The sequence below is a fragment of the Nicotiana tomentosiformis genome, chromosome 6 (genome assembly GCF_000390325.3).
Source record: "Nicotiana tomentosiformis chromosome 6, ASM39032v3, whole genome shotgun sequence".
In the NCBI taxonomy this organism is placed as follows: Eukaryota; Viridiplantae; Streptophyta; class Magnoliopsida; order Solanales; family Solanaceae; genus Nicotiana; species Nicotiana tomentosiformis.
The window spans coordinates 92,608,144-92,675,311 of NC_090817.1; the positions used below are offsets into that span (position 1 = coordinate 92,608,144).

General features: G+C 37.4%; 1 protein-coding gene across 3 annotated transcripts; it reads right to left on the reverse strand.

Moving 5' to 3' along the window:
• Positions 1-36,011: 36,011 nt before the first annotated feature.
• On the reverse strand, positions 36,012-42,620 carry LOC104114731 (transcription factor TGA9-like). 3 transcript variants are annotated; one of them, XM_009625248.4, is made up of 13 exons: positions 42,439-42,618; positions 42,201-42,361; positions 41,989-42,077; positions 41,538-41,623; positions 41,121-41,360; positions 40,332-40,376; positions 40,173-40,232; positions 39,836-39,913; positions 39,678-39,726; positions 38,660-38,931; positions 38,350-38,571; positions 36,432-36,574; positions 36,012-36,301 (listed from the first exon to the last, which is right to left on the reverse strand). In XM_009625248.4, exons 2-13 carry the CDS (start codon positions 42,329-42,331, stop codon positions 36,214-36,216), a joined length of 1,503 nt encoding a protein of 500 aa, XP_009623543.1. In that variant the 5' UTR covers positions 42,332-42,361; positions 42,439-42,618; the 3' UTR covers positions 36,012-36,213. The 3 variants fall into 3 exon arrangements, with proteins under 3 accessions (XP_009623543.1, XP_070033690.1, XP_070033691.1); XM_070177589.1 differs by having other exon boundaries at positions 42,201-42,618; XM_070177590.1 differs by lacking the exon at positions 40,332-40,376 and having other exon boundaries at positions 42,201-42,620.
• Between the last annotated feature and the right edge of the window lie 24,548 nt (positions 42,621-67,168).

The window sequence follows — 67,168 nt, forward strand, 5'->3', positions numbered from 1 at the left end:
TCGGGTTCGTCGAATCCCTTAGAGCCTTCTTTGCCCTCGGGTTCAGCAAGTTTCTTGGCCTCGACCTCGAGCCTTTTTTGCCTCTTCGATCTCGGCCGACAGATCAAAACCTCGGGCATGGATCTCTTCGAGGGTCTCCCTTCGAGATAATCGCTTCACTTACTCAACAGTGACTTTCAGTCAGGCCTCGGCTGCCTCAACATCAGCCCTATACAAGACCACTATCTCTTCAACATCAGTCCTGGTTGTTTCCGACTAGGACCTCGTGATTTTGAGCTCCTTGCCAAGGGCATCCCGTTCAGCAATGGCCGAGCCCGGTTGAGCTTGGAGGTCCTCATTTTATCGAGCCCGTGCATCAACTCTCTCTTTCGCCACTCAGATTTGAACCTCTACCGATGCCAGCTGCTCCCGGCCGGTCTCTTTCTCCGAAGCCAGCCGGTCAATTTTTCCATTCCATACATCGGCCATGGCCTAGACCTTGTTCATTTCAGCTTAGAGTTGGTCAATCCAGTTAATCTTTTGCTGAACCTGCGAGGTTTGGTCGTTAGTCGCCATGGCTAAGTCGTCATTGCTAACTTCGAAAACCTGTTCCACCAAGTCGGCATGCTCCTTCTGAGCCACATCCAACTCGTCCCGGAGACTCCTAACGACACCTTCGTGTTGCTCGCTGAGAAGCTTATACATGTCTCTCTTCCCGGCGAGCTCCCTGGCCTCAGCCTCGAGCTGGTTAACCTTAGCCTGGTACCAAATAAAGATTTCATGAGGGAGTACTGAGGCCTGAAAAAAGATAAAGGAAAGAAGATGTGAGAAATATCAAGAACTAAGTCAAAGGATGAAAGAGATTAATGGTGCCTTACCCGGTTCAGCGTTTGTTGCGCTTCGTTGAACAAGCACGACACATCCACCTCATTCATTTTTGCCTGGTCTTCTTCGGTTACCAGGCACTGGAGGTATCTCGCTACTCCCACGGGAGCATAAAGCACCCGGGCATCCTCCGGGACAGTGATAATTATCAAGATCTTACGGCCGGGATCCATACTCGGGGCAGGGAACTGGTTGATTAACTTTGGGTTCGAGTTCAGCCCGCCGACCTCTGAAGACGGGTCTTTCCTCGGCACTTCCAGGTCACCCAGACCATAAAAATCCTCCAATATGGATGAGTCCATACCATCAAAAAAGGAACAAAGGGGATCGTCCACGCCATGAGCCCCTTCGTTAGACCTCTCTTTCCCCGCTCGAGCCTCCTCGAGCATGGACTCGATATAAGAAGGTGATCCTGAAATATCTATTACACCGGGGGCCTCCTTCGGAACGTGGTCGGCATCCCGAAAAGTCTCAATCCCGGTCTCCTCATCGATCTCCCTGGTCTAAGGGAGATCGGCCTCGTAGATGTCGGCACGTGGGCCACGAAAAGGTCATCTTCCTCGAGCTCATCTCTGAGTCGAAAAAATGAATCCGAGTCGGGTGCTCGAGAACTAGAACTTTCCTTTGGCTTACGGGCCAACCTTCTCTTTGGTTTCTTCTTCTCTGAGCTCGGGGAGCCCGGAGCCTTCCTTTTCTTCTTTTCTCCTACTGCAGCACCGAGCTTCCTCGACATAGAGGGGTCAACGGACAGATCCCCGTCCCCTACTGCAGGCCTAAGCTCGATGGTTTTAGGAAAACCTACAAAGGGAAAAATAAAGGAAAAAGAGGGTAAGTACGATGCGAATGGGAGAGCCAGATGTTACCTATTCCAGAGTTTTTGTCATGAGCGCACGGAATAAGGCATCTATGAACATATACCCTAGATCTAATCCTTGAGCTGAGGGATCGCATTTGGAACTCGAGTGACGGCTGCACCACCACAAATACCAGTAAGAAAATAGGAGATGAAGGTAAAATGGAATTCAAGGGGAAATTATACTTACGAGATGTGTTCCACTTCTCGGGGTACGGCATGCGTTCGGGGGGAACCATGTCTTGGTCTTCACCCGAACGAAATGTCCCTACCAGCCCTGGTCCCGGTCCTCATCGATGCTCGAGAATGGGGCTTTACTGGCCCGACGTGTGAGCTTTATTAGTCCCCCTCAAAAGATTTGAGGACTGTATAGGCGAAGAAGGTGATCGATGGTAAACCGACAAGGCTCGGTCTTGTTCATGAAATAACGAAGGAGGATCATGATCCTCCACAGTGACGGGTGGATTTGACCGAGGCATACTTCGTACCTCTTGCAGAAATCCAAGATAACCAGTTCCACCGGGCCCAACGTGAAGGGATAAGAGTAAACACTTAGATAACCCTCCACGTGGGTAGTGATGGAGTCCGCAGGCCCAGGGACTACTGCGACCTTACCCGCCCAGTTGCAGTCCTCTCGGACCGCGAGGAGGACATCTTCGGTAATGGAGCATATATATCTTGCTACTCCCTCACACCGGCCCTGCACCGACGAGGGCTTCTCAACCTTAAAGTCATCAGCAACCGAACAACCCCCGGAAACGAGCATTTTCAAGGGAGGCTCGGCAGCAGGTTCAACAGTAGACGCGTCAGGAGCAGACCTCTCGAGGACGACCACATCGGGAGTAGTCTCATCGATTTCAGCAGTTGGTTGTGAAGAAGAGAAGCGACATTTTGGGGAACAGATTTGGAAGTTTTAGCTATTGTTATCTGGAAAAAGCTTGAAAAATATGAAGAGAGGTTGAGAGATGAAAGGTCAAGTGCGCTGATTTGGGTAGAAAATAAGTAAAAACTTGCAACTTAGTGAGAAGTTTTGAAGAGCGGAGGTGAAAATATTAGAGTGTGATGAAGGGTAGTGATATCCTGAAAACTCGAAGGTAGAAGCTTGGTCAAAAGGTAAAGAATGAACGAATGAGGAAAGTATTATAGAGGTTTTGCGCCGTTTCGCATTCAGGGATGACCTGCCAATAGCTGACGCGTGTTTGAAGTCATAATGACACGACTGACGGGACGTTTCAGATTATTTGTCGTTTCTGTCACGGTGTATTGAAGAAGGAATCGAAGTGCATATGTCGTTTATCGTCGTTTCCGTAAACTTACTCTCTGAGAAATGAAGGACTATTTGTATACGGGCGAAACCGAGCCTTGTGGACGCCTCGATTCCAGATGAAGTAAACAAAGCAGATATATAACTGTTAGGAACCGGAATCAAGGCAATGAGCCTCTCGAGTCGGGGTCAGGGCAAAACACCTGCCCTCGGAAGAATCGGGGCCATGTCCCCCAGGTCCGATTCGAACCCCAAAACTTCGGAGAGCATTACTAGATAATAGAGCACGACAAACAAAGAGCCACGATATCCGTGCCCAACCGGATGTTACGGTGTGAATATCGGCACGTATCGGCAGAAAATCAGTGATTAGTAAAACGGAAGATTTTTACCTCTTTTGGAATTGTATTTAAGGTAAAACTCCCCTACTATATAAAGGGGAGTCTAACTATTCATTAGGCATGATTGTAACACGCATATCAAGGAAATATACTCTTATTTTCTGTTATTCAAAGTTCTTACTTTTGTTCATCAGTTCTTCATTATTGTGAGCCCGGGACCGAAGGTAGGCATTTCATTAAAGTTGTTACTGAGTCCGGGATCACTCCCCTTAATTGGTTTGATAATATATTACGTCATTTATCTGTTTAATCCAACGCAATTTATCATTTGTATTGAATTAATCCGCGTATCCTTAAAACCACATATAAATTTAATTGTTATCTGGTTTTGCGGGACTCAAAGATTTCAAAGAGGAGAAGCGAAGATGCTTGATTAATAGTATTTGATTCAATGCTCTTCTGTTGCCTCGTGCGGTTGCTTTATTAATATCTGATTCAATGCCCCTCTGCTGCCTCGTGCAGTTGCTTAAGCAGCTCCAACGTTGTTAAAGTAAAAAAATTTAAAACTTCCATGTTGGAATTTTTAAAGTTTAAATACTCACAAATGGGTTTTGTGATTGGTTGAAATTTTTAACAAAGTCATTTGGGGATGTCATTTTGAAGTTGTGGTTAAAATTTAAAGCTATTAGGTGAAGATTTAAAATATTTTGTGATGTTTTTCTAGAGTTGAAGTTTGTCGGAGATGAGACTTAATTTTTGTATAATTTTATATAACACTATATAATTTTGTAAAATAGTGTAGAAGTGTGTATAAACACCTCATATACATCATTACACTTTTATACAAAGCTGACACATTATTTATAATAAGAGAATAATGTTGTATATCATGCGAATAAATACTGTTGTGGGAAAAAATGAAGTACAGTCAAATCTCTGTATAATAGCCTCATTTGTTCCAATTGTTTTTTGGATGTTATAGCGAAAGTGATATTATAGAGAACATATATTATAACATAACATAAAAATTGGTTTTGGAAAAGCTTGATTTTTATAGTGAAGTTTGTTATATAAGGATGTTATTATACAGAGGTCTGATCGTAATAAAGGACGGTGTAAAATGAGAAACCATTTTTTAAGCCAAGTCCTAAACCAATCATTACAAAGAAAAATTGTAAGCAATTAAGCAAGTGAAACTTTTTCTTTCTTCCAGTAGTGTCAAACTATTTTTTGCCAAATTTTCTTAAATGGAAACAATAATAAGTATAAACAGTGGTGTCAAATCATTCTATTCGTGCAAACTCCCCAATTTGAAGGCCCTTCCAAAAGGAGTGTTGGAGTGGATTGAGTTGTTACATCGTCCAACCTGCTAGGGATGGGTGGGCCGGCCTATTTGACGGCTCTACAGTGGGATGTTGGGTAGTAAGTATGATCATATCATTTGCAGTTAGATTGCTGTACGACGCTTGTCGGCAACAATTCGCGAATTATTATGTTTAATATTAAAAGAATTATATCGTTTTAAGAAATAATAATCAAAAAATATATATATTTTATATTAATATATAATATATAAAATATATACCTATTTTATATATAACCAGTTTATATTTTTTGTATATTGACTATTAGATGTAATTACTTTTGGTTGATCGGTTAAATGTGTAAGTTGCCTGAAAATAATCAATCAGTAATGGAAAATGGACTAAAACATATTTGCTACTCTCTTTTCCCCTCTTTAGTTATTTTATTTTATTTATTTTTCTTTTCGTAATAATGGGTTGTTGGGGATAACGAAAGATGATTAAGTAACGGAGGATTGGTTTACTCCCCTCTATTTGTCCTTATGTATTTGTTTAAGTTTGGAAAGTCTGGTGAGCTGCTGCAATCATATTTGCTCCAAATTTCAAACATATAAAAAATTAAATAAAAAAAAAAGGAAAAAGTTGTACTTGATCATTCAACAGTTAGGTGTATAAGAGCTTAGTGATTCCTCTATAAAACAAATTAGTTGACAACAATTAAGGACTTAACAATGTTAATTTATATATCAAAATTCAAAATTGTCGAATCGCTAAGTGGGCGTTTGGATATAAGTATTGTGAAATTTTAAAGAAAAAGTAAAAATAATTTTTAAGTGAAATGATCTTTGAAAATTACAGTAGTGTTTGGTCATGAATATAATTTGGAACTGTTTTTAAATTTTGTGAGGATTTGAAGTGAAAATTTTAAAAATAACTTTTTGAAGTTTTTAAAATTTTCAAAAGATTCTAAAAAAATTCTGAAATTCATCTACAAATGAAATTAATACTGATTTCGAAAAACAAAATTAAAAAAAATTGAAAAAAAAGTGAAATTGTTTTTATGGGCAAACGGGCTCGTAAGTGTTCAATCATCAGACTCCGACAAAATGTAATAAAGAAACAAGCGCCTAATACGAGGATGGTCCTGAAAAAAATACCTTTCCCGTCCAATTATTCTCTTAATTGTACTGGTTTAATTTTGCAGCTTAAGAAAAAAGAAAGAGAGAGAGAAAAGGAGGACTAAACACACATTTCTAGTGCAGTTAGTTGTCTTTCCCTCCCCTGGAATCAAATGAACGCAGGCTGCATAAAATTTAATTGATATAAAAAAATTGATCGCATAATACACAGACATTAATTTGCAGTTCTCGTATTGGATTTGAACTGAAGATGACAAAACCTGTTGTACAAAGAACGTACGTCAATCTTAGCAGTTGTAATAGCCTAAATGGCACAAAAGTATTGAAAACCTTCAGGTAGAGAGAGACCACTATCTACAATTTTCGCTAACACACACACATCTACTCCAAGATTTGGAATACATGATTTGTTTTTGTATCTAGTGCAATTGGTACTATCTTGCTAGAATAAGTGGCGTAACCGTCATATATCAGGGTGGTCAAACGTACATCCTTCGTCGAAAAATTATACTGTGTGTATAAATTAAATATTACTTTATATGACTATATATTATATTTTGAACATCCTTAACACAGTTGAGTAAGGCAGTCCGGCGGTTCAGGGTGTTCAAAATAACGTGTTGTTCACGGTTCAAAGATCTACTCATTTTATTTGCCAAAACTAAACGGAGACTACCATGTATGGTATATTTGATTCTTTTACAATCTAAAAACTTTCCTAATAATATAACTCTTAAAACTTAAAATTTGTGTAGAAATAAACAACTAATTTTAAAAGTAATTTTTTTACTAAAAGTTATTTCTTAAATAAATTTTATAATTTAAAAGTCAAGTTTTACAAAACTTTCTTCAACAAAAGCTTTCTAAAAACTACAAATCCTCTCGACTCTCTCTTTCCTATGGTCTTGTGCTTATTTTTATTACTAAAAATTTTAATGTTGTTTTTTCGTTATTTTGATTTTGATTTATAAGTTGTACAAGTTAGCCACATGCATTGGCAGATTTATTTACTTAAGAAAATGAATGTTTATGTGAAAATACTCTTAAAGATAGAAGGGAATAAATCAAAGTCATTTTTATTCTTGTCTTATTTCTTGTCCAAATTTTAAGTTAATTTATTTTGTCATTTGAGAGTTAACAAAAATTTCAAATGCTTGTGCCGTAATGAATAGGAGACGTCCTCTTCAAGAACACTGTAAACATAAGGTCCTCTCTTATGAAACCCTCATAGTAAAGGGAAGATTCCGAAAATATTTATGCCCGAAATCAGAAGCTATTAGATGAAAAAATATACCCGAAACTTCATCAACTAAACATAAAAAGAATTTTTTTTGTACAACACTTAAGCAAAAAATTCTTTTATTAAAGTGTCAAACTCAATAAAAGTTTTGGCATAATTACAAAAGATAAAAGAAAAAATTCTACATTATTCTTTGCTGCCAGAACTCGAGGGGGAGAAGGATCTTCATTCTCTCTAGTGAAAAGATGTTGTTCCCCTGCCGGTTTGGGGCCCGCATCCTCTTCGGTCTCTCCTTCAATTCCCGAATACTCGGAACTACTATTCGAGGAGTCAGTTACAGTAGGCCGAGCGGGAAGATTTTCACGAGCAGTTAACTTTAATTACCAGGTTTTGGCAATGCAATTGCCAATATCGCTGATGCTCACTTTGGCCTCCTCAAAAGTCCTCCTATTCCTATGGTATATGGCCTAAGTCTTCTCTTAGACGAGAGAATTTTCTTGATCTTGGAGTTTTTCTTGTAGCTTATCAGTTTCATCCTGGAGCTCCTCTCTCTCAGCCTTCATTGCGCTGAGTCGGGAATCAAGCTCAATATTGGTACTTGAGTGAAGCCGGTTTTGCTCCATGACCCTTTTGAGCCTCTCCTCCATTTTGGCCCTTTTCTCCTCATCAACATTAGCCTCCTTAGTTTTGGAGCATACGTTGGCCTTGAAATTATTAATTTGCTCCTCGAAGGCAGACTCACGCTCGGCATCGGCGGTTACAGCATCCTGAAGTTTGACCCACTTAGCCTTGGCCTCTCTGAGGTCTTTGTGCAATTGGGCAGTTTCTTGGTTGTGGACCATTTTATCTTGCTCGGTTTAATGTAACCGAGCTTCAAGATCGTCCATCTGTGCAACTTTTGCCTCCAGCACTAGGAGGTGAACGACAAGCAGATTCCTTTCAGCCAAAAGTTGATCCCGCTCGGAAGCAAGTCCTTGTTTATCCAGGATCAAACTTTACAGGCCCTCAGAAGCAAGGAGGTTGGCCTAAAAATGTTAGAGATAAGTTTATCATTGCAACATGTAAACGAAAAAGAAGTAGGAGGAAGTTAGGATGGTACCTGCGCCAAACAGTACATGTTATTATTTATCAAGCACTCCCCAGAAAGGAAGCCCATCTTTTTGCAATCTTTTGTCATATAACCACCCGCTTGGAGAGGACATGGCATTCCTTCGAAACTGAAAGAGTGGTGCTTCGCCTTCCTTGGGGATCTTGAGAAGGTGTAGCATAGGTATTCCTCAAGTTCCCGTGGTCAGGAGACTAAGGAGAAGAAATTCCTTTTTTTGTTCAGCAGATGCCGGTGGAGAAGATGTAGTTGGTGCTGGTGGCGAAAGAACAGCTGGTGTCGGTGGATATGGAGATGTCGATGTAGAAGGAGAAGAAGCAGTTGTGGCAGAAGGAGTAGTGGTTGTTGCTTGCTCAGTGGTTGAGGGCAGAAGAAGATCAGGGTCCAAACTCCTTGGACCGGAGATAGCAGTAGGGACCGGGAAGAGAGAATCATCATTCTCAACCAAGTCCCTTTCACCCTAGAGCGCCCAAACTTCCTCTGCTTGTGGGTTTTGAAGCTACCCCGACTGAGCATCCGGTTGAGGTGATGAAGATCCTTTTCTCCTCTGAAGGGAACACTATGTGTTCCCTTCAAAGGAGAAAAGGATCATTGGCTTCCCCTTCGTCATCGAGGACTATTATGGCCGGCTTGGTTGGCGTTTTCTTTACTCTCTTCTCGTGAGTCCCATCCGAGGAGAAACGCCTCCTATTCGGTTTCTTGTTCTTAGACTGGGACTGGGGACTCCGAGAGGAGGTACCCTCACCGGAGGTTCGTACAGATCCACGAGCTCTGCTTCGTTCAAGTACATTCTACAACACCCTTCTAGCCTCCTCGAGGTCATCTATGGCGTCGACATCGGGGTAGATGACGGAACCCCTCGGGATTCCTACGCAAGTAAAAATATGATTAAGTACAATGCTCTTAAACTACCGAGATAAAAGAAAAAAGGGGGAGAGAGAAATTTTACTTACCATGGTTCTTAGCTCTCCACTCGTACTTGGGAGCCATTTCTTTCCACCTGTAAAAAGATGAATTGTAATATCCAGAATTTTCTGAACTCATCGGTCCAGACCGTGAACCCGTGCTGGTTTCCAGCAGGTAGCTAAAATGAAGGAAGCCAAAAAATAAAAAATCAGCAAAATAAGAAATTATCTTTTAACGAAGAAAGGAAACGAATATCTGAAGACTTACAGAAAAGATTCCATGATTTGGGGAAAGCTGGAGTTACGATCGGGATGATATCCCTGGTAGCAATAACGACGAACCGTCCCATCCATCCACGATCATTTTTGTCACGACCCAAACCGATGGGCCGCGACGGGCACCCGATACCTTACTAAACCGAGTACCAACATAACGTATCTTTCGTATCATACTATCATAGGTAAATGAGTCGGAGAGGCTATCGTGAGATAAGTAGAATAAAACATGAGGAAATACACAACATTGGACGACCCAACATATAATACAAACTTATACATATGACATACGGGCCTATAAGACCAAAATGATCACTCGTATACTGAACATAGTCCGACAAGGCCATACAATCTTTCACGTACATGACATATGTCTACAAGCCTCTAAGATTAGATAAATACCATAAAGGTCGGGACAGGGCCCTGCCATACTAATCAATACACGACCAAATCATATTGACCAAATAAATAACTCCTGAGCAAATGAAGCGCACTAACACCTCTCGCTGAACTGATAGCCTACTTGGAGGACTCTCAACCTGTCTATCAGGACCCGTGGGCATGAAATGCAGTGTCCCCAGGCAAAAGGGACGTCAGTACAAATAATGTACCAAGTATGTAAGCAATGAAAATCGGTAAATAAAAGACATAGATAAACATGGAGTAAAAGACTCAACATTTAAGTCTGAATAGCTCTATGAATCATTTCATATCTATAATGTCATGCATATGCGTATAAATGTCATACCATGCATAGTTATATGCGTACATAACATCATCAAGCCTCTGAGGGCATCCCATCATATCATCTCGGCCACTGTGAGCAAAATCATCAACATATGCCAGCTGATCAGGTGGTGATGCGTATATAACGTAGTAACCTTTTCCCATATCCTATATACATATAATATACGCGTATATAATGCCATCTGGTTATGGTTCAATGTACATGTATAAATGAATGAAATGCATAAGAAATACATTAATAAGACTTCTCGGTATGTCATAAGATCAATATGCCTTCAGATAAATTTTATCAACTACGTATTTTTTTTAGACTCATGAACAGAAGATATAATAATAATTCACATGGAGAATCAAGAACATAGGCACCCCTTGTACTTCTATGAATAGAGTCATTTATGAAAGCTGTGCTTTTGCTCGTTTCGTTTGTATCTTATGAATCATGTCAAAAAGAAATAAGGGATAGCCTTAACATACCTGAGCCGTTTCTCTTGACAATCCCTCTAACACACGACAATCGCGATAACACGTGACGACAAGATCGGAGTAGGGAAAAATTTGTATGATATTCTTGAGAAAGATTGCACCGTACTCCCTTAAAATTGTAAAATCTCACGTTGCTAAGATGCTAAGAAATCTTGTTTTGAATTTGTTGAAGATCCGTACTTACAATTTTGATATATGCACCTTTCTTTGAATTAGAGAGGTCTTATACTTGAATGGGTGTAGGCCCCACTTCATGTGGTGACTTAGCCACATAACCCTCTAACTTTGCCACCTTACCATATAAGTTTAAGAGTCACTAATTTGGGATAGTTTGCTGCCATGTTGGGGGGGGGGGGTGATTAGGCTTATCCAAAATTTATGATTAAGTAGCTAATCTCCCATAAAAAAATTATTAATTACTTAATTATCCACATAATTAGGTAATATCTCAAATTACTTAAAATACTACTCATTTTTAACACACTTTATATACCCTACTATCATGGTCATGTAGTACCTTGTATGGCACTAGTCCATAAATGTTGGGTATTATAGCTCGGATCGTATTTTATCCCAAATTAACAACTTTCAACGAAACTCATTTTCTTTGATTCGTTTACCCTTTAACTTTCATGGCACTTACTTGTCGCCTGTTATAAATAGCATAAATGCTTATAACCTCAAAAATAATCTCATCCCCGAGTCTACATCGATTAACTTACGATGAAACTTTAACATATAAAAACGCGAAATGTAACAACTCTTGTCCTTGAGTCGATGTCAATTATCTTACGACAAATCCAACGTACAACACTACGGGGTGTAACATCAATCCCCCCTTTGGAACATTCGTCCTCGAATATTTTATAACCGGATAACTCTTACGAATGATTTTAATACTGTCTTAGCCATCTAGGCAACTGTTCTGTGAATAAATCCAAAAGTCCATGGCATTCACCCATTTAGGCCTCTTTCTCACACCATGACTTGTGGTCGGAATTCTTCCAATCTCATAACTATTGCTACATTATATCATGCAGTTTGTATGACTTTGTCTTTGTATGTGTGCATATGCGACTCTTCTCTCCTTTTTCCTCCAGCCTTTAGCCAATCTCTAGGCCTCACTTTGTGAACATATATGGAATTATGATTATCTGCCCCTCTGGGCGTCTATGGCTTTACTGCATCTAAGTAGGTCATACTATACCATAAATCTTACTTCGATTTACCATTACTGAGGTCTGCTACCAAACTCCAGGTTACTCTCGTTGATTATCCTATATGTATAAATCTAAGTCCTTTAATCCCTTATTCTACTACCACGGCAGCATTCCATCTCTTCTAAATGCTATTAGTCTTACACTTCTTTGAGTTCATTCGGGCTATACTGAGCTTTCTATAACTTAGAGAAACCATTAGCTCTCTTGTTTTCATGGGCATAATCCCGAGGACTTATCCATTCTCGACACCTTCTCACTCGCCCTTTGTTATCCTTACTCATGTCTTCCTAAAACCTTGTCGCTTTACCATACTTTAGCTTGCAACCTACACATATCTATTTATACTACTCACAACCTTCCTTCAACTTGCTTGCACCATAGATTTCCTTGTGTTATTCTGGAACATCAAGCGAGACATCACATCGTCTCTAACTCTTCTTTACTCTTTTAACTAGACCTCTCGATACATAGAAACCATAGGCTGGAAAGTATGCCACTGACGACACCGCTATCATTCCTGGATACTGAATCCCAGCGCTTCTAGCCTTCTATCCGAAGTATGGACTATTCATAACCTTCTGTATTTCAGTATCTCGTACATTGTCCACTTTTACCTTACTTACCTTAAAATCTCGCATCACATCTTCTATCTCTTTCATGACCTCCCTTCCATATAGGTATAATTCACATCCACAACTTGAAGCTCTATTATAATACTTGCACCTCTGGTGCACACACAATCCGGTGGGAGCTTCGTGCTGACTTCTTATGAGGCTGGTACTCTTCTAACTAGCTTTTGTCTTAGTTCCCACGCATGCTGAAATTTTTTTGTGAAACTCATATGATCTCGAATATTACTTTTGATTTTACTTCCCGTTCATTAGCCACGGTAGGTGCCACTTTCTTATGGAGTGCATACAATGTTATCGTGAGACTATTTTTACATTACCATTTCTTCTTCAGGTTACTATGATTAGGTTGAAGCCTTCTTCCTTATTTCCTCACCTAGTCTTTCATTGTAGTACTTAGGGAGGATCCTCTGACTTTTGTAAAGCTGCAAGCTTATCACATCGTATACTTGATGGAATTTTTGATGTTCTTCCTCGCCTATTATTATCCGTAGTTACTTATCTCCACGTTTTTGTGCTTGTAGAGTTGCTTCTGAACTGATATTTTGACTGTTTCCCAGTGGCACTCTCTTTTATTTTCTTAACACTTATACGACACCTTTAACCACCCCAACTCTTATATGAATATATCTCATGTATTACAATGTCATAATTGCGAGGCTGAATTCACTATATTGGGTTTTACTATCTTTATCTTGCATGATTTGATGATGTATCTGTATCCTCTTGTCTAGCCATAACTAGGCTCTTCCCGAATCAACAACTAACTACTCATTGGCTCATTCTCATATCAATATTCCACGTAATCTTCCTTGGATTATTTTCTTTATCTTAACTTACGTCTCGCACTGGCTCCTTATTTATCAATAACATCTCGGGCAGGAACCCTTACTTCCTCTCCTAGACATCGTGCTTGCATAATATTTTGGAATCGTAGCATATTTGTGGGATTTGAATAAGTGCAGTCTCGTTCCTTTCTCATTTTTTATCGCATTCTTCTTTTTCCATTCCATAGTTACTAGAACCACTTAACTCTGACTTAATGACACATCACTCCATATTCCCCATCCCCTCCCCTCTAGGGGAGCACTAAGATTTAGAGTTACGACGATCTACCTATAAATGTTTTACCTCTTCATCTTTGGCATTTTTTCACATCATCGATGACCCTTACTCACCTTGCGGTAATCCTTCGGTATCAAGGATAACAAAATTCCTTACTCACAAGGATGATACTTAGTGTAACTAGCACACATAGTCCCTTAAGCTTAACTTTTCTCACATTGCTTGCTTTAGGGAAGCGTCTTCCTGAATGAACTTTAAAGGTCATTCTTCTGTTGTTTATTTTATTATTGTTGGAACGCGATCTTTGAAATTCTCATGATGTCGACTATTATCAAATCTTCTGATCCCTAATTCATATTTAGTTTATCTTGTTCACCAGCCCATACTGGTTTCAATTATTCTGGGGTCTAGCTTTTCCTTCTGGTAGTCGTGTTGGAGCCACGAACTTATTTCTCGAAATGAGGATATGACTTTATGACATATACTCTTTTGTTGTCTTAATGTCTGTCACCTCTCGTCTTTTTCCTTCACTTGATATACCGCTGTTATCTATGCATCACATCTTACTCATAATGCTTCATTATCTCTCGTCTTATTACCCTGCTAATATTTTTGTCTATCACTTTATTCTGAAACTTCAACAAGATACTCTTTTACTTTTAGCTCCCCTTGCTCCATCCACTGGCTCATCGGGTTGCCTAACATTCTCTCTCTACTAGGGACGAGAGCCATATTAAGATAATATTTATCATTCTAGGATTCCCACTACCTATTTTCTGAATATTCTAGTATTCATATCTGACTGTACAATTCTAGAGTGCACTATCTGAGTGTCTCACAAGGAGATCCATTACCACGTTTGCACTATCCTTCGAAAATGTCAACTATACTAACAATCCATCCACCATTTTGGGTTACTCTAACCCCAACCAGATCCTGATATCTCGTCATTCTCTTAAGCCATATCTGTTAACTCCCATAGGGTATAACTGAGATCGGTGTGGCCAATTGTACATATATTTGTTACTGTTGAAGGTAACCCAAAATGCTTATATTTCTCTCCCTGAATTGTAATATTGATAATCTTCACTAACTAGGTACCTTGTACCCTTCTTTACCTTGCTTCTTTTACTTGTTGAAACTTGTATCTACCTTCACATTCTCTTATTCTTTTTACCAAATGGGTGGATAGATATTTATGTCTTACGGATCCTTATCAAGAAGCTTACATATTTTAGTACACACATAATCTGTTGAAGACCTCACATTTATTCATCATAAGTATGATGCAAAATCTAGTTCCTCTGACTCAACTCTTCCACAGCTATATCTCTTACCAACCGTCTTTCTGGATGTAGGTATCGTTGTACTATGAATAAAATAGAATTTAGGGGTTTGAATTTTTACAAGTGAGCTCTGCCACACGATCTTGAATACGAAAAAATAGTGACAGTCCTAAATGCCCTGTAGTCTCTTGCTTATAAATGTGGTGCACAACACACCCATAAACAAGACTCTACTAGACACGATTTGTAGACTCCCTAGGACAGAACTGCTCTGATACCACTTTTATCACGACCCAAACCGATGGGCCGCGATGGACACCCGGTACCTTACTCAACCGAGTACCAACGTAACGTATCTTTCGTATCATACTATCATAGGTAAATGAGCCGAAGAGGCTAACGTGAGATAAGTAGAATAAAATATGAGGAAATACTCAACATTGGGCGACCCAACATATAATACAAACTTATATATATGACATACGGACCTATAAGACCAAAATAATCACTCGTATACTGAGCAGAGTCCGACAAGGCCATACAATCTTTCACGTACATGACATATGTCTACAAGCCTCTAAGATTAGATAAATACCATAAAGGTCGGGGCAGGGCCCTGCCATACTAATCAATACACGACCAAATCATATTGACCAAATAAGCAACTCCTGAGCAAATGGAGCGCACTAACACCTCCCGTTGAGCTGATAGCCTACTTGGAGGACTCTCAACCTGTCTATCAGGTCCCGTGGGCATGAAATGCAGCGTCCCCAAGCAAAAGGAACGTCAGTACAAATAATGTACCGAGTATGTAAGCAATAAAAATCGGTAAATAAAAGACATAGATAAACATGGGGTAAAAGACTCAACATGTAAGTCTGAATAGCTCTGTGAATCATTTCATATCTATAATGCCATGCATATGCGTATAAATGTCATACCATGCATAGGTATATGTGTACATAACATCATCAAGCCTCTGAGGGCATCCAATCATATCATCTCGACCACTGTGGGCAAAATCATCAACATATACCAGCTGATCAGGTGGTGGTGAGTATATAACGCCGTAACCTTTTCCCATATCCTATATACATATAATATACGCGTATATAATGCCAACTGGTCATGGTTCAATGTACATGTATAAATGAATAAAATTCATAAGAAATACGTTAATAAGACTTCTTGGTATGTCATAAGATCAAAATGCCTTTGGATAAATTTTATCAACTACGTATTTTTTTTAGACTGATGAACAGAAGATATAATAATAATTCACATGGGGAATCAAGAACATAGGCACCCCTAGTACTTCTATGAATAGAGTCATTTATGAAAGCTGTGTTTTTGCTCGTTTCGTTTGTATCTTATGAATCATGTCAAAAAGAAATAAGGGATAGCCTTAACATACCTGAGCCGGTTCTCTTGACAATCCCTCTAACACACGACAATCGCGACAACACGTGATGGCAAGATCGAAGTAGGGAAAAATTCGTATGATATTCTTGAGAAAGATTGCACTGTACTCCCTTAAAATTGTAAAGTCTCACGTTGCTAAGATGCTAAGAAATCTTGTTTTGAATTTGTTGAAGATCCGTACTTACAATTTTGATATATGCACCTCTCTTTGAATTAGAAAGGTCTTATACTTGAATGGGTATAGGCCCCACTTCATGTGGTGACTTAGTCACATAACCATCTAACTTTGCCACCTTACCATATAAGTTTAAGAGTCACCAATTTGGGATAGTTTGCTGCCACGTTGGGGGGGGGGGAGTAGGCTTATCCAAAATTTATGATTAATTAGCTAATCTCTCACAAAAAAATTATTAATTATCCAATTATCCATATAATTAGGTAATATCTCAAATTACTTAAAACACTACTCACTTTTAACACACTTTATGTACCCTACTATCATGGTCATGTGGTACCTTGTATGGCACTAGTCCATAAATACCGGGTATTATAACTCAGACCGTATTTTATCCCAAATTGACAACCTTCAACGAAACTCATTTTCTTTTATTCGTTTACCCTTTAACCTTTACGGCACTTACTTGTCGCTTATTATAAATAGCATAAATGTGTATGACCTCAAAAATAATCTCTTCTACGAGTATACATCGATTAACTTACAACGTAACTTTAATGTACGAAAACGCGAAATGTAACAAATCTTGTCCTTGAGGTGATGTAAATTATCTTACGATAAATCTAACGTACAACACTATGGGGTGTAATAGTTTTCATCGTCTACACTGGTAAAAAGAGCGCGGTGACCACGCTTGCTGAAGTTTAACACCCCTCACGGAAAAATCTTAGGGGAGTAAAGGTTCATCATATGTGCAAGAGTTAGGGTTTTCCTGGTCTCAGTGCACAATTGACGAAGATAGTCCACTGTCCACCATATGGATGGGCCTACTTGTGCTAAGCAGACCTGGTACTTGTAGCAATATTCCAAAATTATTGGGTCGAGCCCTTCACTCGACCCCAAGGAAAAGGGACCCAAAGTAAAGTGATATGTATAGACATACATAAATACCTCTCTGGAGTAGGTAACTCGCTCTACCATATCTGGGGGAGGATTTCGACATTGGGACAGTTACACTCATCCTTCATAGTACGGATACTAGAAGGATGAATGGAGGAGGGGTACCTACGAGCTGGCCAAAACGTGCGGCTTTGAGAGTTTGCAGATGCTGTTTGTTCTTGAAGATCGGATGTGGTGCTAAGATAGAGTGGTATGATGGTGTTAACAGTTGGAGGTTCAGACTCAACGTCAGCCTCTTTGGATTTGTTTTTCTTTGGGCCTCTACCAAAAAGAAGATCAGTGTTTTCGTAGGAAGCTGTATAAGAAGATATGGTAGTAAAAGATCGATAAAGATATCCTTGCTGAGAAAGTTGAATGTTGTAAAAAAGCTTTAAGGAAATTCAGAGAAAGAGAAAGATTATGAGAGTAGTAAAAGTGAAGAAGTAAAAATGATGAGTAGTGACGAAGATATAGATAGAAAATATTATGGTTATGATTACCTTGAAACCCGACGAAAATACTTGTTGAATCACGGGGCAACACATGTTCGTAGCCTTAAAAGCGAGAAGACGTGCGTCACTTCAAATGTCAGAGACCGTTCAGGAACTTTTCCGCCAAGAAAGGAGTACTCATCTACTTCTCGGTAACACTGAGTTGCGTCACCAGAAAGTAGGGGGACTATCTGTATGGGGTGAAATTGGTTGATAACATGTGGCAAATAGCGAGGTGACTCGTGGAACTGAGAATAGACAAAAGTTGTGTCGACAAATAATTGGCACCTGTTACGAAGTGCATAACCAGTACAAGATGGATCCCGAAGGGAGCACAACCGATAGTGAAGATTCAAAGGCTTGACATTAGATAGAGTTTAATGAGCAGACGTTAATGAGAATATTTTTATTCAAAACCAGTCGTTATGCACCCATCAATGACATTTTTATTCTCATTTAAGAGGAGCTTGATTTTAGGATCTTGTCTCCCTAGGAATAGTTATAAATATCAGATTGGAAACTTTTGTAAAGATATGAAAAATTCTGTATACAAAAGATACAACATATTATTTTACGCCCAATCTGAAGAATTTTGTCATTGCTTTGTCATTGCTTCTTCTTTTTCCCTAGGAAAGATCGAACTCAGAATCAAGCTTGCTATTTTCTCTAACTTCAATCGCTAATCTAATTTTTATTCTTATTCCTTTATTATTTTCGGATCAAATCGATTCGCTTGTTTATAAATCACGCTATAAATTCAACTATATCATTTTACGGGTATACATGGGGAGTGTTACGAAATATTTGATTATGGTGGATGTCGATAACTCTGATCCTAATGGAGTAACACTCTCTACTATTTTCCAATATCTCTATAATTCCTACTACTCCAACACTTATAGTTGTAACTTCCATATCTCCATAATCTCCATTTTTAAGAACTTTTGACTCTTCAATAGAAATGTCAAACCATATTATATAATTAACCAGATTATACTTGACGACATTAGATATTGACTTACATGTTAATATTTACAAAGTTGTTATGACAGGACTATTTTTACCAACAACCTCCTCCGGGATCTTCCCCTATGATTTCAATAATTAATACATGTTCATGGCATCCCTTTGTACTACTACCTCAATGTCATCCTATAAATAGAGGGTTAGGATATCACATTACACACACTTGAACACTTGAAAAAAATAAAAAAGTTATCTCTTCTTCTCTAAAAACGTTATCTCTTCTTCTCATCATCTATTGTATATTTTCTTGTTCCATATTGTTACTTCGAGCTTAGTTTCTTAACGAGGAATAAAATATTAAGGGGATTAAGGTAAAAAATTATTATGGGAGAATGTTTATGGGACTAATGTTGAGAGCGAATTCGATCCAGTACAGCTTACAACAAGATAGTTCCTTAATGGAAATGCTGACTTAAATTGTTGTTGATATTAGGAGCCTGTTTGGATGGGCTTAAAAGCTGGTGCTTTTAAGCATGTTTTAACTTCTGAAACTGTTTGGCAACCAAAAAAAGGGTTTAAAAAAAGTTAAAATCTGCTTTTAAAAAGCCAACCCAACTTTTTCGAAATTGGCTTGAAAGCCATATTGCTTTGACCAAGGATATTATATTTTTATCCCTTATAATTTTTCTTAATCCCGAAATTACTCCTCAGTAGAAAACCCTAAAATATACATCTATTTTTTTCTCCATTCTTGTTGCAGCCTCTGCTTTCTTCTTCCATAACTTTCCCCAACTTCATTATATTCTGAATTTTTATTAGTTAGAGGAACAAATTATTTTTCTTTCCTCTTCTGGCATTTTCTTTAGGTATTTGCAACACTAGTCTTCAGATGCGACATACTTCTGCTTATTGCTCCTTTTGGTTTGGAGCTCTTGCTGGTGAGCTGGACGGTTGTCTACTTAAGAGTCATTACTTGCTCTTTTGAGTTTTGTTTTTTTTTCTTTTTGGAGCAACACCCGAAATGGCTGGTCGGATAGATGCTTCAGACCAAAAAGAGAATGAGAAAGCTATAGATTATTGATTTGTGTAGTTGCCCAATTTACTCCATTTATATATGTTGTTTCATATGGTTAAAGACTTACTCTAATTTGTATGACATTATTTCTTTATTAGTCCGTACAAAAATAAGCTTGAAATTTATGGAAGTTTACTTGATTGAAAGTGGTGAAAAATGAGCATTCAAGAATTATATTTATAAAAATTATCTAAAGTAATCAATCATATTGAAATTAAATTAAAATATAAATTATGTTTTATTTGCATTAATTCAGAATTAAATATATTATAGTAATCAACTTATTTTTAATGTTAACAGCTTTGAGAATATTTTTGTCTGTTTAACAGAAAAAATACTTACCAACACTTGTTTACCAAACACTTCAATAATTTTTTTAAAGTTTCAACACTTTTATCCAAACAGGTAAGTGTTTATTTATAAAATAAGTTCCGGGACTTAAAAGAATTATTTTTTTCCGGCTAATCCAAACGGGCTCTAGTTGCATAGATATAGAGGTTCCACGTCACAGGCAATGGGTTCAGGATGCTAAAGCACCCATATGGGTACCACGTGGATCCGCCCATGCTTTTATGATAATCATTCAAGGATTTGAGAGACGGTGCTTTATTATCGTGCAGGGATGTTAACAATTTGATCCGCTTATCTCTAATACGTGAACTTTATTAGTATCAAATTAGCATCGAGTAGAAATCGAGAGCTTAGCGAAGTGGTAAGGCAACGGATTCCAACCCATTACTAGTATCAAATTTAGCAACCAATAAGAATCTAAATGGAGCATAGTTAGGTTAAGGACCTCTGTTTTAATTTATACATCTACAGCCCTCTAACTTGTTTTGCGACCCGATCGAGTGGAAGCTCATTAATTTTCATGCAAAAATCACTCTTTCAACAATCACATAGCACTTTTCGGGCAAAGTACACAAGTAGCTTTTAAAGTGATGATTTTGAATTTTTGTTTTTACTTGCTCTATCAACAGAACTTCAAGTTTAACTAACAAGTGTCACTACGATATAATATTTTTACATTTTTTTTTGCACTTTCCAAGTAACGTTTTTTAAGGGTATAACTATAACCACTATTTCTTTCTTCCATTTTCTGATTGGGAAACTTTCATTTTCCTCAGAACGGACATTGTTCTTGAACTCCTTTGTTGTTTCCCGTCAATATAGCTGTATTTGTAAATAATAATTCTAATTCTGTAAAATATAAATTTACGTAATAAAACAGTAAATAATTCGAGCCCACTGAATTCACAGTGTTTCCTTAAGGAATTTAATCCCCTCCTAGTACCCAAGGTAATGGATTATTTCCTCCCAGGATAGAACGAATAACACACTGGTGTAGCGGTACTTCAAACCCCAGTGTTTCAGCGAACACAAAGTTCGGTAGCAAATCACACTTACAGTTGCTTTGTTTGAAGTTAAAAACAATGCAGAACGAAGGAGTATATACTCAGAAGAACGTATGGAAGTTCTGAGAGGAAGGAGTGCAATGTATAGCCAATTGTATGTTGAGTTCTTGGTAATTTCAGTTGAGTTCCGAGTGTTTCACTTCAACATTTGCTGCTCCTATTTATAGCAACCAAGAGGGAGTGCAAGCCAAACGTCCACCCTTCATGGTGGAGCAAGCATTACATTCATGGTGGAGCAAGCACTTCATGGTGGAGCAAGCACTTCATGGTGGGAAGACCATTATCCGGCTGCCAATGATCAAATACACGGATTGGAAAATATCCGTTACAAATACGGATAATCTTACGTTAATATTTACTATTAACAAATAAATTTGGTCCAAAAAATTAATCAATCAATCGATCATTTGACCAAATCCAAATCCAAATCCAAATCCAAAGCCGAAGCCGAAGCCGAAGCCGAAGCCGTAGCCGTAGCCGAAGCCGAGCCGAGCGAGCGACGACGACGACGGCGCGAGGCTTGCTTTCTTCTTAACTCTTTAAGAGCTACAAGAAGAGCAATTATATATATACCCACCAAAAATGTCTTCCACTTCCAATATGGGACAATGTCTCATTGTTAAGAGGGGGAAACTTAAAATTTTACTCAAAATTTCATTTTCCCTCCATTTCCCATTCACCCTCATTTTAAGAATATTACATCTTAAATTAAAACCTCAACAATCCCCCACATGAATGGGGAATGGCTATATCATGGAAGTATGCATGGAAAAACTGTGTGATTTACAAGCAAGGATTAATCGCATCTGGATAAGTAGGTTTCCCTTTGAACTTTCCGTAGTAAACTTATGTCGGATATACTCGGTCAATCGGTAGATTTGATATCTTTGAACCGTCGATCTTTGGTGTATACCTAGACAACCATAAGTCACACAATCAACCCTTAACCGTCTTTGGTTCTCATTGTTGTGTTCGTTTCAGCCATGAACACCGCCTGGTTTCATAAGTGCGTAGAGAACTGGCCTTACAAAGTTCTCCTTGAAGCGGCTAACACTTCACACTTACATAGGTGATTCCTAAACGTGTCATCCTGTAGATACACTATTTGATATACCCCGTATCAAATTTAGAAATCATTAAAAAGCCTTAATGCTTTATCCTTGGTACTGAACATTGTCTCATCACGAGAATGGACTAAAATTTTATTTGACAATGTTGAACCGTCATTAATGACTTTGTTTGATCTCCTTGAACCTAGATCTTGGGATCTCCAGTCTTCTAGGTAGAGTTACCGCCACAATGACTTGTTCTCGGCCATAGCCCCATTCCCCTTGATGATTTCTCAACTACCTCTCTAGTTAGGCCTTTTGTAAGTGGATCCGACACATTATCACTTGACTTTACATAGTCAATCGTGATAATTCCTCTAGAGAGTAATTGCCTAACGGTTTTATGTCTTCGTCGTATATGACGAGATTTACCGTTATACATAATGCTCCCAGCCCTTCCAATTGCCGCTTGACTATCACAATGTATGCATATTGGTGCCAACGGTTTGGGCCAAAATGGAATGTCTTCCAAGAAATTCCGGAGCCATTCAGCTTCTTCACCGGCTTTATCTAAGGCTATGAATTCAGCCTCCATTGTAGAGCGGGCAATACATGTTTGTTTGGACGACTTCCAAGACACCGCTCCTCCACCAATAGTGAATACATATCCACTCGTGGACTTAGAATCAGTTGAACCGGTGATCCAATTTGCATCACAGTATCCCTCAATCACCGCAGGGAAATTACTGTAGTGCAATTCAAAGTTCTGGGTATGTTCTAAATATCCCAAAACTCGTTTCATTGCCATCCAATGAGATTGGCCTGGATTGCTCGTATATCGACTCAGTTTACTTATAGCACAAGCTATATCTGGTCGTGTACAATTCATGATATACATTAAGCATCCCAATACACGAGCATAATCCAATTGTGATATGCTTTGGCCTTTGTTCTTTGCTAATGCAAGATTCACGTCAATTGGAGTCTTTGCAACTTTAAAGCCCAAGTGCTTGAAATTTTCAAGTACTGTCTTAATATAATGAGATTGTGACAATGCCAGACCTTGAGGAGTCTTATTGATCTTAATTCCCAGAATTAAATCAGCAATTCCCAAGTCTTTCATATCAAACTTGCTATTGAGCATACGCTTAGTAGCATTTATGTTGGCAATGTCATTACTCATTATCAACATATCATCCACATATAGGCAAACAATGACTATGTGATTTGGAACATTTTTAATGTACACGCATTTATCACATTCATTTATCTTAAAACCATTTGACAACATTGTTTGGTCAAATTTCGCATGCCATTGTTTGGGTGCTTGTTTTAGTCCGTAAAGAGACTTAACAAGTCTACATACCTTCTTTTCTTTACCTGGAACCACAAACCCTTCAGGTTGTTCCATGTAAATTTCTTCCTCCAACTCTCCATTTAAGAAGGCCGTCTTAACATCCATTTGATGAATTTCAAGACCATACACTGCAGCTAATGCTATTAACATCCGTATGGACGTAATTCTTGTAACTGGAGAGTACGTATCAAAGTAGTCTAGACCTTCTCGTTGTCTATACCCTTTGACTACGAGCCTTGCCTTGAATTTATCAATAGTGCCATCATCTTTGATTTTTCTCTTAAAAATCCATTTAGAACCCAAAGGTTTATTTCCAGGAGGAAGATCAACCAATTCCCATGTATGGTTATTCAATATGGATTCTATTTCACTATTGACTGCCTCTTTCCAAAACAATGATTCTGAAGAAGTCATAGCTTCTTTAAATGTTTGAGGCTCATTCTCCAATAAGAAAGTCACAAAATCTGGTCCAAATGAAGTAGACGTCCTTTGACGTTTACTGCGTCTTGGATCCTCCTGATTATATGTACTTTCTTTTGTTTCTTCCCGAGATCGTTTAGATCCTTCACCAACCGACTCATATTCCTTTTTATACGGATATATATTTTCAAAGAACTCAGCATTATCTGATTCTATAACCGTATTATTATGAATGTCGGGATTTTCTGATTTATGAACCAGAAATCGATATGCTTTACTATTTGTCGCATATCCTATGAAAACACAATCAACGGTTTTCGGTCCTATCTTTACCCTTTTGGGTTTAGGAACTTGCACTTTTGCCAAACACCCCCACACTTTAAAATAATTCAAGTTGGGCTTCCTTCCTTTCCATTGTTCATATGGAATGGATTGTGTTTTGCTATGGGGCACTCGATTTAATATTCGATTAGCCGTAAGAATGGCTTCCCCCCACAAGTTCTGTGGCAAACCAGAACTTATCAACAACGCATTCATCATCTCCTTTAATGTGCGATTTTTTCTTTCCGCAATCCCATTAGATTGGGGCGTGTAAGGGGCTGTTGTTTGATGAATAATTCCATATTCTAAACATATTTCTTCAAAAGGAGATTCATATTCACCACCCCTATCACTTCTTATCATTTTAACTTTCTTGTTAAGTTGCGTTTCAACTTCATTTTTGTATTGCCTGAATGCGTCTATTGCTTCATCTTTACTATTCAGTAAGTAAACGTAGCAATATCGAGTACCATCGTCAATAAAAGTTATGAAATACTTCTTTCCACCGCGAGATGGTATTGACTTCATGTCACAAATATCTGTGTGAATTAAGTCTAAAGGATTTGAATTCCTTTCAACTGACTTATAAGGATGTTTAACATATTTAGATTCCACACATATTTGACATCTTAATTTTTCGCATTCAAACTTGGGCAGTACTTCCAAGTTAATCATTTTCCGCAAGGTTTTATAATTGACATGACCCAAACGTACATGCCATAAATCATTTGACTCAAGTAAGTAAGAAGAAGCTGAAATATTATTATTATTTTCAACGACCATTACATTTAGGTTGAAAAGGCCCTCGGTGAGGTAACCTTTTCCCACAAATATTCCATTCTTACTAATTACAACCTTGTTGGATACAAAAACGCACTTAAAACCGTGCGTAACAAGAAGTCCAGTAGAGACTAAATTCTTTCTCATTTCGGGAACATGAAGGACATTGTTCAAAGTCATGACCTTGCCAGAAGTCATTTTTAGAAATACCTTCCCATATCCTTCAACTTTTGCTGTTGAAGCATTTCCCATATAAACTGTCTCTCCGGGTTCAGCAAGAGCATAGGTAGCAAAAGCCTCTCTAACTGCACAAACATGGCGAGTGGCTCCTGAATCAAACCACCACATTTTAGGATTTCCCACCAAGTTACATTCAGAGAGCATGGCACACAAGTTATCAACATCATCATGGTTTACTACCATGTTTGCTTGACCCCTTTTCTTGTCTTTCTTCGGAGCACGACACTCCGTAGACTTGTGTCCAGTTTTCCCACAGTTGTAGCAGTTTCCACTGAACCGCTTCTTGCTTGGGTTGTACTTCGGACCAGAAGCCTTTTTCCTCTTCTTGTTAGCTTCAACAATATTTGCTCCCATTATTGTTGAATTTCCACGGCCTCTCCTTTCAGCAGCTTTATTGTCCTCTTCGATTCTCAACCGAACAATGAGATCTTCAAGGGACATTTCCTTTCGTTTGTGTTTCAAATAATTTTTGAAGTCCTTCCACAATGGAGGCAACTTCTCAATCATTGCTGCTACTTGGAATGCTTCGTTGATTACAAGACCTTCAGCAAGTAGATCATGAATAATCACTTGCAATTCCTGGACTTGAGTAATAACAGACTTGGTATCTATCATTTTGTAGTCCAGAAATTTTGCGGCAACGAATTTCTTCATCCCGGCATCTTCAGTCTTATATTTCTTTTCAAGCGCATTCCACAATTCTTTGGATGTCTCCATGCTACTGTATACATTATACAGATTATCATCCAGTCCGCTAAGAATATAATTCTTACATAAAAAATCAGAATGCTTCCACGCTTCAATCACGAGAAAGCGTTCATTATCTGGAGTTTTATCCGGCAGATCAGGAACATCTTCCTTGATGAACTTCTGTAGACATAACGTAGTCAAGTAGAAGAACATCTTCTGCTGCCAGCGCTTGAAATCAATCCCGGAAAATTTTCCGGGTTTTTCTGCCGGTGCCAACGCCGGTGTTCGGCTTGTCGTTGCGTTGGCAGTTGCCATCGGAACAGCTTGGTTCTCGTTTTCAGTCATCATCTTTTCTGTAAAAGAATGACACAAACAAACGTTTAATACACGTTTTCAAACTGGAGTAAAAATCACGTAGATTTTAATATCCAACAAAACGCCACGAAGGCTTAACTCTCCAAAACGGGAGTACACAAACCACAAAGGTTTTAGTTTGCAGAATAATTAGAATACTACAAATACAGAAATAAATATTAAATTCCTTAAGATTGTTGTTTCCCGTCAATATAGCTGTATTTGTAAATAATAATTCTAATTCTGCAAAATATAAATTTACGTAATAAAACAGTAAATAATTCGAGCCCACTGAATTCACAGTGTTTCCTTAAGGAATTTAATCCCCTCCTAGTACCCAAGGTAATGGATTATTTCCTCCCAGGATAGAACGAATAACACACTGGTGTAGCGGTACTTCAAACCCCAGTGTTTCAGCGAACACAAAGTTCGGTAGCAAATCACACTTACAGTTGCTTTGTTTGAAGTTAAAAACAATGCAGAACGAAGGAGTATATACTCAGAAGAACGTATGGAAGTTCTGAGAGGAAGGAGTGCAATGTATAGCCAATTGTATGTTGAGTTCTTGGTAATTTCAGTTGAGTTCCGAGTGTTTCACTTCAACATTTGCTGCTCCTATTTATAGCAACCAAGAGGGAGTGCAAGCCAAACGTCCACCCTTCATGGTGGAGCAAGCATTACATTCATGGTGGAGCAAGCACTTCATGGTGGAGCAAGCACTTCATGGTGGGAAGACCATTATCCGGCTGCCAATGATCAAATACACGGATTGGAAAATATCCGTTACAAATACGGATAATCTTACGTTAATATTTACTATTAACAAATAAATTTGGTCCAAAAAATTAATCAATCAATCGATCATTTGACCAAATCCAAATCCAAATCCAAATCCAAAGCCGAAGCCGAAGCCGAAGCCGAAGCCGTAGCCGTAGCCGAAGCCGAGCCGAGCGAGCGACGACGACGACGGCGCGAGGCTTGCTTTCTTCTTAACTCTTTAAGAGCTACAAGAAGAGCAATTATATATATACCCACCAAAAATGTCTTCCACTTCCAATATGGGACAATGTCTCATTGTTAAGAGGGGAAACTTAAAATTTTACTCAAAATTTCATTTTCCCTCCATTTCCCATTCACCCTCATTTTAAGAATATTACATCTTAAATTAAAACCTCAACAATCCCCCACATGAATGGGGAATGGCTATATCATGGAAGTATGCATGGAAAAACTGTGTGATTTACAAGCAAGGATTAATCGCATCTGGATAAGTAGGTTTCCCTTTGAACTTTCCGTAGTAAACTTATGTCGGATATACTCGGTCAATCGGTAGATTTGATATCTTTGAACCGTCGATCTTTGGTGTATACCTAGACAACCATAAGTCACACAATCAACCCTTAACCGTCTTTGGTTCTCATTGTTGTGTTCGTTTCAGCCATGAACACCGCCTGGTTTCATAAGTGCGTAGAGAACTGGCCTTACAAAGTTCTCCTTGAAGCGGCTAACACTTCACACTTACATAGGTGATTCCTAAACGTGTCATCCTGTAGATACACTATTTGATATACCCCGTATCAAATTTAGAAATCATTAAAAAGCCTTAATGCTTTATCCTTGGTACTGAACATTGTCTCATCACGAGAATGGACTAAAATTTTATTTGACAATGTTGAACCGTCATTAATGACTTTGTTTGATCTTCTTGAACCTAGATCTTGGGATCTCCAGTCTTCTAGGTAGAGTTACCGCCACAATGACTTGTTCTCGGCCATAGCCCCATTCCCCTTGATGATTTCTCAACTACCTCTCTAGTTAGGCCTTTTGTAAGTGGATCCGACACATTATCACTTGACTTTACATAGTCAATCGTGATAATTCCTCTAGAGAGTAATTGCCTAACGGTTTTATGTCTTCGTCGTATATGACGAGATTTACCGTTATACATAATGCTCCCAGCCCTTCCAATTGCCGCTTGACTATCACAATGTATGCATATTGGTGCCAACGGTTTGGGCCAAAATGGAATGTCTTCCAAGAAATTCCGGAGCCATTCAGCTTCTTCACCGGCTTTATCTAAGGCTATGAATTCAGCCTCCATTGTAGAGCGGGCAATACATGTTTGTTTGGACGACTTCCAAGACACCGCTCCTCCACCAATAGTGAATACATATCCACTCGTGGACTTAGAATCAGTTGAACCGGTGATCCAATTTGCATCACAGTATCCCTCAATCACCGCAGGGAAATTACTGTAGTGCAATTCAAAGTTCTGGGTATGTTCTAAATATCCCAAAACTCGTTTCATTGCCATCCAATGAGATTGGCCTGGATTGCTCGTATATCGACTCAGTTTACTTATAGCACAAGCTATATCTGGTCGTGTACAATTCATGATATACATTAAGCATCCCAATACACGAGCATAATCCAATTGTGATATGCTTTGGCCTTTGTTCTTTGCTAATGCAAGATTCACGTCAATTGGAGTCTTTGCAACTTTAAAGCCCAAGTGCTTGAAATTTTCAAGTACTGTCTTAATATAATGAGATTGTGACAATGCCAGACCTTGAGGAGTCTTATTGATCTTAATTCCCAGAATTAAATCAGCAATTCCCAAGTCTTTCATATCAAACTTGCTATTGAGCATACGCTTAGTAGCATTTATGTTGGCAATGTCATTACTCATTATCAACATATCATCCACATATAGGCAAACAATGACTATGTGATTTGGAACATTTTTAATGTACACGCATTTATCACATTCATTTATCTTAAAACCATTTGACAACATTGTTTGGTCAAATTTCGCATGCCATTGTTTGGGTGCTTGTTTTAGTCCGTAAAGAGACTTAACAAGTCTACATACCTTCTTTTCTTTACCTGGAACCACAAACCCTTCAGGTTGTTCCATGTAAATTTCTTCCTCCAACTCTCCATTTAAGAAGGCCGTCTTAACATCCATTTGATGAATTTCAAGACCATACACTGCAGCTAATGCTATTAACATCCGTATGGACGTAATTCTTGTAACTGGAGAGTACGTATCAAAGTAGTCTAGACCTTCTCGTTGTCTATACCCTTTGACTACGAGCCTTGCCTTGAATTTATCAATAGTGCCATCATCTTTGATTTTTCTCTTAAAAATCCATTTAGAACCCAAAGGTTTATTTCCAGGAGGAAGATCAACCAATTCCCATGTATGGTTATTCAATATGGATTCTATTTCACTATTGACTGCCTCTTTCCAAAACAATGATTCTGAAGAAGTCATAGCTTCTTTAAATGTTTGAGGCTCATTCTCCAATAAGAAAGTCACAAAATCTGGTCCAAATGAAGTAGACGTCCTTTGACGTTTACTGCGTCTTGGATCCTCCTGATTATATGTACTTTCTTTTGTTTCTTCCCGAGATCGTTTAGATCCTTCACCAACCGACTCATATTCCTTTTTATACGGATATATATTTTCAAAGAACTCAGCATTATCTGATTCTATAACCGTATTATTATGAATGTCGGGATTTTCTGATTTATGAACCAGAAATCGATATGCTTTACTATTTGTCGCATATCCTATGAAAACACAATCAACGGTTTTCGGTCCTATCTTTACCCTTTTGGGTTTAGGAACTTGCACTTTTGCCAAACACCCCCACACTTTAAAATAATTCAAGTTGGGCTTCCTTCCTTTCCATTGTTCATATGGAATGGATTGTGTTTTGCTATGGGGCACTCGATTTAATATTCGATTAGCCGTAAGAATGGCTTCCCCCCACAAGTTCTGTGGCAAACCAGAACTTATCAACAACGCATTCATCATCTCCTTTAATGTGCGATTTTTTCTTTCCGCAATCCCATTAGATTGGGGCGTGTAAGGGGCTGTTGTTTGATGAATAATTCCATATTCTAAACATATTTCTTCAAAAGGAGATTCATATTCACCACCCCTATCACTTCTTATCATTTTAACTTTCTTGTTAAGTTGCGTTTCAACTTCATTTTTGTATTGCCTGAATGCGTCTATTGCTTCATCTTTACTATTCAGTAAGTAAACGTAGCAATATCGAGTACCATCGTCAATAAAAGTTATGAAATACTTCTTTCCACCGCGAGATGGTATTGACTTCATGTCACAAATATCTGTGTGAATTAAGTCTAAAGGATTTGAATTCCTTTCAACTGACTTATAAGGATGTTTAACATATTTAGATTCCACACATATTTGACATCTTAATTTTTCGCATTCAAACTTGGGCAGTACTTCCAAGTTAATCATTTTCCGCAAGGTTTTATAATTGACATGACCCAAACGTACATGCCATAAATCATTTGACTCAAGTAAGTAAGAAGAAGCTGAAATATTATTATTATTTTCAACGACCATTACATTTAGGTTGAAAAGGCCCTCGGTGAGGTAACCTTTTCCCACAAATATTCCATTCTTACTAATTACAACCTTGTTGGATACAAAAACGCACTTAAAACCGTGCGTAACAAGAAGTCCAGTAGAGACTAAATTCTTTCTCATTTCGGGAACATGAAGGACATTGTTCAAAGTCATGACCTTGCCAGAAGTCATTTTTAGAAATACCTTCCCATATCCTTCAACTTTTGCTGTTGAAGCATTTCCCATATAAACTGTCTCTCCGGGTTCAGCAAGAGCATAGGTAGCAAAAGCCTCTCTAACTGCACAAACATGGCGAGTGGCTCCTGAATCAAACCACCACATTTTAGGATTTCCCACCAAGTTACATTCAGAGAGCATGGCACACAAGTTATCAACATCATCATGGTTTACTACCATGTTTGCTTGACCCCTTTTCTTGTCTTTCTTCGGAGCACGACACTCCGTAGACTTGTGTCCAGTTTTCCCACAGTTGTAGCAGTTTCCACTGAACCGCTTCTTGCTTGGGTTGTACTTCGGACCAGAAGCCTTTTTCCTCTTCTTGTTAGCTTCAACAATATTTGCTCCCATTATTGTTGAATTTCCACGGCCTCTCCTTTCAGCAGCTTTATTGTCCTCTTCGATTCTCAACCGAACAATGAGATCTTCAAGGGACATTTCCTTTCGTTTGTGTTTCAAATAATTTTTGAAGTCCTTCCACAATGGAGGCAACTTCTCAATCATTGCTGCTACTTGGAATGCTTCGTTGATTACAAGACCTTCAGCAAGTAGATCATGAATAATCACTTGCAATTCCTGGACTTGAGTAATAACAGACTTGGTATCTATCATTTTGTAGTCCAGAAATTTTGCGGCAACGAATTTCTTCATCCCGGCATCTTCAGTCTTATATTTCTTTTCAAGCGCATTCCACAATTCTTTGGATGTCTCCATGCTACTGTATACATTATACAGATTATCATCCAGTCCGCTAAGAATATAATTCTTACATAAAAAATCAGAATGCTTCCACGCTTCAATCACGAGAAAGCGTTCATTATCTGGAGTTTTATCCGGCAGATCAGGAACATCTTCCTTGATGAACTTCTGTAGACATAACGTAGTCAAGTAGAAGAACATCTTCTGCTGCCAGCGCTTGAAATCAATCCCGGAAAATTTTCCGGGTTTTTCTGCCGGTGCCAACGCCGGTGTTCGGCTTGTCGTTGCGTTGGCAGTTGCCATCGGAACAGCTTGGTTCTCGTTTTCAGTCATCATCTTTTCTGTAAAAGAATGACACAAACAAACGTTTAATACACGTTTTCAAACTGGAGTAAAAATCACGTAGATTTTAATATCCAACAAAACGCCACGAAGGCTTAACTCTCCAAAACGGGAGTACACAAACCACAAAGGTTTTAGTTTGCAGAATAATTAGAATACTACAAATACAGAAATAAATATTAAATTCCTTAAGATTGTTGTTTCCCGTCAATATAGCTGTATTTGTAAATAATAATTCTAATTCTGCAAAATATAAATTTACGTAATAAAACAGTAAATAATTCGAGCCCACTGAATTCACAGTGTTTCCTTAAGGAATTTAATCCCCTCCTAGTACCCAAGGTAATGGATTATTTCCTCCCAGGATAGAACGAATAACACACTGGTGTAGCGGTACTTCAAACCCCAGTGTTTCAGCGAACACAAAGTTCGGTAGCAAATCACACTTACAGTTGCTTTGTTTGAAGTTAAAAACAATGCAGAACGAAGGAGTATATACTCAGAAGAACGTATGGAAGTTCTGAGAGGAAGGAGTGCAATGTATAGCCAATTGTATGTTGAGTTCTTGGTAATTTCAGTTGAGTTCCGAGTGTTTCACTTCAACATTTGCTGCTCCTATTTATAGCAACCAAGAGGGAGTGCAAGCCAAACGTCCACCCTTCATGGTGGAGCAAGCATTACATTCATGGTGGAGCAAGCACTTCATGGTGGAGCAAGCACTTCATGGTGGGAAGACCATTATCCGGCTGCCAATGATCAAATACACGGACTGGAAAATATCCGTTACAAATACGGATAATCTTACGTTAATATTTACTATTAACAAATAAATTTGGTCCAAAAAATTAATCAATCAATCATTTGACCAAATCCAAATCCAAATCCGAAGCCGAAGCCGAAGCCGAAGCCGAAGCCGAAGCCGTAGCCGTAGCCGTAGCCGAAGCCGAGCCGAGCGAGCGACGACGACGACGGCGCGAGGCTTGCTTTCTTCTTAACTCTTTAAGAGCTACAAGAAGAGCAATTATATATATACCCACCAAAAATGTCTTCCACTTCCAATATGGGACAATGTCTCATTGTTAAGAGGGGAAACTTAAAATTTTACTCAAAATTTCATTTTCCCTCCATTTCCCATTCACCCTCATTTTAAGAATATTACATCTTAAATTAAAACCTCAACATCCTTTTCACCTTTTTATAAACTAAAAAGTTACCAATCAAAGCATCATTAGCATAACATTAAGGAAAACCTAATTACTATAACGACATGAGATTATAATAGCAAAAATATATGGTCATAAATCATTTGGTAGCATCCAATAACAATTTAATTCGGTAAGTGAAAGCACGCGGGTAATGACAGGTAATGTTATTTTTCCCCTTTATTTAATTATATTATCATAATTTAATTTAAAATACTTCTCACTAGGGAAATCAAAAGTAGTACTTAGTTATAAAATGATTTAGAAAAATAATTTAATATGTTTCATTTTTTTGAGAAAAACGTATAATAAAACCCATCATAATTGAAGGCATTTTTTCACCTTTCAAGAATTCATGATTAGCTCACATTTTTTGCTGTTGCATTTAAGATCAAAGGGCTGTCCTATTCAAGAGGTAAATTGGGTAAGGGGTTAAGTGAAATTTCTCTCATGTTTCCTATAACTTTTCCTTCAAAAGGTTCCTTGTAATGTATTCTTCAATTCTTGCTCATTCTCTTGTTTTTCTTCCATTTCCGCTCGTAATTACTATGATATTTTTACAGTTCTTTTGTTAACTGTCCCCTCAAATTGGTTACGTTGTTATGGTAGTAGTATAATATTTTTCGAACTATGAGTTAACGTGCACCTCCTAGCCTAACATAAAAATTGACAATCTTGACACTTGAAGTGTCATCCCAAGTCGAAAATCTATTCGGATAGGCACTATCTTCCTTGTCACCAACCTAAGAGTTGGTGAATTTATAATGAAACCAAATGAAGGTTTAAACAAACAAAAAATCAAAAAATAAAAAATAAAAAATAAAAAAAGCAAGTTGCAAACAACTTCCTCAAAATCATGGTAGTGGATAAATTAGGTATTCATAGCAACTCATTTTTGCTTATCTTTTCTTTCCCAATGGCGAATCCACATGTTGTTACGCGTGTGCCATACTTAAATATGCAATCTCGCTAGAGGCGGTGCTAGAATTTGGTTTATGAATTTTAAGTTTGCCAACGAACCCATATTTCATTTTTAATTATTGATTCACAACTAAATATTTATATATATATTTATGTATTTTTCAATAAAAATATAAAATCTAAGCAAAAATTACTGAGTTTGTCCGAATTTGACGGTAATGCTCTATCTCCGCCGTTGAATCTCCTCTACTATATCCCCTCCCCATATATAAAAGTAGGGGTGTACATGGGTCGGGTTGGTTCGCATTTTCTAATTACCAAACCAAACCAATTGTATCGGGTCATTAAATCTAAATACCAAATCAAACCAATAAAAGTCGAATTTTTTAATCTCGATTTTTCTCGGGTTTTTCGGATTTTCGTTTTTTTTCTTCATAAAGTCTTCATACAACAAAATGTAAAATTTGTGCTCCAAATATTTCTTTAATCATAGTAAGACAGAACTATATAAAGTGTTTTTCAGTAAAATAATAAATATGAGATGAGTCATGGCATTGTACAAAAATATTCAACAAAAGATAATAAAATCGCATAAAATAATTATTATTAATAAGACATAATGAAAACAAACATAATTTAAAAGTATGACTAATAAGTATTATTATTTACATGACTAACCACTAAAAGAAAAATAAGTTATACATTTTATTTAAACCATGAAAAAACTAAAAATAGATATCCAACATTATTTTCATGCATAGTACAATTGAATTGATTGTCTTTTATTAGCATTAGTATTGATTTGATTTTGGTTTAGGATTTATTTGAGTTACTAACATTTATGGACTATAAAACTTAGCTTACTGGAGCATCCAAAAATTATAAGTCCAAGCTTGAAATAATACGTTAAAAGATAAAATTATGAAAACTTAAGAAATATTTATAACTACACTACCATAAATATTTTTATTTTTATGTATTAAATATATTTAAAACTTATACATAGAATGTCGGGTTGGTTTGGTTTCGGTTTGACTTTTTTTAGTTAAAACCAAACCAAACCAAATATGGTCGGGTTTTTTTTTCCAACACCAAACCAAATCAAATCAAACCATAGTCAGATTTTTTTTCTCGATTTGACTCGGATTATCGGGTTGGTACAATTTATCGGTTTATTTGTACACCCCTATATAAAAGTGTCACGTTCTCTCTCTCTGCTTTCTTCATTAAAATATGAATTTAACTTAGTATTTAATATTTTACAACGCCATTAACATATGTAGTATAGTTTCATTGGTTATAATAGATTACTTAATATCTCTATAGGCTATTATTCTAAGTTTTAAGTTTTTTAAGTTTAATTCATACAAAAATTGATAGTCTCTTCATGCACGCCAAGAGTAAGCCACCCTTTTAATTAGCATCATATGTCTTCCATTTGCAAGAGACAATTTTACCCAACTAATAATTTGCTTCTTTTCTGTCTCTTCCTCTTTAAAATAATTTTCTCAACCACTTCACAGAAATAAAGAGCAACCAACCATCTTTCTAAATATCATCTTCACTAGAATACTTCAAAAGAAGAGAGTTGAGACACCAACGTAACTCCTCCCTTCTATCTCTTTTCCTATTCCACTAGAAAATAAAGGTGCTTTCTTTTAATTCCACTCTTCTTTGATCTCCTTTGTGTGAGTTTTTGCTGTTTTGATGACTCGAACCGACAATCTTGGGATTATAGGTGGGGTTATGACGGTCTGAGCAACCCCTCTTGTCAGAAAATAAAAGTGCTTAATATTAATTTCATATTATCGCACGCACCCTAGAGGCAGCTTTCTCATGCACATAAACTTGATTCTTTACATTTACAAGACAACTCAGTAATAACATGGAAATATCAAGAAGCTAACAACAAAAAGAATAAATGAAAAGAAAAAAAAATCCTAATCATCGTCTAAGTACGTAGCTCTGATCAGAAATACAATTTGATCATCATCAAGAGTAATATGATCAGAAATTTGAGAAGTGGTTCTGAGAGGAGTGTACCATTTGTAACTCCGTTGTTGTTTGACAAGAACTATCATCTGGGATCAGTGTCCTAAACCACAGATAATTAAAAAACAAAAACATTACAATACTAATTAATTGGAAGACCAAATTCATTCAGATATTGATTCTTTTTCCTTGTCTAATGACAAAATTTTCATTACAAGATTATAGAATCTTACTCTCGTGGACGAGATAACCATAGAGAACTTAAGGCTCGTAATCGACCATAATACTCCCCAATCACCAAGAAACATCGGGCTGCTTGCCTAACTGTCAATATTCTGTGTAACTGATGCAACGTTTGTTGTCTCAAATTATCGGCCTAGAATTAAGATTAGATTAACAAAGAATAAGTCAAAACTCTACATTCTGAATTAAATAATATAGACAATTGAGACAAAAAAATTGATTAAATATTATCTAAACCAAAACCAGGGTGTTCAAATCGAACCGCAAAATCGCACCAAACCGAAAAGTCAAACCAAACCGATTAAAAAATCCGATTATGTTTGGTTTGATTTGGTTTGGTATTGAGTAAAAAAATTTGAACCAAACCGACATATAAATATATAATTTTTATATATACTTTTAAGATTTAATATAAAATTTTATTTAAAAATATATCTAGAAATATTTGGGATCCTCCCATGGATGTATATTTAATAGATAACAATGAAGTGCATTCATTTTTATTTACTTTAAATAATAGGTTGTATCATTTTCTTATCAAGTGTTATTGAAATACGTCAATCATCTTTTTGTTCTTTCATACTCCTAAGTCAAAATTTCTTATATCTTTTTCGAATTTGAAATGGTATTTCGATAATTTAAAATTAATAGAGCATATCATTATTTAGGTATCAAATTGATTTTTATGTTTATTTATTAAAATCGGTTAACCTTGAAAGCGTACATCAATGAAAAATTATTGTTAGATGGCTAATAAAATAGCTACCATGTGTTATTAAAAAAATTCTCTCATAAGAATATTTTAATAGATCATATGTTTGTCAATTTTTTCAATTTTTACTAAACATATATTCACTTATCATAACTTTAACTTTTAATTTTTACTAAACATATATTCACTTATCATAACTTTAATAAAGAAAGTTTGAAATAATATTCATATAAAAAAAACCCGAATAAAACGAAAAATTCGAAAAAAACAAGCCAATTCAAACTAATATAGTTGGTTTGGTTTGGTTTGGTTTTGATAAAACTCGAACCAACCCGGTCCATGTACACTCCTGACCATAACAATCAAGTACAAGTTCGAAATGGACCCGTAAGTCAGGCAGGGCATAATCTTTAAAACAATGTTTAAAATGGTTGGAAGTTTGAAACTCTCCAAGTTGTCTTGTATAGTTGTATGAGATACATTGGAATATTCCATTCATTAAATAATTTTCTAGTAGTATTTTTTCCATTATTTTGAACTATAGCAATATGTTGACATGATATTTATAATTGGAATTCCTGATAGCTCTAGTAGGGCGTTCTATTGGAACATGCATCACTTTCAGATAATTAGACAATGAAATTAAATGTTGCATAAATTAAGTATGATAATGAAGACTGATCAAATCAAGCATACATGTTTTCCTTATCTGCAAATTAACCAGAGTTCTTTATTCTCCTTCTGGCGCTTGAAAGGGAATCAAACGAAAAAGAAAAAGGATAAGTGATGCCTAGAGTTACATAATTAAGTGTCTTTAATGTATTATATGGAAGAAGACAAATAATGTAGAAAATAACAAAGTCATAATCTCAGGTCTAAAGGGGCATTTATCAAGGCTCTGGCTTGCCAATTATTTCAATTGTGGGACCAATATATTAGGAATTTCATTAAGATCTTCAATGGAACCAAATGACACTGCTTTAACAAAACACGCCAACAAATTCTATATATACTACTTATAAGTTCACTTATGAGGACTGAAAAATAGTATTACTGGAATATGATTCGTATGTAGTAAACATTTTAGACTTGATATATATAGTTGGAACAAAAAACATGAATAGTTGAATGTGCCTATAACATATATGCACTTAAAATGCGACGATCATATATGATGATTGGCATAGTAATGTTACCTGACGAACAAATCCTTCAAGATTGGAAAGCTTGCCCAATGCAAGAGCCATATGATGCATCCCATCATTGATAGAACCACTTACAACAGTATCAATTAAAGATTGTTGCAATTGTTCCAATCCCTGGGAAAGGGCTTCCTCTGCTTGTTGGGAAGATTGCTGGAGGCTATAAATTCCCATAAGTTGCTGCTCTGTTAAAGGGTCCAATTGTCCAATCAACATCTGCTCATTTTCACAACAAACAACATATAGGCTTTTTTAATAATAAGGAACTCATTCTTACAAAATTGCATGCAACGCCAACACTTACCTTAATAAGTTCAGATGGCCTAAAACCACCCATCCAAAGGAAGCAGCGTTCAGCTGGAGTTGTCCACGCTCCAGTAATTAAGTGAAATACATCACATTTTGCTGCCACACCCTTTAGGCTGAAAATTTCATCGTAATGAGCTATATATCCATCAACTATTAACCTAAGATCACCATCTGATAAATGTGTTTGTAATGCAGTTCGGAGCTCCGACATGTGCCTGTGATCATCATCCAACCACCTTGAATATTCCATGTCAAATAATGCAGCACCTGCAACAAAAATATGAGCATGCTGTTGTTTAGAACAGAAGAAAGGGACAAACTTTCTGTAGTCAAACTGAATTACAAAGACTCCACATTCAACATAAAACTATTTTTATCCCTTTTGTACACCAAGAATAATAGGCCTAAAATAATAACTCTAATTTGATGAGCATTATAAAAAATAAAGTAAAAGGCATGCTATAACGAGTTAAAATAGGTTTTAAAAATTAATTATATTTCTAATGTATATCAGTTAAATCCATATTTCCTGGTGCCTCTTAAAAAATGGGAATGGGTTGGTTGAGAAAATAAATAATACTCTCTTTCAATTTATGTAAAATTATTTGGGTGGACACAGAAGTTTAAGAAAAGAGAAAGGACTATTGAACTTGTGGTGTAAAATGAGACACATATATTTTGCATGGCTATAAATCATTGTATAAAGGTAAATTGTTTTCAAATAAGGAAAAGGGTCATTCTTTTTTACACAGACTAAAAAAGAATATCGGGGTGCTTAAATTAAAACAGATGGGGTAAACAACAACAACGAACCCAATGTAATTTCATAAATAGGGTCTGGAGAGGATAGTGTGTACGCAAACCTTACCCCAGCCTTATAAAGATAGAAACGTTGTTTCTAATAAACTCCGATTAAAAAAAAGTAGAAATAAGACAAAAGTAACGAACAATAATAACAATATATCGGCACAAATGACATTAAAAAAGGATGGGGGTAGTAGTTCAAAATTTACCAGAGCTGATGTTGGCACCAGCAGAAGTACCTCCTCCCAAGAAAACCCCCTGTTTGCCACAACAGTCAGCAGAAAATCTTTAAATACCCACTTGCATTTATTATTCTATATTAAAATAAAAAATAAAAAGATGAGTTATACTTTCAAATATTATTAACCTGAGATCTAGCCCGTTGAAGTTCTTGCTCTAGCTGAGAAAGTCTTATCCTGCTTGATTCTAACTGTTGTACATAAGCCTGCACAAATTATAATGTTAATACTTACGAAGTTTAAGAAAAAATAAGATTTTTAGAATTTGTGGTTCTAAACAAATCAAAAAGAGCTCGGTGTATTTGTGTGATTATAAAAACTTCTTATTAAAGGTAAAATTGTAAGTTTAAGCTAAATTGTTATCAAATTTAGAAATAAGTTACTTTTTATTGAACCGAACCGAGGGAGTACAAACTAAATTGGCTGTTTTTGACTTTACAATGGGAAGCAAGAAAATCGTCCTACCTTTTTTCTTAGCCTGCTTTTCTTTGCTGCTTCTCTATTTTGTGCTAAACGTCTCAATGTCTGCAGTAAACAAGCAGATAAAAAAAGACTTTAATAATTTTAAAAAGAGGTCTAATTTCAGAAAAACAAGTTTATTAATTGTAAGTGCTAGACAGCCACCTTAGGATCAGCCATCCTCTCAGAGGTTGAACCAGCACCCTTTCTCTACAACATATATCAAAAGAAAAAACTAATTTTATATTACTGTTGTTGATTATCTAGAAAAAAAATAGACATATTCAAAAAGAGAATACTTCAATAGCGTGAAGTTAGTTCTTTTCCCCTTATTTTTCTTTTTATCTCCTTTTGAATTTGTTAAGCAATTACTAAAAGGTATAACGTGTCAAAAAAGGCAGAATCTTTGGAATACTAGTACTATGATTTTTTTGATAGACACTATCTAGTTTAATTATTACTATAATGCTCTGATGTTAAAAAACATTTGATGTTTACATGAGCTAATCCATGGTATCTTATCACCTGGCATTCTTGTGATACTGGTTTTTATGGTTCAAAGAAAGATTAAATACCTGACCTGAAGGACAAAGAGTTAACTATAGTTCTGGGGATGAGAGAAGATGTTATTAACAGTAACTTAAACTACAGTTATGATTAGTCCACAGAAAAAAGATAAAGTTAAAAAGACAAACAGTATAAGTACTGTAAAGATTCTCTTTTTTTTTCTCATCTCATGTCAGAATGTAAAATCAGAGAATCATTCAGAAAATCAAAAACTCTGTCTTTGGTGTATTCTTTGGCAGTTGTTGGGATTTGTGATTGTATCTATACAAACAGTGAAAAGAGTATAGTTAATTATGAGCCACAATAAAGATGCCACTTTTTTCCTGAGATCTTGGGATATTGTGATAATAGAATAGGAAATTACAGTAAACAGTGAGAAAAAGGAACCTTTTCAGTGTTGGGCTTTGAAGCTAGTTCAGTTTGTAAATTTTCAGTTCTTGGATTATTATCACTTGACATCTCTTGATGAAGCTGCTGCTGTTGTTGTTGTTGTGTTATCTGAAGTTGATTTTGTTCTGAGGATGCTTTTCTACTGATAGGAGATTCTGGTTCCAAATGGCCTTGAGCTCTACTTGAAAGTGAACCTGAATCTGTACTGATCTCTTCTTCTCTTGATTTTGAGTTTTCCTGTAAGTAAAGATAAAGCCAAGAAAAATATTAAGGGATTTGCAAAATCATCTCCCCTTCATTAATACAAACCTTACAAAGCGTTGCCTATTTTGAGTTAAAGTCCAAGCTTATATTGCACAAAGGACAATATAAAAACAATTTGGTCAAAGAAGGATAAGCACAAAAAGGAAGTACTCTAGGGGTCTCTTGGAATCTCATAGGCCAAGAAGGGAACATATCCAGAGTTGCAGCAGGCTTCCCTGTGGCTGCTGCATATAAAGCTGCACAGAATCACAAAAGCAAAATCTTTAAGGATCATCACAAAAAAGATAACCAAAAAACAAAAAAAAAAGACTTTCAAGATCAAACATCATTAAAGTGGAGGAACCTAATCCTCCCCTTTAATTTTTTCCTTTTTAGCTGCAGTTATGGAGTCAGTAAATCATGCAAAGGAGTATATGCTTCCTTGTTTGAAACCCCACGCCATTCAAGTCCTTTGCCACAAGAATGATTATTGTACTGAAAATGGCAAGCCCCTTAAATGAGACTTCCATTGACATATTCTAACTCCATAACCACTCTACATTGCAAACGTCAGAAAAGGAGAGAGAGAGAGAGAGAGAGATAAAAGAGAAAAAAAACATACATGCTTTAGCTTCATCATTATTGATCTTAAATCCTTGTAGTGCAAAAGCTTCTTCTAGCTCTCCAAAATCAAAAGATCCTTCTTGATTACTATAGCACAAATTTTTTTACAACAAAAGAAAAATGTTAACACATAGAACAAACTTAAAATGCTAAAATTTAAGAGGAAAAAAGGAGGAAGAAACAGAATTTATCACATGAATATATACTTACTTGGGAGTAGAATGATACATGAAGCTTGTGCTAGCAGGATTTAGCCCCCTAAAAACGGCATAAGGCATATTATGGAGATTTGATGGTCCTGAGTTTGTTAAACCAGTCTCTCCAATTCCTTCACTTGCCATGCAAACACCTTTTAGACCATTCTTGGGCTTCTGATTAGAGAATATATTTAAAGATGTTATACTATTAGAAAACGAAAGAAAGTTGCTAACTTGTTGGATTATTCTACCTCTGTTTCTAATTCTTCTTCTGGAGCAAAAACTAAAGACTAAAGAGGAAGTGAGGAGCAATAAAGATCAAAGCTTTCTTGTCAAAGCATAATATGTGTGTACACATAGACATATATATAACACTTGTCTATCTATCTAAACAGGAGCCGCCAACAAGAGGGTCCAGTCTTTCTACTATAGGTCGACAGCTTTTTTTTAACTCCCTCCTTTTTAATCTTATAGGTACCCAAGTTTCAAGAAAAAAAGATTAAAACTTATAGTCGTAAATATATTCTAATATTTGTCTAAAACTTATACAATATGGTACATATCATAACATGTCTATGACACATAAACTGCTATAGAGGGAGTATCTTTTACTGGTCTTAGAAGAACCATGGTCCATAAAAGCTTGTCCTTGCAAACCTGTCGTCTCTAACGCCTGTTGTGGGGTTTGAGAACAAAAAATAAATTTTTATGTGTAGTGAAAACACACAAAACAAATCTCTATAATACATATGAAAGGAAAAAGACATTAGTGTGGGGTCTTTGGCTGGCTGCAGAAACCCACTGGATCTAACTGCCTGTTGTTTCTCATTCGCCCTTTTCTACTGCCCTTAAGAGTTGCAAACACAAAGACCACCAAACTTGTGATGAACATAAGGTCCTTGTGATGTTTTTGGTTGTAAGGTATTTTTTTTTTATCTTATCTCCTATCAACATATGTATCGTGTAAATATGTCCACTAATAATTAAGCAGATTTAAAAAATAATGTACCATATTATTTGTCTATGCTGAAATTTGAACTATAATTTCCATGGGTTGGTTGTACGTACTAACACAAAGATTACCAAACAAATCTTTTACTAACATAGGAATGAAATGGATTTGAATAGAGCAAAATTTTTATAGAAGAATCATGTTAAAATGGATTGATTGAATAAGCAATTAGTTTTATTTCACAAAAAAGACAATAAAAGCGAGAGAAATAAATGATTTAAAGTTCTAACGAGATACTTTTTATACGCCATATGTACATGCATATGATGTTTGCAGCAAATAAAGCAATTTAACCTTTTAGTGTACTTACTAAAATGAATACTACATATCACTTAAAAAAAAATTATTTGCAATTGACATGTACTGCATTAATTTATTTTGTGCAGACTTGTGGGCAAATAAATATTTTGTCCTTTTCTCCACCTCTAAATAGGCAGTGCAAAGTGAGAAAAATCACCTTACCCCCTTCTTTGAATTCTGCAAATTTGATACCTCAGTTTGAAAACTTGAAAAGTACAGTAATTTTTTATTAGAAAAAAAAATTCCAAGTGTGTGGGGAGGAGAGGAGGATAGGGACTAGGGTATATTGGAGTTTTTTACGTGCCTAAGAAAAATATAGAAACGATTTTCAAGCTTTATTGTTGTAGCCTATCAACCAAATATTTTTTTAATAAAGTTGATCACTTCCACTTGTATTTCATAATTAACTAATCAAGGCTTTGAAATGGTTTTGTTTGGTATTATCCCCTTTGTTGATAGGTCAACATCCAATCCTTCTCATCACCTAAAATAAGGGCACACTAAAACTATTTTTCTTATAGAAAAATTATTTCCTTATGTCCCTTGCTCTCAATTAATTCCAAGGGAAAGTGGACTTAATAGTAATATAGGGTGCGTTGTTTGTATTGCATTAGGTATATCTTTGGCTTTTTGAAGCCAAATAATGTTCATAAACCTTCTTTCTCTAAGCATAAATTCTCTAGAAATGCCCACTGTGCCTGGAATAATTCTTGAGTGGAACAAAACATTAAACCCTTTGTTGAAGCCCATTAATTGACCAGGCAAATTATTCATAAATCTTATTTCAGAAATATTTAATTTTCAAAACAATTATAATAATCACGTCTTAGTTTCAAGCTATCTGAAAGTTCATTTTCCAACATATTGTCCAAACGCCACCTTATATCTTGATACTCTCTCCGTTCACTTTTAGTTGTCCATTTTGGACTTTTCACGTCCCTTAAAAAATAATAAATGAAGTGCATAATTTACCATGATACTCATATTAATTGATGCATATTTTTAATGAATTTGAAAAAATGATTTGAAATAAGTAATTAATATTGTGGGTATAACAGGGAAAAAGAAAGTGTCTTCTCTTGATATGCTAAAAGTAACTAGTAAAAGAGAAAAAATTTATATTTAGAATACTGGACAAGTAAAAGTGAACGGAGGGAGTATTTATTAAAGATATATACAGAGAGAGTGTGTGTAACTAATATATAGTAGAAAGAGTAAAAGGATTAATATATGCTTGACAATGTGTACTTTTAGTCAATTTCTAATATATAGATGGCATTTTAATCATTTCACTGTTAGCTTATATATATATATATATATATATATATATATATATATTATTTCTTTCTACTTTAGACGATGGCTCTGAATATTAATTATTGAGAGGCACCAGGCGAATAAACAAATCATTTTAAGCTATTAGGATCGACCTTCAATTATGCAAGTTCAGTGATCTGTTTCCACCTAGAGTAGTTGGACCTTTAAAAATGTACAAAGTTCCAAAACTTTTTCTTTGTGTAATGTTTAAACAATATTTGTGTTAGTCTACCAAGGAATGAATTGCTCTCTTGTAATTTTTCCTTATTAACAATAGAACAGCAACACATATCTAAATTTGATTTGTAACCTATAATAACTCTATCAAATTGCTTGATCAAAATATTAAGGGCACGTTTGGTCATAAAATTTGATGGGAGTTTTTTCCAAAAAAAAATCACTTTTTTTCGAAATCAGCGTTTGTTCATAAAATTTTTAATTTTCACTTGAAGATGCATTTTGGAAATTTTTGAAAATTTGAAAAACTCCAAAAAACTATTTTTCAAAATTTTCACTCAAATCACTCACAAAACTTCAAAAACAACCCAAACTGAAATTTATGTCCAAACACAACTCTAAATTTCAAATACCATTTTCACTTGAAAAATAATTTCACCATTTTTTTGAATTTTATAATTTATGTCCAAACGCCTACTAATATTTCCCTTCGAGATAGCCAAACACACATATCTTTTGTTAACCAGAAGTTTTGGATTTAAATTACAAACCCCAAAAAAAAAATTGTAATAGGAACTCCAAAATGGATACCGAATAGGGGTAGGGTGGGGGATAGAACATACATATGCACTTTTTTACTCTTCAATAATCAGAGCCGGAGTTAGAATTTAAAGTTTATGAGTTCTAAATTTGTCATAAAATTCATAACTCGTCTTAGTTACGGGATTCGCAATTAAATATTTACACATATTTAATGAATTCTATAATATAAATATACTAATATTTAAACAAAAATAACTAGATTTAGCCAAAATCGTACTTAATTAATAGGCTAGCTCCGCTTCTGTCAACTGCCTTTGGAGTTTGGAGGTAGAGGGTAGAGTGCCCTGCCAATAATTGCTTCCTAAAATCAATGATGGGAAAATTATATTTGAGTGTAAATGGGGGTGGTGCAAAAACACTTATTTTTTCATGAAAACATGTTCTTCATGTGGGAAATTGTGAACACGCTTTTGAGAGATGAGTTCCTTTTGGATCTAGCATTCACTCTTCTTTTTTCCTGAAAAAATGATTGGTTTGAATCATATCTTTCAAGGTATTATTCTATGGCTTTAATTATTAATTAATCTTGTCAGACTAGATATTCAAGCCATTGCTTGTCACTTAAGCATGGAACTTATTTACTAAGTGGAGTATATTATATTAGTTGCGTGACATATTACGTATCATTAAAACTAAATTCCGTGCTCTATCGTTTAGGTTTATTTACTAACTTTAATCTTGCGCAACTTCTTTTCAACAAACTATTATTTTCTTTGTTTCAGTGAACTTATTTTCTTTTTTGTTCGTTCCAAAAATAATGATCACTTTCTAAATTTAGAAACAATTTAACTTAAACTTCTAATTATACCCTTAATGAGAAGCTTTTATAACCACACAAATACTTTGGACTCTTTTTTTACTTGTTTAGGACCATAAATTCAAAAAGTCTTCATTTTTTCTTAAACCATATGTCTAGTCAAACAGGTTCATATAAATTGAAATGGAGGGAGTATATGTATAAAAAACTTACCCCCTCTCCCACCCCACAAAAAAAAAAAAAAAAACAAGAGAGGGAGGATATTCCCGAGCCCTAACCCAGGTGAGAAAGAGTGTATACTTTTGGAAAAGAAAAAGAAGAGTGGAACAAAAGAAGGGACGATTCTGCAAAATCAACAACACAAAAAATCCCCTAAAAGCTAAGTACTGGTTTAGCTTGCTACCTCCATCCATGTTCGGGTGATTCTTATATATTTTTGGTGTATTTGAATTCAGCCTCTCTTAGCGAAAGACTACAAATTTAACTCCAGTAAAAACCCAAAGGTCGTTATTATGGGATATCTCATGGGATTAGTTATCCCACCTTTTATATAGGATAACTAATTAACCCACCATTTTAGAGGTCGTTTGGTTGGGAAATAAGTTATCCCATAATTAATTATCTCGGGATTAGTTATCTCACCCTTCCATTGGGATAAAAAATTACTACAATCCTGTGATAACTAATCTCGTTATTAATTATACTACGATTTTATTCCAACCAAACGTGAGATTAACTCATCTCAAATTTAATCCCGAAATTAATTATCCTTTACCCCTCGTACCAAACGAGCCCTTAGTGTAAATATTATTCCGGGATTAGTTAATACTGTTTACTCGAAAAAAGGGATAGAGTTGAATTTATGCGTAGTTCCGAAGATACGTGGTACAACTTAATACAGAATGCTAGGAAACACAAAAGTATGAATATAGATTGGAGACAAAAGTAATTCAGGCCAACCAATTATGAAAAGTGAAATTTAGGATTTAACAAAAATAGAATCAAACTGAGAAACTAGAAAAGATCACTCTTGCTTATAGAGGGGATAATACAATTTTTGATAGTGTAAGTCCTTCCAACCGGGTCCTTTCCAAAAATGATAAACAAGTCATTTTATAGTGAAGGGGTTTTGCTCCAAGCATAATAAAACAAACACTTAGTGAAAAACCCATGATAAATAAGTTTTTCCATAATTTCTGCCAAAATTCCCTCTAGTGGGATTACAACGGCTTTTCTGTGCAAACCCGATCTTGCTTAGTACCCTCAATTTTGGTTCGAGCTTGATTTCGGCTCGAACTTGTGATCTTGACTCAAGCTCGACCCCGGTTTGAGCAGTCGAACGGATTCTTGGTCGATATAGGTTGGTTTTTGAATTATCTGCACGATAGATCTACCCGCGCCATGATTCGATTCTTGTTCGAGTGTGATAATGATGTCGATCTCAGCACGGACTGACCTTCCCAGGCTCTAGATTAGTCCCCCCTCCCCCCCTTCGGGATCTTACTTCGATATATAACCCTTCGAACCGTACCGTACATGCCAAATCCATTTCGACCGTATACAGATAGTCCCTTCGTTTCTTAGAAGTAAATACGGCGAGAAACGATATGATTTTGAACAGCTCGATCGTATTATATTTTGTTGATTCCATTAGGTTCGATCATGACGCACATGATAGTTGTCCTGTCGGTTTAGTCTCCCAAGGCATTTAATGTATATCAGGTGGTGGTCGGCCACTGCTGATAATGAACTGTCGTCGCTTTGAACCTATAAATTACTCTCACCTTTATCTTTTACCAATTTTACATCTTCAATCTTCTAAAATTTCTCAATCTCCTCTTATAAAATAGCTGTGATTTCTTTCCGAAAGGATCCTTCAATTCTACCAAATCTCCACCACCTCTTTCTGCATCTTATTTTTGAATTCAAAAATGGCGAAAACATCGCAAACAGTTCCTCAGAAAGAGAAAGCATCATCTTCACAGTGTGTCGCCGATGAGACACCGGTGGGATCACGGCCAGCGGAGTGTGTCCCCGGGGCGTGCGTCCTTACTTCAGATTTTAAAATTGATAAAGGCTCATCGGTCCCTGGCCAGTGTGAACCGGTATCGAGGTACATGTGTTCGATTACTAAGAAGCACCTCGATTTGTTGAAGAAGGACTGTAATTGGGGGGAAAAGAAGTGATAATACCTACCCCTGATAAAGACATTACTTCTCACGTGAAAGGGTTTTTGAACGTATATACATATCCTTTCACTTTGGGTCCCCTCGATTCCGTCGTTATCGACTGCTGCCGTCAGTATCAGGTAACCTTAGGCCAGGTCCATCCTTCTTTGTGGTGGATCGTTATTCTGATCCGATATTTCGTGAGAAAAATTGAGGGGATATCGTTCACCCTTGATCATCTTATCCGGCTATACCGTCCCCGACTTTTTCGGGGAGGGTTAATAAAACTCCAGCGTCAGGCTACTAAGGCTTTGTTCTCGAGTATTGACGAGGACAGGGACCGGGGTTGGATGAGCAGGTTTGTTCAAGTAAGGACTTCAGAGCTGATCCCGACCGAAAAGATGCCCTTTCCCGAGGAGTGGAATTTGAAACGTAAGTGTGATTTTGCATTCGTTCCTATTTTGTTCTTTCATTTGTTCTTTTATCGACACTCCCCTTTTCGTGATATAGCGGTTCCCTGGATGCCCGGAGCGGTTCCCGATCTCAAGAATTAGGTACGGGCTCTTGTTTCGACTTCCACATACGCCGAGCGCTCATGGAGTGATTTGTCTAAGGGTCAGTGGGAGGCCAAAAACCACGGTAAGCTCATTTCTCGGAATCTGACAAGGCACTTCTCGACATATTTTTGATAAGTTTTCCCATATGCAGGTTTGGGTAAGGATGCAGTCTTGAGACCTCTGTCTAATGAGGAGGATGTCTCGACCTTCGTTCCAAAGCCTGTGAAGGAAAATAAAAAGAAGAGATCTTCGTTGTCCGAATATCCAAAACCGAAGAAGAGGACGGCTCGTAAACCAAACAAGAATGTCATTCCTTTGACCGTATAATCCGTTTTGCGCCTAAGGGATGAAGAAGAAGAAGAAGAAGAAGAAGAAGAAGAATATAATGAGTCCACGCTGGCAGTCCGGATGAAGAGAGCCATTGATGCTTCAATGCCGGCTGGATCGATGATGTCCTATGGGGCTCAGTCTCAAACTGAAAATATACCGGAGAGTGGTTCCGGCAGAGTCCCCGAACTATCGGATGTCGAAGACACCTCTCATTGGAATCAACCCGCACGGGTTACAATTAGGGAGCCATTCGAACCCCTCCGAGCCGAGGTGAATGCTCCGAGCGATTCACTTGAGGCAACAGCGATCGAAGACTCACCTCTCTTTCCTGCTTTTTCCGTAGTGGTGATTCGGGAAGCTCAAGCTCTGGGGGCCCTTAATCTAGATAGGCCTCACGATGAAGAGGATCCATTTCGTGACCTGTTTACTAGTATCGAGGACGTTGTCGGTGCCGGTGATGAATCGGATCTTTTTTACGGTTTGCGGCAGGCTTTGGACCAAGTGAGTCTTTTGAAAACCTTTTTGTTGGTATTGCCTTTATGTTCGTCTTCCGTTAACTTCGCTCCTTGTTTCTTCGTAGGCTGCGGCAGTCCATCGAGTATAATGTTCTCATTCCCAGAATGAGCTGCATCGATACGCGGCTGACCTGAAACGCGCTATCGATGAGAGGAACTCTCTCAAACTTTCCTTAGGACAAATAGAGGAGGAAATAAAAGATCTTCGGGCCGAGCTGTCCAAGGCTTATCGAGACCAGAATGATTTGTCTGAGCAGGTAACGATGCTTTTGAAAACCTATGGGTTCGATACCGGAACGGTATCTAACATTTCGGTCTCACAGCTGCAGCAAAAAATCGAGATGATAGGGAGGCTGCGTGAGGAGGTTGATGTGATAAGGATGGAGTCCTTGCGGTGGAAAGAAGGTATGGACCACTTTGCTGCAGAAAAAAAGACCGCTCAAGCCCAGTTATCGTCGTCTGAAACCCAACTTCAGAAAGTGAAGGAGAAAAACCTGGTTCAAGAAAACAAAATCGAGGATCTTGAGGCTCGGTTGACCTTAGCACTTGCCAAGGCCAAATCTGATGCCGAAAAGGCAAAGACTTATACGGATTCGCTCGTGGCCATCTATCGGGCTGATGCTGAAGCTGCCCAAGTTTAGGCAAGTGAGGCAGCCGAATTCGCCGATGGTCGGGCGCATTGGGTTGCCGAAATTGCTAAGTATAGATCCAGGAGAGAAACCCTCGAGGAGATTCATGCTCGCGGCTTCGATCTCACCGAAGAGATAAAAAGGGCAAAAGAACTCGAGGTTGATGCCGAAACTCTGGTTTCCGATGATGATGATGACGACGATGGGAGCAAAAGTGGATCCGAGAATGGGGGGGATCTGATAAAGAAAAGACGGCTCCCGTTTAATTTTTTATTTTTTTTATTTTTTTTGTAGCCACCCATGTAAATAAATTTTGTGTATAGGCCTCTTCTTTTGATTCTGTTTCCTGGGTTGCTGTGAGTTGCCCTATGAATATTTCCATAATGTTTTAAACCAATTAATCAAACTCGAACCTCGTAGTCTCTTCAATTGAGCAAATGTCTGCTTGTGCTCGATTTAATTGTCAACGATCCAATTTTGAAGAGAATATAGCCCGTGGGCATGGCGATTGAGCGAGTGTTTGCTTGTGCTAGAATTAATGTAACCCGTAGGCTTGGTTGAGTGAACGATTCGAACTCGAAAATGCAGCCCGTAGGCTATTTAGTCGAGTGAGTTTTTTCTCGAACTCGGGATAAAAAATAACCCGTAGGCTTGATCGAGTGAATGGTTCGAACTAGAATTAATGCAGCCTGTAGGCTATTTGATCGAATGAGTGTTTACTCGAACTCGAATTTAAAGAATATCCCGTAGGCTCGATCGAGTGAATGATTCGAACTCGAATTAATGCAGCCCGTAGGATATTTGGTCGAGTGAGGTTTTGCTCAAACTCGAGATAAAAAATAGACCGTAGGCTTGATCGAGTGAATGATTCGAACTCGAATTAATGCAGCCCGTAGGCTATTTGGTCGAGTGAGTTTTTGCTCGAACTCGAGATAAAAAATAGCTCGTAGGCTCGATCGAGTGAATGATTCGAACTCGAATTAATGCAGCCCGTAGGCTATTTGGTCGAGTGAGTTTTTGCTCGAACTCGAGATAAAAAATAGCCCGTAGGCTTGATCGAGTGAATGATTCGAACTCGAATTAATGCAGCATGTAGGCTATTTGGTCGAGTGAGCTTTTGCTCGAACTCGAGATAAAAAATAACCCGTAGGCTTCATCGAGTGAATGGTTCGAACTTGAATTAATGCAGCCCGTAGGCTATTTTGTCGAGTGAGTTTTTTCTCGAACTCAAGATAAAAAATAGCCCGTAGGCTTGATCGAGTGAATGATTTGAACTCAAATTAATGCTGCCCGTAGGCTATTTGGTCGAGTGAGTTTTTGCTTGAACTCGAGATAAAAAATAGCCCGTAGGCTTGATCGAGTGAATGGCTCGAACTCGAGATAAAAAAATATAGCCCGTAGGCTTGATGTTCGCATTATATCTTAATTCTTCACATGTTATTACACGCCTGGGTTCGGGCCAACTTATACGAGCATGGCTAGTTTCGATCATTTGGCTCTTTACAGTTTTCCTGTCGGGACCCTGTTGTTGTGAAGTAACTCTCTTACGGGGCCTCGGATATTATCATAAGTGCTTAACAGTAGTACCGTTTCAGATGTGATATATTCCAGTTGCTTGATAACTATTTGCCGTTTATGACGCCGATCCTGTACGATCCCTTTCCGATGTCCTCGAGTACCTGATATGGTCCTTCCCAATTCGGTCCTAGCTTCCCTTCATTCGGATTCCGGGTATTGATGGTAATTTTCCTTAACACTAAGTCCCCAAGCTTGAAATGACGGAGCTTAGTTCTTCAGTTATAATACCTTTCGATTCGTTGCTTTTGGGCGGCCATTCGGACGAGGGTAGTTTCTCGCCTTTCGTCCGATAGTTCGAGGCTTGTGTTCATAGCCTCGTTATTTGATTCTTCCATCGAGAATCAAAATCTGGCACTGGGTTCACCAACCTCGACTGGTATTAATGCTTCGGATCCATATACTAAGGAGAACGGGGTCGCCCCCGTACTGGATTTTGATGTTGTCCGATATGCCCAAAGGACTTCGGGAAAGATTTCTCTCCATCCCCCTTTAGCATCGTCCAACCTCTTCTTTAAGTTTCGAATGACAGTTTTATTCATTGATTCGGCCTGCCCGTTCCCACTGGGTGGTACGGCGTCGACAATATCCTTTTTATCTTGTGGTCTTCGAGGAATCTTGTTACTTTGCCGCCAATGAATTTCTTTCCATTGTCACATACTATTTCGGCGGGTATCCCGAACCGGCATATGATATGGTCCCAAATAAAGTCTATAACTTCTTTCTCTCTTATTTTCTCGAACGCCTGCGCTTCAACCCATTTAGAAAAATAATCATTCATAAACAAAATGAATTTAGCTTTACCTGGGGTCGATGGCAGAGGGCCGACGATATCCATTCCCTATTTCATGAAAGGCCACGGGGATAGGACTGAGTGGAGTTGTTCTCCGGGTTGGTGGATCATTGGCGCGAACCTTTGACATTTATCACATTTACGAACAAATTCCTTCGTATCTTTGCCCATATCGATCCAATAATACCCTGCTCTGATTATTTTTTGGACTAATGTGTCGGCTCCAGAGTGATTCCCACAAGTACCCTCATGCACCTCCCGTAGGATATTATCGACATCCCCCGGACCCAAGCATACAGCCAATGGTCCGTCGAACGTTCTTCGGTACAGTGTTCCATCTGATCACTAAGTGAATCGAGCGGCCTTGGTCCGTAGGGTTCTGGACTCTTTGGGGTCCAATGGGAGTTTTCCGTTTTTCAAATATTCGATGTACTTATTTCTCAAATCCCAAGTTAAACTTGTAGAATTTATTTTGGCGTGTCCTTCTTCAACTACCGATCTCGAAAGTTAAACCACATTCCCCGAGCCCATATCATATACCTCGACCGATGATCCCAAATTTGCCAGTGCGTTAGCCTTATTATTCTGTTCCTGTGGTACATGCCGTAAAGTCCATTGTTTGAAATGGCGCAAAGTGATAAGCAGTTTATCTAAATACCTATGCATTCTACCTTCTCGAACTTCGAAAGTTTTGTTTACTTTACTCACCACCATCAAGGAATCGCAGTTGGCTTCAATGATTTATGCTCCCAAATTTCTAGCTAGCTCGAGACCTGCAATCAAGGCTTCGTACTCGGCCTCGTTGTTATTCAATCTGATAGTTTTAATAGATTGTCTAATAATGCCACCCATGGGTGGTTTCAAAATTATGCCCAGCCCGGACCCTTTTATGTTTAAAGCCCCATCCGTAAAAAGGACCCATACCCCCAATGATGTACCTGATTTCAATAGTTCTTTTTCGGCTTCGGGTATGAGGACTGGTGTGAAATCGGCCACGAAGTCTGCTAGGACTTGAGACTCGATGGTCGTACGGGGTCGATATTCGATATCGTACCCACTGAGTTCGACGGCCCATTTGGCCAGCCGGCCTGATAACTCGAGTTTGTGCAAAATATTACGAAGCGGGTAAGTAGACAATACGCATATGGGATGACATTGGAAATACGGCTTTAACTTCCTCGAGGCGCTTATTAGTGCAAGCGCCAACTTTTCTAGGAGCAGGTATCTAGTTTCCGCCTCTCCTAAGGTTCGACTTGTATAATAAACTGGGAATTGCGTACCTTGCTCTTCTCTAACCAGGACACCGCTTATGGCGACTTCCGACACTACTAGATACAAGCAAAGTTTATCATCGATTTTTGGAGTGTGAAGCAGTGGTGCGCTTGACAGATATCGTTTTAGTCCTTCTAATGTTTGTTGGCACTCCGGGGTCCAAAAAAAATCGTTCTTCTTTTTTAGTAGAGAAAAAAATTTATGACTTCGATCGGATGACCTCGATATGAATCGGCTTAGGGCGGCGATCCAACTCGTTAGTCTTTGCACGGCCTTTACGCTGTCTACGACGGTGATATCTTCAACAGCCTTGATTTTATCGGGGTTAATCTCTATTCCCCAATGTAATACCATAAAGCCTAGGAACTTACCTTAACCGACACCAAAGGCACATTTTTCGGGGTTGAGCTTCATTTTGTATTTCCTCAGAATCTCGAACGTTTCCTGCAAATGAATTAAATGGTCCTCTACACACAAGGATTTGACTAACATGTCATCAATATAAACCTCCATTGATTTTCCTATTTTTTCTTCGAATATTCTATTCACTAGGCGTTGGTAAGTGGCCCCTGCATTTTTTTAGCCCGAAGGGCATCACATTATAACAATACGTCCCATATTTGGTGACAAATGAGGTTTTCTCCTGGTCCTCTGGGTTCATCTGTATTTGATTATACCTGGAATAGGCATCGAGAAAAGTGAGGATCTCGTGGCTGGCCGTGGCATCGATCCTGCGATCGATGTTGGGCAATGGAAAAGAATCCTTGGGTCATGCTTTGTTCAAATCCTTATAGTCCACGCACATCCTAAGTTTGTCCCCTTTTTTAGGGACTACGATTACGTTGGCTAACCATTCGGGGTATTTTACCTCCCGAATGGACCCTATTTTGAGAAGTTTGGTTACCTAGTCCTTTATGAAGGCGTTCTTTCTATCGGACCGGGGTATTCTCTTTTGCTTCACCGGTCTGAATCGATGGTCCAAACTTAGTTGATGCGTCGTTATGCCCGGCGGGATCCCTGTTATATCTAAATGGGACCAGGCAAAACAATCGATGTTATTAATAAGAAATTGAACGTGTTTCTTCCTGAGTTCGGGGCTCAACCCCGTTTCCAAGTATACCTTTTGCTCGGGCCGGTGCTTGATTAATACGACTTGTTCTAGCTCCTCGATCGTTGATTTTGTGGCATCGGAGTCATCGGGAGTTACGAAAGATCGAGGGACCCTTTGGTCTTCATTCTCTTCGACTTCCAGGTTGTCAGGCTGGGTTGGAGTCACTGTCTGTGATTGCTATTTGGTGTCCCGTTCCCCTTCCGGTCCCTTTATCGGCGAAAGTGAGGACATTGGTTTGGCTTCATCGACGTCGAACATTTCTTTTGCGGCTGGCTGCTCTCCGTATACCATTTTGACATCTCCCGACACCGAAAATTTGAGGACCTGGTGCAGGGTCGAAGGCACGACTCTCATGTTGTGGATCCATGGCCTTCCGAAAAGGGCGTTATACCTCATATCGCCTTCGATCACTTGAAACTTTATTTCCTGGACAGTTCCGGCCACATTTATTGGCAAGGCTATCTCCCCTTTGGTGGTTTCGCATGCCATATTGAACCCGTTTAGGACCAGAGTTGCAGGCACGATTCGATCCTGTAGGCCGAGCTGCTTTACTACCTTTAATCGGATGATATTGGCCGAGCTACCTGGATCGATCAACACACGCTTAATCTTAGTTTTATTTACGAGTACGGATATTACCAGGGCATCGTTGTGAGGTTGGATGACCCTTTATGTATCTTTATCACCAAAAGACAAAGTCCCCATGGGTGCGTACTCTTGAATCCGAGATCGTTTTTCCCTCACCATCGGTGTTTTAGTGAGCTTAAACATCGATCCCCAAGGGGTATCGGTGCCGCCGATGATCATGTGGATAACGTGTTGTGGTTCTTCTTGCTTGTTCTGATTGCTGACATCCCTACTTCTAAAATGGCTCTTTGCTCTATCATTCAGAAACTCTCGAAGGTGCCCTTTGTTAAATAGGCGAGCTATTTCCTCTCTTAGTTGCTTGCAATCTTCCGTTCTGTGGCCATGGGTTCCATGGTATTCACACGTTTGATTGGGATTTCTCCGGGCAGGATTGGTTTGCATTGGTCGAGGCCATTTAGTGTCTTCGATACGTCCGATGGCCGATACGAGAGCAGATGCGCCAATGCTGAAGTTATACTCAGATAATCGAGGTGCTTCTATAGGCTCGGCATATTTGTCGAAGCCGCTCTTACTCATAAGCCCCCGAGAACTTTGTCCCCGGTCAATTCTTTGACTGTTTCGAACTGTGTTGCGTGTTGAACCATTGTTTACTCGGTCGGTGATGTATGGTCGATATCGGTCCTTGTTTGACCTTTGTTCTTTATCGATATACTTTTGATTAATAACCGTCATGTTCTGATGAACAGGTCCGTACGGGGTCCCCGACTGATCGTCCTCGACCCTAATTTTCGATTGATATCGGTTATGTACATCTGCCCAGGTTACCGCCGGGTACTCGATCAAATTTTGCTTCAGCCGATGTGATGTTGTCGAACTTAGCTCGTTCAATCCTTGGGTGAAAGCTTGTACGGCCCAGTCGTCGGTGACCGGGGGTAATTCCATGTGTTCCATTTGAAATCAGGATACGAATTCCCTCAGCATTTCTCCCTGCCTTTGCTTTACTTTGAAGAGATCTGATTTTCTCGTTGCGACCTTTATGGCACCAGCATGAGCTTTTACGAACGAATCTGCCAACATGGCAAAAGAATCGATGAAATTTGGTGGTAGATTATGGTACCAAATCATAGCTCCTTTCGAGAGGGTCTCCCCGTACTTTTTCAATAGCACGGATTCAATCTCGTCATCTTCCAAATCGTTGCCTTTTATGGCACACGTGTAAGAGGTGACATATTCGTTAGGATCGGTCGTACCATTGTATTTGGGAATTCGGGCATACGGAACTTTTTGGGAATTGGCTTCGGTGCCGCACTCGATGGAAAAGACTTTTGTATGAATTTTTTTGAATCAAGCCCTTTTATCATTGGCGGAGCTCCCGAGATTTGATCGACCCTGGCATTATACGTCTCCACCCTCTTGTCATTGGCTTCGACTCGTTTTGTGAGTTCCTCGAGCAGTTTAGTAATTCCGGGATTAGTCCCCGATTTCAGCTCGTTAGACTTTACTATGGCCGGCTCTATTCTAGGGGTGACCTCTCGAAGTGGGTTGGAAACCGGCCTGCTTTGTGCGCGAGTTTGGCTATGTAGCTGAGCTATTGTTAATTGTTGGGCTTGTAACATCTCGAAGATCATGCGTAAGATGGCCCTGATCTCCTCCGGGTTTTGGGTATCTTGGGCTACGGATCGAGCACCACCCTGAATGCTTCTTTCCGGTTCGGAACGCTGGTTTGCTTCCAAAGCAATTTGTGAATTGACATCTAGCGATAATCCGGCTCGAATCTCGGGTAGTGCCAAGTTGTTGGTTTCGTCTTGAAGGCCAGCTTCGTAATCGGTCGGCGATGCCATTTGGTCGGTGGCTATTCGTAGCCGAACCTGAATTGAAGGTTATTTTCGGAAATAAGTGACCACTATTATCCTCGGCCCCACGGTGGGCGCCAAACTGTTTACCCGAAAAAAGGGATAGAGTTGAATTTATGCGTAGTTCCGAAGATACGTGGTACAACTTAATACAGAATGTTAGGATAAACAAAAGTATGAATATAGATTGGAGACAAACGTAATTCAGGCCAACCAATTATGAACAGTGAAATTTAGGATTTAACAAAAATAGAATCAAACTGAGAAACAAGAAAATATCACTCTTGCTTATAGAGGGGATAATACAATTTTTGATAGTGTAAGTCCTTCCAACTGGGTCATTTCCAAAAATGTTTTGCTCCAAGCATAATAAAACAAACACTCAGTGGGAAACTCATGATAAATCAGTTTTTTCATAATTTCTGCCAAGATTTCCTCTAGTGGGATTACAACGGCTTTTGTGTGCGAACCCGATCTTGCTTAGTACCCTCAATTTTGGTTCGAGCTTGATTTCGGCTCGAACTTGTGATCTTGACTCGAGCTCGACCCCGGTTTGAGCAGTCGAACGGATTCCTGGTCGATGTAGGTTGGTTTTTGGATTATTTGCACGATAGATCTAGCCGCGCCATGGTTCGATTCTTGTTCGAGTGTGATTATGATGTCGATCTCAGCACGGACCGGCCTTCCCAGGCTCTAGATTATTTCCCTCCCCCCCTCGGGATCTTACTTCGATATATCACCCTTCGAACCGTACCGGACATGCCAAATCCATTTCGACCGTATACAAATACCCAAATCAAACATGAGATAAAATTAATCCCAAATTTTATCCCCGAACCATGTACCAAACGACCCCTAAAAGTACAGTTTCAAGACTTAACATAACGCTTCTTATAAGATTTTATTTACAATTTAACAAGAACTTGCATTAATAAAAAGGTGAGATGGGCGGCCTAAAAAAGCTTTGCTTCTTTCTAGTGATAGAAAAATAATTTTAATCTAAAGTAAAACATAAAATAAAATAACGTGTATAGTAAATTTAAGTGAAAATACACATTTAACGTCACGGAATAAGAAGTGAGAAGATGGCCATTCTGTTGTTGAATGTTCAGTCTCTTGTTTTTCACATTATTTGATGTTTTTCACATTATGTTGTTGAATGTTCAGTCTCTTGTTTTTCACATTATTTGATGATTGCAACTTCTCGACTCATTCCAATTAGGACACGTCACGTTGTCAGAATATACAAAAACGAACTCTTAATATATACTACTATATGATCTAGATGGTATTTGAAAAGTTTTTTTTTTGAGTGATTCTTCTTTATCCTTTGAACAAGTCTTGTAAGCAATTGAACGAGGCATTCCTGAAACTTGAGACCTTTCGTAGAAATTGATAATTCATCTAAAGAGTAGCAGACCGTGGTTCATGCATATAGAGTATAAAAGGAGGACGAATTAACCTAAATACCCATCTATTCAACCGTTTAAACTTAAAATAGCCAATAGATGTATACTATATAAATAATAAATATGGCTGGCTATTTGCGTAAAAATCTCTATAAAGAGCCACTTAAAGGAGAGATCTTACTGAAATTCTATTTCAGATCCTTCAGTTGTAATAATATCTCCCTCTACCATTAATACTTATGTTTAACACTGGAAGTACAATGACTTCCTCACAATGTTGCTTAAATTTATTTTGCAGTTAGCACCATCATTACTAGAAGTAATATAAGTATAGTCTCTACTAAATTAATCGAATAAATTATTGACTAATAAAATAAGATTCTTGAACCATTGGAAGGAGAAGCAAAGTTCTTAAAGCAAGATATCAATCATTTTAATATATCCTACTCAAACCTATATGTAGAGCCTTGTTCATGTCAAAACTATCTTGAATAAATCAAACAATTTATTAATAAGATCAACAAGCAAAGATAAAACCAACTGCCACCTTGACAGGTACAAGTTCTCTTTATAAATACAAGTGATAATAACATATCATATGCAGTTTAGATATACACATCTTAAGATATATATATATATATACACACACTATATTATATATATATAATATATAAGTCATATTCGATAATATACATCTTAAGATATATATAATATATATAGTAAGATGTATATATATTATAGTATAGTATAGTATATACTATATATACAACTTAAGATATATAAGCTATATTCGATATACATATATATATATAAGCTTATATATATACTATAATATACTATAATATATATACATCTTACTATATATAAGCTATATTCGATTTATATACAATATATACATCTTAAAATATACTATATATACATGTATATCTACTATACTATACTATATATATATCTAGTATACTATGTATATATATATCTTAAGATGTATATATAGTATAGTATAGTATATATATAAGCTTATATATATATATATATATATATATATAATATATATATATATATACTATACTATATATATATATACATATATACATATATATATGTATATATAGTATAGTATAGTATATATATAAGCTTATATATATATGTATATTGAATATAGCGTATATATCTTATGAGATGTATATATAGTATAGACTATAGTATAGTATAAATATAAGCTTATATATATATACTATACTATGCTATATATACATAGTATATACACACTATACTATACTATATTATACTATATGTATAACTTAAGATATATAAAAAGACAAAAATATTATAAAGAGATATTCAAATCAATGCGTTATATTTTTATTATAGCATTAAAAATCATGGCAATATCTTTCTTAGTCTTCCTCCCCCCTATGGAATGAGCACAACAAGGTGCTAATACCACCATTGAGAAGAAAAAGAAACTAATCAAGATGTGCCAAAATACAAGTTACATATTAATTTACATGGTATCTCTTACAAATTTCATAAATCCTTCAAGGTCCGGAGGAATTTCCGTTGGTGGTGGCGGAAATGAAGCTTGGTCATCACCGCTTCCAGGCGAAGCATCATCCTCCGCAAGTTCAGCTAGCATTTCTTCGTAAGCTTCGTCTACCTCTGGTTGTGATTCAGCAAGTCCAAAAAATTTTCTTTCCGAACAGATCCAATCTCTGAAAAGTACTGATTCTTCCAAGCTCTCCCTCATAGACGTTCTATAATCACCGAGTTGAAGTCTTGCTTGACTGAAAGCGCTCTCTGATGCCACTGTTGAAGCTTGAATAGTTAAAATATCTCGAGCCATCCTTGAAAGAATCGGAAAGTATTTTTCTTTGTCCTTCCACCATTCCAAAATATTAAAGGAGCCGTCGGGATTCATTTCCTCAATTCCCTGTAACAAATAAACTTCAAGCTCATTTAGTTGTGAAAAATCACTAGTACTAGAACCTTGAGAACCCCTGAACCCTGCCCAAGCACTAAGTGCTCTTACTCGCACAGTTTTTTTAGATGATTGAGAACTAGAAGAAGAAGGAGTTGGAACATTTGGTCTAGCACGATCTAATGCAACTTGATAAGCATTATAAATAGTTTGAACATTTATTTTAATTGAGGCTATTGCGTTCGGAAGTTTAGATAACTCCTCATCTTCAAGTGCTAAACCATTATAAACAGTTTCATACCAAAAATGAGGACCTCCTAATTTCATAGTAGGATTTAACAATGCATCAATACCATAAATAGAGGGAATAGGGAAAAAATATTTTTTAAACTTTTTTCTCATGAAATCAATAGCAAGTTGATAAATTCTCCACCCTTTGAAAAATGATCAAACAAATTTGCAAGTTCTATAATATAAACTAAACAGTTAGAAATAGTAGGATAATATTGCCCAGAAAATTCATTTGTAGCAATATGGAATTTTTCTAAAATATCTACAAGCATTTTAACATTAGCTCAATCCGTATGTGTAAGGTGTTCATCATCATCACTTACATGAGCATTAAACGTTGAGTTTATGGGGTTTCTATATTCATATGCAACAACTAAACTTTCATACATGTAACTCCATCTAGTTGGACAAGGTTTAGGAACCTTTCTTTCTCTTAAGCCAAATTCATCGCATCTTTTAAAATATTCTCTAAGTCTACTTCTACGATTTGAATAAAAAAGTCAATAAGAGTCATTTTAACCTTTTCAATTTCAACATTTAAAATTCGCATACCATCACCCACAATTAAATGGTAAATATGACTAGTGGTGTATCGTCATCCGGTTGCGTTTCATCAAAATCTATTTCTTCATCATCATTTTCATTAATAGGTTGGATTACCATAAAGAGCATTCATATATTCATGGTTTAATTGTTCACCGGATGCAATATTATGGCAAAATTGACTCTCGACAAATTGTAATAAACTATTATTGCTATCAAGAATAAGAGGTGTAGGACGGGTAACAAGTTTGGGTCGGGGAGCCGGGCGAAGTGGAGGAGGAACAGATTAGCCACTAGATTCACCACTCTTCGATTTTCCCTTAGTTTTACTAAACATATTTTTTAAGGAATAAGCCATCCTAATTAATCAATCAAAGTAAATAAAACAAACAAAATTATAATATTGAAACTTAAGAGTTGAAACGAGTTTACCGAATTGACGAACAACTTGTTGGAAATTGATTATCGTTGAAGACTTCAATTCACCAACTATACAATTGTTTCACAAATTGTAACAATAAAGTAAGCAATAGTAACAATTATAGAAGTAAATTAGAGAGAGATTATGATAGATTGATGATTTTGTAAGAAAAAATAAAATAATGATGGGGTATTTATAGTTGAAAATAGGAAAAAAGTGTAATTATAAAAAGTTTGGGATTAAAACAAAGTTGGGGGAGTTAAATGGCTATTTTATAAATAGCCAACGGCTATTTTTGACAGCCCAACGACTATATATTTTATTTATTTTTAAAAAAAAAACCTTTGGAACCATTTGGCCCGGGTCAGTCCCGGGCCTGACGGGCCCAAATTATAGGACCGGCCCACGAGACCAAACCAAGCCCGCTAAAACCGAACCAAACGGTCCTGGCCCGCGGTCCCGGGCCGGCCCACTTGCCAGCCTTAGGCTGAATGGCCACAGATCAGACAATTTACAGCAAGCAACGAATTACAACCTTTTGTAGGCAATCCATACAAGAAAATCTCAAAGTTCAACTTACTTTTATTGAAACTAAAATGCAAAAAAATTATACTCCCTCCGTTTCAATTTATGTGAACATATTTCCTTTTTAGTCCGCGCAAAAAAGAATGACCTCTTTCCTTATTTGAAAACAATTTACTTTTATGCAATGATTTATAACCACACAAAATATATGTGCCTCATTTTACACCACAAGTTTAAAAATCTTCTCTATTTTTTGAAACTCTGTATCCAGTCAAATGGGTTCACATAAATTGAAACGGAGGGAATATCATTTTATACCACCAGAGGGCCAACTAAAAAGATGCAAGTCCAACATTTAATCATAAAAATGGAGAGACAAAGATATACAAGTACGCATGCCCACATATGTGGACTTGAATCCATTTGAGTACTTGTATATCCTCAGATCTAAACAAGATAGGATCAGCTATAGGAATCCTCACTGAGGATCCATTTAATTTCATCTCAGGCAAAAGATACGAGTGTCACACTTGGGAAAAGAGGACGATGCATGTTTGAGGAATTGAACCCCTTAGATTTTCCAAGGAACCAGAGTTACCAGCTGAAGTGGAATCCTTTTCACAATTGAACAGATCATCACAATACTAAAAAGTGCTTCAACAATTACACTTAGGAAATTCAATAAAACTTGAGACAAAAAATAAAAGAAAGTAGAAGCTTTCAATTATTCTATTGTAAAATGTTGTAAAACAACTAGAACAAGACAATAATGATCAAACACGGTGGAATATATATATTAATAAAGTGTTTCAAACCACCATGACAAACAGTGGATCAGGGCATAAGACCTGTAGGTCCTATTAATGAGCTCAAATACATTTATGAAAACAGAGAAGCATAATGTAAGAGTTAAAAAGCTATAGTTATCACCTCTTGAATGCATTTTAGATGAAATATGTAATGTAGAAATAGTGATCTTAAAAATAGGTGAACTAGGATCTGTCTGGTCTTCTGGATGAAAATAGAAGAAAAGAATTCAAGATGTCAATTTAAAATCCATACAGGTAATTAGCACTAGTCATGATTACAGCAAACAAGAAAACTATTTATGAAGCAAGAAAAAGTGCAGGTGCAGTATCACTTCCTGCTTCTGCGTTAAGGGCAAGAACTGTTAGAACATGCAATATAAGGAGACAGACTGCTGGCACCTGATTTGCACTATATGGTACACTAGCCCATTTGTTCCAATCTTGTCTAACTTTGCTAACTCCCCCTTCTCAACCAGTATCTTGTTCCTTCTGCGAACACGTCTTCCTATACCATAGAGGTCCCAACATTTGAGACAGTTATCACATTAACAGGTCAAATTTGAGCACATACCATTCAGTCACTAAAAGAATCGTAGTAATATACATCACCATGAAGTCATCTAAATAAGATACCATGTAATAACGTACAGTGAAGTAAAGCCCACAAAATTGAGAAGATAAACTACCAAATGAAAAATATATTTTGATGAGGCGTTCTCACAAGATTTACAAAAAAAGAAAAGAGGAACATAAAAGATACTCATGACATTTAAACATAAGAACAATATATTATCAAATCAATAGGACAGCCTTCATCAAGAGGTTTAGGAATATCACACGGCAAAGGTCATTAGATGCAATGCAGCATTCACAAAAAAAGACAGTTCACCATTAGAAACTCAGAATATAGTAAAAAACAAGTAAAAACAGATAACAAGTTCCATGAGCAGCTCCTTCACCTCTATGATCAGCTCCTTCACCGCTATGATTTGACATTATTCCTTTCCCATCTCTTTTTCTAGCTTACCTTTCCTGTCTTTTCTTTTTCTTTTTCTTTTTTGGTTTGGGGGGAAGGGGAGGAGGGGGGATGATCTTGCTGTGGGAGCTTTATCATAATTGCATAGCACTACAAACAGAGGCGGAGCTAAAAGGTTGGTTCAAACCCGGTATTTCTTTAAGAAATTCATTGAATATATACAAATTATTAGTAATTTAGAACCCAATAACTTAAAAAGAACTAGAATTCCGAACTCCTAAGCTTCAAATCTTGGCTCCGCCTCAGACTATAGCTGCAGATGATTGCTCTTTCTATTTTCCTTGTAGTTCATTACTCCATAAATAGGAACTCGAACAGTCACGTGCTAGTGTAGTAACTAAGAGAACACAATTTCATGTTCAGTGACTAATGAAATCCAGTCTCCTAGAAAATGTATCCCATATGTAAATATTTGGATGTCGGTACATTACAGCAATATAATTTCCATCCAAAAGGTAATCCAGTGGAAAGGATCATTAAACAGAAGAGAATCCTAACTTCTTTTTCACTTTGAATCAACTAAAGGGGAATCACAAGAAGATGATAAGAAACTTCATTGGAAAATGATTCAAAAATCTCAACCAGTTCATTTTATAATATTAGTAACAAATTATAGAAAACAAGAGAGGAACAGGCTTGTCATACCTGCTTCTGTTATTGTAGATTTAGAAGATTCCACATCTATGTAGGTTTCTAATCTATTTATATACAAATTGCAGATGCACATGCATGTATCTCATCATCAGCTGAACACTATGTGTGGGAAAGCTGGAAAATCTTTGACACTCTAAAATTACTAAATGAATAACTACTTTACTAAGATTAGGGCATCTTTGCAGCAGACCAGCAACCCAATGTGTAAAAACATCATAATTGCTATCAAACTCAGCTCCAATACATGAGATTCTCTAACAGCCTCATATTCATAATTAAATACATATCAAAACAGGAGCCTTTTAATTTTTTGATGATTTAGACAACATCTGAAAGAACTTAACCAACGTATTCTGAAATACCTAACGTCTACAGACTCAAGATTATGAACAGCTCACCAATGTCAATGTCGCAGCCAGTCCGGTGCATTAAGCTCCCGCTATGCGCAGGGTCCGGGGAAGGACCGCACCACCAGTGGCGGAGGTAAGATTTCCGCTAAGGGGGTTCAAAAAGAAAAAAAGTTCAAAAAGATTGTAACTAGTGGGAATTGAACCTCTGACCTTACAAAGGTTTTGAACCCCCTTGACCACTAAGCTATGCTTTTAGGCTATGTCAAGGGAATTCAAAACTTAATATATAGAGGTAAAAAATAGATTTTGCATTATATATACAGTGTAATTTTTCGGTGAAGGGGGTTTCCGCCCCCCTAAATCCGCCCCTGTGCACCACAAGGGTCTATTGTATGCAGTCTTACCCTACATTTCTCCAAGAGGCTGTTTCCACGGCTCGAACAGCTCACCAATGTCAATGTATTGACAATAATATCATAATTCTTTAGAACACTTCAATCTTCATTTTGAAACGAGCTACAGAGGCTCAATTGCACAATCTATTAAGTGGAATTTTCAAGGCTGTCAGCCTCCAATATAAATGTGTCCAAACATATTGCTTCAATGCAATGCTCTTCTTTGTCGTGCTGTTCAGATCACCAGTTACTTTTTTTACAAGAGCTAACATTTCAATCTTTGGACAAACTGTCAGTTACAAACTAATATCTAATGCCAAAACACTGATATAAATCAAAGAAAGAAACTTGAGAAAAAGGAAGCTTTGATTAGGTTCGACTCCTATATAAAATTATGAGAGAGAAACAACATTTCCAGCTTCAAAAAAAAAATAGTTCAGACCATTGTAAACAAACATTCCAAGGACCCTCGTGTACATGAACCAAGCAACCACAGTGGAAGCTAAGAACTAATCATTATCATCCATCAGTACAGATAACCAATTGTTTGAAACCATTTCTGAGAAATAGGTATCTCCGGCCTCGAAGGGGATCCTTTAAAGTTGATGTATTCGAGCTTTTAAGTTCTTAGTACGAAACTATGTAAGTTATCTCTAGATTTTGTTGAAATTTTAGTAATATACTTCACGTCGAAATACTTGGTTCAGATGAACGAGGTAGCTAAGGGCTGCATCCACTCTTGTCTGGCCTACTAGTAGTAAGATCTCAACAAATAGGCCACTCATTAGAATAGGCATCGAGAAGTTTCAGGCAAAGAGTGATATCACGGCAACGAGACTATAGGAGACTGTATTAGCAGGAATCTTCTCACCACTTCCTACACATTGCAGAGGGTAGAATGGTATGGCTGGCTGACTCAAGTGGGAGAGGCATATTCCCAATTGCCTCAACAGGAAGATTATCCATACACTGAACCAAGTAAATAAAGTAAGATCTCCGCCACAAGATGGACTTCCCAACATAAGCTTAGAAGTCAAGCAAAATACAATCCTAAGAATTTATAAAATATACCA

What these genes read in the sequence shown, in the direction of transcription:
- LOC104114731 (XM_009625248.4), bottom strand. Translation starts at nt 42,331, where the DNA reads ATGGCAAGTGAAGGAATTGGAGAGACTGGTTTAACAAACTCAGGACCA. An exon ending in ATGTATCATTCTACTCCCAA is followed by an intron (nt 42,078 to 42,200) that starts GTAAGTATATAT and finishes TTTGTGCTATAG; the next exon opens with TAATCAAGAAGGATCTTTTG. An exon ending in AGAGGATGGCTGATCCTAAG is followed by an intron (nt 40,233 to 40,331) that starts GTGGCTGTCTAG and finishes TGTTTACTGCAG; the next exon opens with ACATTGAGACGTTTAGCACA.